The sequence below is a fragment of the Liolophura sinensis genome, chromosome 5, assembly GCF_032854445.1.
Source record: "Liolophura sinensis isolate JHLJ2023 chromosome 5, CUHK_Ljap_v2, whole genome shotgun sequence".
Taxonomy (NCBI): domain Eukaryota; kingdom Metazoa; phylum Mollusca; class Polyplacophora; order Chitonida; family Chitonidae; genus Liolophura; species Liolophura sinensis.
Window position 1 is genome coordinate 14521831 of NC_088299.1, and position 50989 is coordinate 14572819.

Genomic DNA, 50989 nt, shown 5'->3' on the forward strand with positions numbered 1-50989 from the left:
ACGCTCCTCATGCCAGGAATATGCGTGAGATGTAAATAGATTTTTGGATTACAGCTTATTAATTTTGTTATTTATTTGATGATAGGATATCCGTGACCGAGTGGTTAACCTGTTAGTACAGCACAATACGGTCGCTGTCAGTTCAAGTCCTTCTCATGTTGACTTCCCTTTCAGTCTTACGTGGGAAGTTCTGACAGCAAACCTGCGGATGGTCGTGATATTGTCTTGTTTCTTCCCACTATAATGCTGGCTACCGTTGTGTAAGTGAAATATTCTTGAGCACGCCGTAAAATAGCAAATAAGTAAGTAAATAAATAAATAAATTGGTATATTTACTTGATTATTTCTTTTTTTGTGATATAAACATGTACACCCGTGTGGAGCCTCATGGACAAATTGATAAACGCATGTCTAGGACGGTCTGTTGTGGGGAACTTTTAAAAGCACTTAAACTACCCGGTGGCATTCTCTTGTAAAAGGGTGTGAATTTCAGTAGGACCATTCATTCTGTTGTCAGCTAACTTTGACTTAAACAAACCTGCCCGCCCAAAGTCTTTCTGAGCTGAATTGCCCCTTTTTCGCTGCCCTTTATTTGCAGGCTTTTAACGGCGTGAGTGTATAGTTTCTTTATGAGACGAGATTCTTTCACTTGGAGAGAGGTAAATAGCAACACGACTTGCAGTAACAAACTCGGAACTATTTTTCTGACACAAAATAGTGCCCCTTTGATCATTTTAATCTGTCTCGAAGAAACTTGATTCATGCTAACATGTTGTAACATGCCTTTAGACACGTACGTGCTTCACAAATAACGGTGAGAGATGGCGTAGGAGGACATCGATATCTCCAACGGTAAATCGGCCACAGATGAGTCGTATATAAATTGAAAGTTTGGAATTAATCGCCACCCAGTGACTAACATTATCGAACTCGGACGCTCGCAGCTGTCACATCGTAATTCACAATGAGAGAAATCGTGCACATCCAGGCCGGCCAGTGTGGCAACCAGATCGGAGCCAAGGTGAGATTCTCAGAGATTTGTTCCGCATATATCTGTTTCCACAACACTGTGCGGTCATTCTATCAGTCATCAAGCGAAAGTTGATTTAATCAATCATATTTCATCAAGAGTTGTCTTCGAGCGAACAGCCTTGGTACGAACTCTAATGATACTGATATGCTTACTTAGTCTCGTAAATGAATGTTGGCTCCCTTACCACTGACAATTTTACAATAACGGCACGTCAAAAAATTCTGAAAACAGGGAATTAGAAACGATTACAACATGACGGGATTTTTATTCCACCTGAGCTAAGTTATGGTGTACAGTTACCCTTTGGCATTGTGCGGTCAACCCGCTTCTAATGGGTTTTGTCTGCTTCATCAAATAAGACTTTTGTTGTCTAATGTTTGCTACTCATCACACCGTCACATGTATGAACGATGGTCACTAATTTACGCTCATCTATTTGTAGTTCTGGGAAGTGATTTCTGATGAACACGGCATCGACCCGACCGGAACCTATCATGGCGACTCCGATCTGCAGTTGGAGAGAATCAACGTCTACTTCAACGAGGCTACAGGTGTGTTCACTGCTCACCTTTGTATTGGCATTCATTTGCAATTTCAGTCATAGGAAAAATATCAGCCTTGTATATTCGAAGCAATGCTTAGTAGTTGTATTAAGGGTCAAATGTTAATTTTTTTGTGAGACGCTGTAATAGTTGTCACTTATGAATTGTTTTCAGCTAATTTAACTGGAATGAAACTGTAGAAATTGCTTCACTGCGGATTGGAGATCTTGAAGGATCTAGATGTAAGCAGTGGTAAATATTAATTGTATTCTTTTGAAGAAGGACATTCAAATTCGAAAGATTTTATGCCATTATCGACCATTATTGTCACTTTTCTTTCACGCTTCAGGCGGGAAGTATGTCCCTCGCGCCACTTTGGTGGATTTGGAGCCCGGTACCATGGATTCCGTCCGCTCCGGTCCATTCGGCCAGCTGTACCGACCAGACAACTTTGTCTTCGGTCAGAGCGGTGCCGGAAACAACTGGGCCAAAGGTCACTACACAGAGGGCGCCGAGTTGGTCGACTCCGTCCTCGACGTCATCAGAAAGGAGGCAGAGAGCTGTGACTGCTTGCAGGGCTTCCAACTGACGCACTCTCTGGGCGGGGGTACCGGGTCTGGAATGGGCACACTGCTCATCAGCAAAATCAGAGAGGAATACCCAGACAGAATCATGAACACATTCTCAGTGGTCCCATCACCAAAGGTAAGTGTAATAACCTTAACGACACCTCTTCTCCAAGAAAAAAAAAGAAAAAAAAAAAGAAACAAAAAAAGAAAAAAAAACACCAAAAAAAAAAAAAACCAAACAAGAAAACAAATACAAATATCCAGCAAGGTATCCTAACAGGATTTTGGTTAGCATATTTAGTAACTGTCCATCTTGGCTTTAGTTCAAGCACAATGAACACTCTGGGATTAGAGTATGATCAAGGATCATCGCAGATCACAAAATATTCAAAGTATTCCCAATACTCTTAAAGGGAATGAAAACTTATAATAATATGGATGGATTTTATGTTTTCTTTTCCCCAGGTATCTGACACTGTTGTTGAACCATACAACGCCACCTTGTCAGTCCATCAGTTGGTGGAGAACACAGATGAAACTTACTGCATTGACAATGAAGCTTTGTATGACATTTGCTTTCGTACCTTGAAACTGACCACCCCTACCTATGGTGACTTGAACCATCTGGTATCGGCCACCATGTCTGGAGTGACCACATGCCTGAGATTTCCTGGTCAGCTCAATGCAGATCTCCGTAAGCTGGCTGTCAACATGGTGCCCTTCCCCCGTCTCCATTTCTTCATGCCTGGATTTGCTCCTCTCACTTCCCGTGGAAGTCAGCAGTACAGAGCCCTGACTGTACCAGAGCTCACCCAGCAGATGTTTGATGCCAAAAACATGATGGCCGCCTGCGATCCCCGTCACGGCCGTTACCTGACCGTGGCTGCCATGTTCCGTGGTCGCATGTCCATGAAGGAGGTGGATGAGCAGATGTTGAATGTCCAAAACAAGAACAGCAGCTACTTCGTGGAATGGATCCCCAACAACGTCAAGACCGCTGTCTGTGACATTCCACCCCGTGGTCTCAAGATGTCTTCGACTTTCATTGGCAACAGCACCTCCATCCAAGAACTCTTCAAGAGAGTCTCAGAGCAGTTCACAGCCATGTTCCGTCGTAAGGCTTTCCTCCACTGGTACACCGGTGAGGGTATGGATGAGATGGAGTTCACTGAGGCCGAGTCCAACATGAATGACTTGGTGTCTGAGTACCAGCAGTACCAGGATGCCACTGCTGAGGAGGAGGGCGAGTTTGAGGATGAAGAGGAAGAGGGCCAAGAGCAGTATTAGTTCAACAACAACAGTAGGTGCCCATGAGAAAAAACTGTCAACAACGGGTCGTCTTAAGCATTATGGACAAGAGTAAAGCGAAACACCGGAGACAAGATGACTATCAGCGAGAATATTGGCAATGACGATAACTAAGCTCCGATACTGCATTTTCGAGGGCATTTTTCCATGCATTAATTATTATGCATAGTATTCCATCAGTATCACATCCCATCCCGTCATAAGAAATGATGTAAAGATGCAAACTGAAGATAACTGGGGGAGTTGATTTAAAAACATTAAAATCTTTTTATAATGTCCCTGGATTTAAATCCAGCAAGTGCGATTTGCAAGTTACTCTAGCCATTTATCTAAGACTCTGTGTTCATTTCGTCTCTCGGAAAAAAGTAAATAAAAAAAAATAAAAAAAATCGTACATTGTGACTCTTCTTGTCTTTTCTCAATTATCCAGCATCTCACGTGTATATACACATATATAGTTCAAAATCAGTAGTGTTCCTTTTTCAGGTTAGAGTGAAACACAGAAGCCTACTTCTTGCTCTACATTTCACCATGATATGTGTGAAATAGTGCAAATGTGGCGTTAAACCTCAATGATGCATTGATTGTTATGGCTGCATGTACAATCTGAGAACGGTCGTGGGTTGTTTCCTCTCACCATGATGCTGTTCGCCGATGTATATAAAATGAAATATTCTTGAGTATAGTGTCAAAGTTGAATCAAATAAATAAATCAGTATGTTTGTTTGATTGGGTTTACCGGGGCGTCCCTGTTTCCGTCTTAGCACGGAGGTGTCGCCTTTTAACAGGTCTGTCTCATTACTGACATGTAATAGTGCTGCCTCACTGGAAGGTCATGCTGAAGAAACCTGGACCGATTCCACAAAGCCATTTCTGACTAAATAAAATGCTTAGTTTTTGGTTCTGAGTGTTGACATTTGCACACAATTGTCTGAAGATAATATTGATAAGATGGACACAATATTAATTCCTATGGCCGAATATTAATCTTTAAGATCGTATTTCAAATCTTTATTTATGTCAGAAATGGCTTTGTGGAACCGACCCCAGACATAACATCCAGTAATAGGCAATAAAGTCAGGCAGTACTGACGACACCTGATGGTCCAGTTTACATGTCCTAAATACATATTCCTTCCCATTTTCGCCAAGCAACTATAAGGAAGTATACGAAAATTGCAAAGTATATAGACTGATTGATTGATTGCTTGATTGAGTGAGCCGTGTACCCAAGAATTTTTCACTTACACATGACGGTGATCAGGTTTCTGGGAGAAAGAAACTGGAATGCCCGGAATAAACCACGGACCTTCGACTGGTACCTGATAAACCTCCTGACTTGAACCCACAGGCCTAACAACGACAGTTTAAGAAGAACACACTGGACCTCATTGGTCTAGGGCATGATTGCAGTCACACCGAGCCAGTGCCTTATCCATCTGAACCGGCGAGTTCCCACCAGGTAGGCCTACAGAGCTGCTTAGGCATGGCTTGAGTAGTATTTGAACCCTCCCGTCTCGGTTACCACTCGGGTCTATACTGTTGACTATTCTGACGTCACATGTAGAGAGCCCAGCTTAAGTTTTATAGAACAAATGTCTGAATATGATCAATCTAATGCACATGCACGAATTGCCACAAAACTATGGTTTTCTGCAAACACCCCTTTTTTAAACATGTATATAGTATTAAGCGATACTACACGTATTAAGCCAACAGTTTCCACGTATACGCCCACAGCGTGCTTCTACATGAAGCAGGAAAAACTCACAGCATGCACACATACTTGCGTGTTACGGTACTACATACCATGTAACCGTGTGATAATTTCATAGAAGTTTGAAAAAGTAAAAGTCTTGTTTCGGGGCCTACTTTGAAATGTATTTCATTACGCAATGTACTGGTACTGGTATGCCAGTCTTATAACTACGGTACCGGGTATCAATCATTTCACTCAGCATCCGAAATCACAGTAGTCTGCAGTTTTATACGACATGCATGAGTTGTCTGAGACTGTCATATGCCGATGGAGAGTCATTATAGGGGTATTCTTAGCGCCAAATGAGGTGGCAGCAAGTGCCATTTTTACAATAATAGGATGATCCGACCTTTTATCCCAGGTCTCTTGACTCGGATGAGCACGCTCTAGCCATTAGGCCACCAAAGCAGTTTTTAAAGATACAGTCCCAATACATATCAAACAGACTAACATTAAATGTCAATACGCTGTTGCTCGGGGACAGCATGAGCTTACTTGAGGCAGCCTATTTCCAAACAACGCCTGATGTGGACTCGGCCTGCTTGCAACATGTGCGGAACACCGAACGAAGGGGGATAACTCTAGCAGCATCGCGATGGCTGTGACTCGCCTGGCGAGACTTGGAGTTTTGAGAGCGGATTCTGCGCGATGTTTGTGTGGTCAGGCTTCAAGACATTTAATTACAAACAGCACGTCATCCTTTTCATCTTCAGCTAATGGAAATGGGTATGATTGGGGATGGATATGATTAACTGGAAATGTTTCCCTTTTCATTCAAAGTTAACGTCAGCGTAAAAAGTTTTGGAGCTGTTGTTGTTGCTGCTGCTGTCTCCTCTCCGGGACTCAAACTCTTTCTCACCCCTACCTCCATGTGCCCTACAATAATTCAATTAAATTAAGACTTGAGGTCTATTTTCAACAATTTAGGCAGATAAATATCAGTAATTGTTGAAAATAATTGAACTATCCCCACAAGAACGACTTACAACTGTTTCAACTGCATTAAAATTAAGTGTGGCTCTCTTTTATGGTGGGGGAGGGGGGTGGGGGAAGTCAAGGTAGTCAATCAAGTGTCAAAACTACCTCTCCTGCAGACTGCATAATGAGGATTTATTTTGCAGTTACATTGCGAATGACCATGATAGATATTGTGATAGACAATGATAGATATTGTGATGGACAATGATAGATATTGTGATAGACAATGATAGACATTGCGAATGACCATGATAGATATTGTGATAGACAATGATAGATATTGTGAATGACCATGATAGAAGTTTCGGATTTAAAGATTCAATTACAGCTTGATTTGTAATTTCATGTTTTTACTTTTAATGTCTCATTCGCTGTGAGTTTAAGTCTAGAGCATGCTGGCTTCCTTTCCGGCCATATGTCAGGAGGTCAGTCAGCAACCTGTGTATGGTCATGGGTTTCCCCCGAGCTCTGCCTGGTTTCCTCCCACCATGTTGCTGGGCACCGGCGTATAAGTGAAATATTCTTGGGTACAGTGTAAAATACCAATCAGATAAATCCAATAAATCAATGTCTCATTCACATGTTATCATTCAGTCACTAGGTGTTTTCCAGAGACAAAAACACAGGTGTATTTATCTCTTTTAACAATCTTTTTAACAACGATAAATTGTATCTGTCATGAGTTTTTTTTTCCTGAAACATTTTTCCTATGTGTGCGAAAGATTACATTAACAATTTGTGATTGTCATACTTTGTTTGTCTCCGTGTTTTGTAGAATATTATTTAATCTACATAATTTTTTTAGTTCCATTCAGTCTGAGAAGAAAGAAGTGAATGGTGTTCAGCTGCACTATGAGAAGACTGGCAGTGGGGATCATGCTGTCTTTTTGCTTCCAGGAGCTTTAGGTAAAGTGATAGAAACATGGATTTCTATGTTCATTCATTTATTTATTTATTTATTCATTCATCATAAGGTGTAGTTCCTGATACTTACTGTTCAATATTCTAAATAAGAATGAACCAACAAGGGAAAAAAAAGAGTTTTAAGTGAACTTAAGCTAGCCCCATGTTGGAGAGCTATAGGCTAGTCTCCTGGAAAGCCATGCTTGCGTAGGCGTTGCCGTGGAGAAGGGAAGGAATGGGAAAGTTCTGCTTTTATGTATAGAACATAATGAATGCATTGAAGTTAATCATCAATTGTGTCTTTACTAAATCATTAGGACAAAGCACAGTTTCAATTGCATGTTAATATTTCCTTTTGATAGAGCTTGTACATTAATGTATTTTTTTTTACAAAGGTGTCATCTGCATGTGAATTTAAGATTGAAAAATATTTACTCATCATTCAGAATCAACATTTATACAGAATGAAATGTATTTACATACTTTTCCAACTTTTCAAGCAGTCTTGATGGTTCTAATTTAAACTGTTGTTAAACTGTGTTACATTTACATCAACATGTCATTATTATAATTCAAAGGATAAATGTTTATCTTTGATCGTAAAATGTTTTAATTTTCCTCCATACTTGTTCAGTGTTGTTCTGAAATTAATTTAGTGGTGTTTGGATATGAGATAAAACAGAAGATAAACTATCTTGACACAGACAAGTCTGTTTCTCCTCATGCTCTGCATCTTTTTTTTTTACCTTTTCATCGACTTTGATTCAGTGGAATCGAAACATACAGTTTTTATCAAAATTATGCTAAAATGATTCGTTTGTGTCACTGCAAATTTCATAAAACTGCAAATTAGAATGTTTCAAAAATATTAGTTGCAGAGGCAGTTGAAGAATAGGGAAAGATTTTTTTTTTCTTTTTTTTTTTTTTGTAAATGAATCATCTAATTGTTTTGCTGTATAAAGATATCAAAACTAAGTACAGTACCTAGCACAGCCCTGATCTGCGGCATCCTCTGAATATTAGCAACAATATTATTTGTCTGAAGTAAAAGTATTTTGCCATGACTGGTATTATAGGCTGTTCAAGGACAGATTTTGGTCCTCAACTTGAGAAGCTGAACAAGGAGAAGTTCACCGTTTTCTGCTGGGACCCTCGAGGATATGGAAAAAGTCGCCCACCCGACCGAGACTGGCCCCTGGACTTCTACGGTAGAGATGCTGAGGATGCCACAGCCCTAATTAAGGTGTGTAATGGGTCCTGCTGTACGCCCAACATTTCAGTCTCCTGTGCGATTCTTGTCCCCTTTGTTGGGGCCTTGCTGGCTCTGATAGATAAGACTCAGACTTGCTGCAACTGTCATGCCCTTGATAAATCTGCTCACAGCCTAAATCCAGATCCTGGTGTATCGGCCACGGCTCTGTCCAGAGGTTTGTGGTGGGAGGGGAGGTGGGATAGAGGTGCAGGGTGTGTGTGTGTGGAGTAGTGGGTTGGAGGGGAGGTGTGATAGAGGTGCAAGGTGTGCATGTGTGTGGAGTAGTGGGGTGGAGGGGGGCGTGATAGGGCTGTCAGGTGTTTGTGTGGAGTAGCAGGTTGGGAGGGGGAGGTGTGATAGGGTGTCAGATGTTTGTGTGGAGTAGCAGGGTGGGAGGGAAGTTGTGAATGAGCACTGTGTTCAGGGTTAGGTATGAAGGTGATGTCTTGACTTTTAAATATATGATATGTATTGGAATGAGGTGCAGGTCTAGATGAGGTGTGAAATTTTCTTCTTAATATGAAAAAGATTATGAGATGGGGTATTTTGTTTGTTGTGGCCAGGAAGTATTTAACCCTTTGAGATTTTAAATAATATGTCTTGGTCATGTGGTAAAAATGAGATGAGGTGGTTGTGCAATGTGAAAAAATAAGATAAGTGTGGAATGGGATATGGGAATATGAGTCAGCTTAAGAGAAGTGACATTCACCGAGGACGAAGCCCAAGTTGAATATCACTTATGGAGAGGGAGATAACTGCGTGACGTTGAGCGTGACATTGTGAAAGGGATGCTGCATTCCTTGTGCGCATCATTGGTCTATCGCCCAGTGGAAATGGAGAATAACCCTGTGAGGCATAATAAAGTTGTTTGTTAAATACATGTAGGTGTATATTGACAATAAATTCTGTGGTGGTGTTTTGTTTCAGGCTCTCGGTTTGTCTCAAGTGTCCCTCCTGGGATGGAGTGATGGAGGAAACACTGCCTTAATCATGGCTGGCAGATACCCTGAACTCTGCAGGAAACTTGTTGTGTGGGGATCAAACACTTATGTTTGTGATAAAGATATTGAATTCACTGAAGGTAAGTATATTGAATGCACTGAAGGTAAAGGTTTTTAAATGGACTGAAGGTAAGGTTATTGAATGCACTGAATGTAATTGATTGAATGCACTGAAAGTAAGGATAATGGATGCACTGACAGTAAGGACCTTGAATGTACTGAAGGTAAGGAGAGTAAATGCACTGAAGGTAAGGATATTAGATGCACTGAAGGTAAGAATTTTGAATGCCTTGAAGGTCAGGATATTAAATGCACTGAAGGTAGTTAATGCACTGAAGGTAAGATTATTGAATGCTCTTTAAGGTAAGGATAGTGAATGCTCTGAAGGTAGGGATATTTAATTTTGTGTTTTGAATGCACTGAAGGTATTGAATGCAGCAAAGGGAAGAATATTGAGTACACTGAAGGTAAGGATATTGAATACTATGAAGGTAAGGAAATTGAATGCTCTGAAGGTAAGAATTGTGAATGCTCTGAAGGTAATGTATCCTTATTATCAGCTCTGTTTAAGTATCTTTGCAATTATGATGTTCAGATGCTTATGAGGTGCTTTCTAAAGGAAAATTTCTAGCAAGCATAGAACATAGGAAAAAATATACAGATTATGGATTCTAGGTTTTAACTCCGCCAATTACGTCATAACAGTAAACTTGCCAAAGGTTTGTGGTTTACACCAGGTTTCCTGCACCCATAATATTAAATGTCAATGTATAAGTGAACATTTCTTGAGAATGACATTAAGTAAGGATCAAATAAATAAAAAAATACACATTTACTGTATGTGTAAAATTAAAGTAAATTTCACAAATTATTTGGTGGCCATCTGGGATTCCCGAAACCTTGGTCTCAAATGTGGTGATATCACTGTTCTATGTGGGTTGTGCAATGTCTGCGACACATTTACCTTCGCCGCATTATGGGTTGGCAAGTTTGCAAAGCAGTCAAGGAGGTAAGCACTTGCCCTTCTCCAATATAACATCGTGATACAAATCTCTACACCCCATGTGGGGAAATTTCATCAGTTCCTTGCCAAACGTTTTTTTTTACTCCGGGTACTTTTGTTTCTTCAATCCAGCAGACTGCTTTCATATAAGGGAAATGTTTTCATCAGCTTTTCCTGTGGAATACTTTCAATCTTTGGTTTTGTTTTCACAGCGATAAGAGACATTAACAAGTGGAGTGATGGAATGAAAAAACCATTCATAGATGTATATGGAGAGGCGTATTTCTGTGAACAGTGGGGAAGATGGGTGGATGCCTTTCACAGAATAAAACACAAGAATAATGGTAAGTGACAAGTGTTATACAATTTCACAGGCTCTTGTGGAATTTTTCTCAATTGGGCCTAAGTGGGTCACGTCTCTTGACGATAGATGAAACAGGTCATAGCCTTAGAAATTTGTATGATATGTAATTAAAGGATTAGTGTCCAGTTTTTTTTTTGACTGGTCATAATTATAAAGATTATAACCTAAATAAACAGTATGTTACCAGGAGGGCCTTCTGAGAAACGTAATAATGACTTTAAATTCACCAAAAACAATGCTTTTACTGTCCCAGGTAATCTCCAGCCAGCCGATGAGTGATATAAGTACTTGTATCTTTGTATGTATGTATGTATGTATGTATGTATGTATGTATGTATGTATGTATGTTTGTTTGTATGTACAGTTGTGTATCTGCTGATTGAATATGTATGTGTATATTTGCTGCATATCTTACATATGAAACTTATTGAGTTAGTCTGTAAGTGGGAAGGTCTGCCAGCAGCCTGCAGATGGTCATGGGCTCTGCCCGGTTTCCTGTCACCATAATGCTGGTCGCTGTCGTACAAGTGAAAAATTCTGCAGTATGGCGTAAAACGCCAATCAGATAAATGAATAAATAAATACTGAGTCACATCCTTCACAAAAAAAGAGAAGTTACATGTATGTACATTCCTTCTGTCTTTTAAGGTTTAAACTGTTGGTCAACAACTGTATGGACGATTGAATAGATAGTTGTGTTGATTCTCATATCCCGATTCGGGACCGGTAGATCCAGGATCAATCCTTGATCGAGTCACACCTAAGACTTTAAAAGAGGAAGTTGTAACTTCCTCGCTTGGCGTTCAGCATGAAGGGGATAGTGCAACGACTGGATGCCCCGTATCAGTATAATGGCTCGGGCGGGGCGGCTTACTTGCCTTCGGTAAGTCGTCTCAGTGAAGTAGCACTAAATAAAAGAGCAGTGGAAATCCGTCCTGCTACAAGGAGGCACATTACACTTACATGCACCCTAATGATTCCTTCGTCGTCATATGACTGAAAAATTGCTGAGTACGACGTTAAACCCTAAACACTCACTCACTCACTGATATCCTGATAAAGTGTAAATAACTGTTAAGTCAGGGTAAGACTGTAACCTGTACATAGTTTCATGTACTACTGAGCATGGAGGTACAGGTAGTAAATGTGTCATACAACCAAAAATGTTCAAGATTCACGTGAACTATATGTTACTTTTTTTTTGAACAGGTAATGTTTGTAGAGATCAGTTACCTAAGATTGTCTGTCCCACCCTGATTATCCATGGTCAGCTGGACCCAATTGTGGTACAGGAACATCCAGATTACATCCACGCTAACATCAGGCACTCCAGGTAAAAACTTAGTTCCAGTCACCATTGTGGTACAGGAACATCAGGATTACATGCAGGCTTACATTAAACACTCCAGGTGAAAACTTACTGTCAGTCACCATTGTGGTACAGGGACATCCAGATTACATGCAGGCTTACATTAAACACTCCAGGTGAAAACTTACTGTCAGTCACCATTGTGGTACAGGGACATCCAGATTACATGTAGGCTAACATCAAACACTCCAGGTAAAAACTTACTGTCAGTCACCATTGTGGTACAGGAACATCAGGATTACATGCTGGCTAACATCAAACACTCCAGGTAAAAACTTACTGCCAGTCACCATTGTGGCACAGGAACATCCAGATTACATGCAGGCTAACATCAAACACTGCAGGTAAAAACTTACTGTCAGTCACCATTGTGGTACAGGAACATCAGGATTACATGCAAGCGAACATCAAACACTGCAGGTAAAAACTTACTGTTAGTCACCATTGTGGTACAGGAACATCAGGATTACATGTAGGCTAACATCAAACACTCCAGGTAAAAACTTATTGCCTGTTACCATTGTGGTACAGGAACATCCAGATTACATGCAGGCTAACATCAAACACTCCAGGTAAAAACTTACTGTCAGTCACCATTGTGGTACAGGGACATCCAGGTTACATGCAGGCTTACATTAAACACTCCAGGTAAAAAACTTACTGTCAGTCACCATTGTGGTACAGGGACATCCAGATTACATGTAGGCTAACATCAAACACTGTAGGTAAAAACTTACTGTCAGTCACCATTGTGGTACAGGGACATCAGGATTACATGCTGGCTAACATCAAACACTGCAGGTAAAAACTTACTGTCAGTCACCATTGTGGTACAGGGACATCCAGATTGCATGCAGGCTTACATTAAACACTCCAGGTGAAAACTTACTGTTAGTCACCATTGTGGTACAGGGACATCCAGATTACATGTAGGCTAACATCAAACACTAGAGGTAAAAACTTACTGTCAGTCACCATTGTGGTACAGAACATCCAGATTACATGTAGGCTAACATCAAACACTCCAGGTAAAAACTTACTGTCAGTCACCATTGTGGTACAGGAACATCAGGATTACATGCTGGCTAACATCAAACACTCCAGGTAAAAACTTACTGCCAGTCACCATTGTGGCACAGGAACATCCAGATTACATGCAGGCTAACATCAAACACTGCAGGTAAAAACTTACTGTCAGTCACCATTGTGGTACAGGAACATCAGGATTACATGCAAGCGAACATCAAACACTGCAGGTAAAAACTTACTGTTAGTCACCATTGTGGTACAGGAACATCAGGATTACATGTAGGCTAACATCAAACACTCCAGGTAAAAACTTATTGCCTGTTACCATTATGGTACAGGAACATCCAGATTACATGCAGGCTAACATCAAACACTCCAGGTAAAAACTTACTGTCAGTCACCATTGTGGTACAGGGACATCCAGGTTACATGCAGGCTTACATTAAACACTCCAGGTAAAAACTTACTGTCAGTCACCATTGTGGTACAGGGACATCCAGATTACATGTAGGCTAACATCAAACACTGTAGGTAAAAACTTACTGTCAGTCACCATTGTGGTACAGGAACATCAGGATTACATGCTGGCTAACATCAAACACTGCAGGTAAAAACTTACTGTCAGTCACCATTGTGGTACAGGGACATCCAGATTGCATGCAGGCTTACATTAAACACTCCAGGTGAAAACTTACTGTTAGTCACCATTGTGGTACAGGGACATCCAGATTACATGTAGGCTAACATCAAACACTAGAGGTAAAAACTTACTGTCAGTCACCATTGTGGTACAGAACATCCAGATTACATGTAGGCTAACATCAAACACTAGAGGTAAAAACTTACTGTCAGTCACCATTGTGGTACAGGAACATCCAGATTACATGCAGGCTAACATCAAACACTCCAGGTGAAAACTTACTGTTAGTCACCATTGTGGTACAGGAACATCCAGATTACATCCAGGTTAACGTCAAACACTCCAGGTAAAAACTTACTGTCAGTCACCATTATGGTACAGAACATCCAGATTACATGTAGGCTAACATCAAACACTCCAGGTAAAAACTTACTGTCAGTCACCATTGTGGTACAGGAACATCCAGATTACATCCAGGTTAACGTCAAACACTCCAGGTGAAAACTTACTGTTAGTCACCATTGTGGTACAGAACATCCAGATTACATGTAGGCTAACATCAAACACTCCAGGTAAAAACTTACTGTTAGTCACCATTGTGGTACAGGAACACCCAGATTACATCCAGGTTAACGTCAAACACTCCAGGTGAAAACTTACTGTTAGTCACCATTGTGGTACAGAACATCCAGATTACATGTAGGCTAACATCAAACACTAGAGGTAAAAACTTACTGTCAGTCACCATTGTGGTACAGGAACATCCAGATTACATGTAGGCTAACATCAAACACTCCAGGTGAAAACTTACTGTCAGTCACCATTGTGGTACAGGAACATCCAGATTACATGTAGGCTAACATCAAACACTCCAGGTAAAAACTTACTGTCAGTCACCATTGTGGTACAGGAACATCAGGATTACATGTAGGCTAACGCCAAACACTCCAGGTAATAACTTACTGTCAGACACCATTGTGGTACAGGAACATCTAGATTACATGCAGGCTAACATCAAACACTCCAGGTGAAAACTTACTGTTAGTCACCATTGTGGTACAGAACATCCAGATTACATGTAGGCTAACATCAAACACTAGAGGTAAAAACTTACTGTCAGTCACCATTGTGGTACAGAACATCCAGATTACATGTAGGCTAACATCAAACACTAGAGGTAAAAACTTACTGTCAGTCACCATTGTGGTACAGGAACATCCAGATTACATGGAGGCTAACATCAAACACTCCAGGTAAAAACTAACTGTCAGTCACCATTGTGGTACAGGAACATCCAGATTACATCCAGGTTAACGTCAAACACTCCAGGTAAAAACTTACTGTTAGTCACCATTGTGGTACAGAACATCCAGATTACATGTAGGCTAACATCAAACACTCCAGGTAAAAACTTACTGTCAGTCACCATTGTGGTACAGGAACATCCAGATTACATCCAGGTTAACGTCAAACACTCCAGGTGAAAACTTACTGTTAGTCACCATTGTGGTACAGAACATCCAGATTACATGCAGGCTAACATCAAACACTGCAGGTAAAAACTTACTGTCAGTCACCGTTGTGGTACAGGAACATCCAGATTACATGTAGGCTAACATCAAACACTCGAGGTAAAAACTTACTGTCAGTCACCATTGTGGTACAGGAACATCCAGATTACATGCTGGCTAACGTCAAACACTCCAGGTAAAAACTTACTGTCAGTCACCATTGTGTTACAAAGACATCCAGATTACATGTAGGCTAACATCAAACACTGCAGGTAAAAACTTACTGTCAGTCACCATTGTGGTACAGGAACATCAGGATTACATGCAGGCGAACATCAAACACTGCAGGTAAAAACTTACTGTCAGTCACCATTGTGGTACAGGAACATCCAGATTACATGTAGGCTAACATCAAACACTCCAGGTAAAAACTTACTGTCAGTCACCATTGTGGTACAGGAACATCCAGATTACATGCAGGGTAACATCAAACACTCCAGGTAAAAACTTACTGTCAGTCACCATTGTGGTACAGGAAAATCCAGATTACATGCAGGCTAACATCAAACACTCCAGGTAAAAACTTACTGTTAGTCACCATTGTGGTACAGGAACATCCAGATTACATGCAGGCTAACATCAAACACTCCAGGTGAAAACTTACTGTCAGTCACCATTGTGGTACAGGAACATCAGAATTACATGCAGGCTAACATCAAACACTCCAGGTAAAAACTTACTGTCAGTCACCATTGTGGTACAGGAACATCCAGATTACATGTAGGCTAACATCAAACACTGCAGGTAAAAACTTACTGTCAGTCACCATTGTGGTACAGGAACATCCAGATTACATGCAGGCTAACATCAAACACTCCAGGTGAAAACTTACTGTTAGTCACCATTGTGGTACAGGAACATCCAGATTACATGTAGGCTAACATCAAACACTGCAGGTAAAAACTTACTGTCAGTCACCATTGTGGTACAGGAACATCCAGATTACATCCAGGCTAACATCAAACACTCCAGGTGAAAACTTACTGTCAGTCACCATTGTGGTACAGGAACATCCCAATCAGTAGAATAGCTTTTTGAAATGAACACATCTTTTTCCAATGCTTTACAAAAGAACTTCATTATAGAGACTTGACTATAGGTAATGAATCAGTACAAATGTTTTTTTTATTTATTTATTTTTTTTGTTATTCATTTTTCTGTTTTTCTCACAGATTGGTGAACTGGCCTAAAGCTAAGCATAATCTGCACCTGAGGTACGCTGACGACTTTAACAAAACAGTTGAGGATTTTCTGTTGGATCCCTAAGTAGTCCTTCAACATTGCCATTCTATACATTAAACTAATGCGCTGTATTTTCAGTTCTGGTAGATATACTCAGGTGTTCAACACTTACACAACCTACACAATCTATTCTCAGACATGGTGGTCTCTTGGCCTGGTCTCTCTTATTTAAACTTGCGGTATTCTTTACTTCCTCTTCTTTAACATACTGTATCTCACGTAAAGTTTGGTATGTAAGAATGCATAAAAAAATTGAGAGACTCATAAAAACCATAAAATGATACTTTTGATGCCATGACGTAGGTTTTTCTGATAGAAAACTGATCAAATTTCACAAGAATATCATAGGTTGCCTTGTAAAGCAGATGAATTGATTTTTTAGAATCACACAAAATGTGTCACATTAAAAATGCTAAACTTGGATGAAATACGAAGTTTTCAAGAGATCAAATGTAGCATATCTGTGGCACTATATAAGTACATGTAGCGGTTAAATCAGCCCTTTGCCTTGGTTCCTCACATGAAATACTTGCTCACGTGCAGATTGTGGACAAGGATGTGATGCTGAAGCATATATATGCATACGTATCACAGTGTATCAGTTTTCATTTCCTGGTAGTTTGAAAGTATTTCCTGTTACTGTGGTGTAAAGAGAATGATAGTCATCCACCTTAGGAATAAAATAAATTTGAAGCACAACTACATGTGGTAAAATGGATAAGGTAATTAATCATGTACGTCACAGGGAAAAAAAAAAGTTGATAAATTTCATTCTGAGTGTGGATTGTAAGCATGAGTGATGTGAATTTACATGAGAGTGTTACAACTTCTGCGTTAATGTTGTTAATGTTGTTGGGGTTATGTTTCATCATGTTCACTAACATTACCGCTCACATTATCATTTCGTGCCAAGTCACACCTAGCACCATAACCTTCCATTGCATGAACTGTAAAAGAGTTTCAAGATGTTAATTATGAGCCTCTCTTCATTACATTGAGTTGGTTTCTGTGGTATCCAAAGCGCTCACATGGTTTGAGTTGATGAGTAAAATCGCTGAACTGAACAGTGTAGAGAGAGAGAAAAAAAGTTTCTTTTTAAATATAGCTTGAAGAATACACAAGCCTTTTTTTTTTTAGAAGTCTTCAATTATTCATTTATTTGACGGGTGTTTTATGCCACATCCTGGTATATTCATGGATATGTAATAAATGATTTTAATAATTAATTGATTTAATTGATTTGGTGGAGCTGTATATTGTTTGTTTGTTTGTTTTTGTTGTTGTTGTTGATCTTGAATTTATAATAGATGTACCTCTAGGCTCTTGTGCAGTCCCTCAAAATGCACAGGACTTGAGGAAATCTGACTGTAAGTCAGGTCTTGTAGCTGCTCTTATAATACTGACTTGTCACAAACTAGATCTGACAGCATAAAAACCCATTATTCTACCTCTCCAGGACCACTCAAATTCTTGGCTGTAACTTTGGGAGGAGAAATGAGCGCATTCTCTTATTTTTGTTTGAAATTTTGAAACACGATATTTTCAGTGAACTTCTACTTGTAGAAACTTCCAACCATGATACATTTGTAATGAATGGATTACCATATGTGTTATATGTGATCATCATAGCAGGTATTTCTGAAGTATTAACGAAGGTTAATTAAGCGTTTGTAAAACTGGTGTTTTATGAAAAAAAAGACATTTTGTTTATTCGTAAAATCGGTCCTTTTATAAAAAAAAAACATGGTTTATATATTGCTGCATTATAAAATGTTTTAACTGTATTTGTAACCTTATTAGAATAGGTTGTAAATTAGCCATTTATGTTAAACAAGGAATTACTTTGGAGTTCAAGTTTGGTGAAAGATGTGTTACCCTAACCCTCCGCAGCCTTCTGCATGTGAAAGAGCAACTTTCAGGGCAATTTATGCACGTTTCTAACTTGAGTTTGGAGACAATACTCCATTGGTTGTATTAGCCAGTTGCAGGGCTTAACAAAAAAGTATAATTTTATCTGTCTGCTAAGAATAATGCTTTCATAATATGCTTTAATAAACATCTTACGAACATGGGAGAAGGTTGAAGAATCACAGTCATCAACTCCACAAGTGGAATGCTACAATTATTGTCTCAATCTGTATATTTATAAAAAGTGTATGTTTTTGTATGTACAGTGGAATTAAAAATTAATGGTTATATGCTTGTCTTGGTTCATTGCATCCATCAGCTTTGATGGTTCAAACTTTCCGCGACTCCTTTAACTTTACAAGTGGAAAAGAATGTATTCTTGTTACGTTTTTGAGTAAAAAATTAAAGAAACTGTTGTCAGGGGTGATGACAGCATCGTTTTTATAATGTGGTGTTTTTTTATTTATTTATTTTTTTTGGCTCCCTATAAAGTACAGGCCTGGCTAATGTCCTTTATGTAGTGAGCTGAAGTTTTGCATTCATGTGTATGCCACTCATAATTTCAAGCACCCGAGTTGCTCGCTAGGAGAAGGTGATAAATAACGTGAAGCTAAATGAACGAAATGTTGATTTTTGTCGATTCCTAAAGTTGGAGTACTGCAGAACATTGAAACTTTCATATCGGAAGGCTAGATGCATTCTGATTAAATTTCCAGAAAGAATTTAAAAACCTAAAAGCTATATTTTTCATTTTTTTATGCTGATATCGTCTTCAGTGCCTATCTCAGGTGGGTTAAATTGACTTTGTTTTCACCTCCAGTACTCTAGCCATGTGACCAAAGAGTGTGTCGATGATTGGCTTTATAATCGCACAAACACGAGATGGTATTGCATTTCCAGCCTTAAGCACAAACTGTTGAAAAATGCAATCCGTCCATTGTTATTCGGGCGTTCGGTGGCAACAAGCCGTCAGCAGTGCTGTTTAGGTCAGCTGACATGAAGGTCTTCAGAGGTAACTTGTCTATAAGCAATATGACCTGTATACATACAGCTCACGGGTGACAGTCTGCATTCACGTGTGTGAAAGTTTGCCAAGAACGGTGGTTTACTGAGGCAACTTCAATTCAGTGCAAAGTTCATTGAAAACAAAGCTTTTGTGGCGTGTATGTGATATCGTGTTTCGTAAGATGTGTCCATAGTTATTTGCCTTCACATGCTCAACGGCATCAAGCCACAGCCTCACTGTAGACGTCGTTGACCAATCAGATCTGATCCTTGTTCACTTCACATCAAGCTGTTTTCCTGTCTTTTTTTATTATTATTATTATTTTTTTTTTCTTTTGATTTTGGATACAAAACTACATTGTTTGGATTGGGAAACTTCAGGGCTTCACGAAAAGGTAATTTTATTAGTCTACTTACTGCATAATCGGCGTGTCATTTCAACGTTTTGGTCTCACATAAATTTGTAGAGACCATCTCCATTTAATTATGCCCACTTTAATACTATTAAGTTTAATACTGGGTGTAAATGCTTCAATTATACAAGTCGTATGTAACAAGGAAGTTAACAGCTCATATACTGGTAATTAATGTGTTGCCCTTTTTGGAGATATAGGCAGGGTATATATACCACATAAATTACAGAGAAAGCACGCTGAACTCAACTGATTCATTGTAGCTAACTAGTTTCACTGTATCTTGGTGGCTTTTCAAAGTTGTATTCAGTCCTGTTTATGTAAAGGATTGTGAAAAACAAGAACAAGCATGTATTCTATCGCAACATATAGCTCACCGATATCCTGGTTAAGGGAAGAATAATTGAGGCAGTCAAATCATTAATACATAATTGTTAAAGGGATTTTCAACCGATGTTTAGCTAAATTAATACTGACCTTGTCTGGACGGAATCTGATTGATTAGGACGTGAATTTTTCATTGATTAACCATAGAGTTGTGGTTATATTGGACTATACTATAGCTCATGTTCTGTTTGTATTTAGTTTATACCTGGTTTATTCTGGCCATCATGAAAACATTATCTAAGTAGCTACAAAGTGTTAAATTCGCGGGAGTGTAGGCATGTTATCTATTTTGGTCGTGAAAGAATTTTTTGTGTGTCAGAAGGATGATTGCGTTTCTAAATAGGCCCAACTAAAACGGATTCACGTCTATCGCAATTATGCAGCCGAGGGTCTCGAGTGTGGGCCCCGCCTGTCAGGCTAGATTGACCTTACGCTCATCAAAAAGATAAAAACTTCAGTCAAAAAAGAAAGAACAAAACAGAATAGGATTCTCCCGCCTCCCTCCCTAATCAGCGGGCAAAATCTTTACCGAAACTATAATCCTTTATTGTTGCCGTCAACTTGATGCCTTCTTTTAGAGCCTCTTTCAAGGGCGTGACCGCCAAGCGGCGGGGGGTATGACACCAATTCAACTTCATAAAGTGCTACATGTACTTCCTCGTGCACACTTCCCTGCTGATAGTTCGACTGCAGGCGTTGATTGACAGAGTTTAACATGTAAGTTCCTTATTTAGTTTTCTTACCTTTTCTGATATAGTTCTAATGTAATAAGAGTAGTTTAATTTTAACAGGTTTATACGTTGTACATGTTATCAGCTCGAGGTCGATGTTTCACTTTCACTTTACGTGGTGCAATACCGGTGCGTGCAAGCGTTGTGCTCGATAACACTACAGGACTGAGGTACAACCGTAATTTAAATCTTCTTCAAAACAGCAGATCGTTACTGAAACACACAAAGGATCTGTCCGTTTCTCTTAAAGGCAGTTGTAAAGACTTGCCTGAACCTTAATTTTATTAGTCAGTGCGTGCATGAATCCCTTTTTAGACGAATGCTCATACTGAAAAGGAGGGCCCGGTTTCACGAAATTTTCCAGTAAATTGCTTAAGTTTTTTAGCCTAAGTCCAGGATCAAGTGTTTCTCGACAAAACTTCAGTCAAACGCTTCATAAGCATAGTATAACGTTGCTTAAGCAAAGTAACTTAAGAAGTTTCGTGAAACCAGGCCCTGGTTCCTCAGTGAATTGACGTCACTCAACCACGGAGAGCAACCTGAGCTAAAAATCTCCACCTTCATATATTCACTTATTTATTTAATAGATGCTTTACACCGTAATTAAGAACATTTCACAGTACTCGAAGGTGGCCAGCTTTATAGTGGGAGGAATCTGGTAACCCACGATTAAACAGCGGGGTTGCTGGAAGTGAAATGTTTTTAAGTACAGCGTAAAACAGTAATCAAATAACTAAATAAATGAAAAATAAATATATTAATATTAGAGTGATTGAATTATTGAATGGTGTCCTGGGTAGATTTAAAAAAAAATGGCTTGCAGGTTTGTTTGTTTTTTTTTTGTTCAGTATTGGTACTGGTGTATTAGAAGGAATGTAACATATAGCTGTATACTGTTGTATTGTACCGTAGTCATGGCTGGTCTTTTACATAATTAGGAATGACAGAAATACAACCCACATAAGTGAATACAAATCATGACACCTACATACTTTCACTATATTTCCTGTAAGGCAGAAATTACAGGACTGCTTACAGCCACATTTTCCCTAACAGGAAGTAAACTAGTGATAAACATTTTATGTGGCTGTACCAGTGGTACAATTTATAGGAGTTGCTCTTGGCACCGAGCCAAGATGCTCACTGCCTGCATTAATGTGAATTCGTTTTTGTTTCTGGAATTACACTCAGGGGAGCATGGTAATGATGGAGGCTTTAAATTGAAAGTAAACCTTTGCTTTAGTTTTTTGTGTATGTGCTGTATAACAAGAGAAAGAGGAGTACATGTATGTGGAAATAATCATGTAGTCAAAACGGGATTTGCAGCATGTTTATAAAGTTGCTGTGATGACTTGTTAATTGTCACTCTGATGACTCCCTAAATGTTGCTCTGATGACTCTCTAAACATTGCTATGATGACTCCCTAAACATTGCTTTGATGACTTCCTAAATGTTGCTTTGATGACTCACTAATTGTCGCTATGATGACTCCCTAAACATTGCTCTGATGACTCCCTAAACATTGCTATGATGACTCCCTAAACATTGCTTTGATGACTTCCTAAATGTTGCTTTGATGACTCACTAATTGTCACTCTGATGACTTCTAAACATTGCTCTGGTGACTCCCTAAATGTTGCTTTGACGACTCACTAATTGTTGCTCTGATGACTCCTTAAACGTTGGTTTGAGGACTCACTAATTGTCGCTCTGATGACTCCCTAAACATTGCTCTGATGACTCCCTAAACGCTGCTTTGATGATTCACTATTTGTTACTCTGATGACTCCCTATACATTGCTTTGATGACTCACTTTGATAACTTCCTAAATATTGCTTTGATGACTCACTATTTGTCACTGATGACTCCCTAAACATTGCTTTGATGACTCACTATTTGTGACTCTGATGACTCCCTAAACATTGCTTTGTTGACTTACTAATTGTCGCTCTGATGACTCACTAAACATAACTGTGATGACTCACTAATTGTGGCTCTGAGGACTCAGTATATCTCTCTTGCCCCACCAGAAGGGGGCTAAATTGTTGTAAGTCAGGAGATTTATCATGATCATGTATCTGGACAGCGGTTATTCAGCTCACTGGTTTCCTCACCCTAAAATGAACCTGATAGCTGTTGTGTAAAACTTTTTGAACTTTTAAGAAAAATAATGAAAATAATCGTAAGAATATGTACCAAACTTAAATCAGAGAAGTGAAAGAATGAAAGTTGTTGAGTTGGAGGGGAGGGGGGGACAGAGATATTATGTTTCTGCCGTTGCAAGCCAAATTTGGGCATGGACTACTGTAAAAGTGTAACAGTTGTCTCCTGTGGTCTGTGTTGTGTTACTGCAGTCGCTACACCTGTGGTCTGTGTTGTGCACATAGAAAAGCCTCAGATGCCTGGAGCAAATATACCACTGTGACGTCACAAGGTCAGCTGTGGCTCTATCGTAGTGGAGTAGATTTTCTGATGTTTAATCACCAAATTCTACCTTTTCTCTTCTACTTTTGATGTTCTAAATTGTCAGAATGGATTCAGGGGACATCAAACCATCTATGCGCAGTTTGGAAGGCTCAGCGCTGGGGTTCTACTCTAAATTGATCTATTCAGTGTTAAGTTGGTCAAGTAGAAAAAAAAAAATCATGTTATTACTTTCATATTGCAGATTGTCAGAATTTTCCAAACCACGTACAGTTACACAGATATACTGCTAGAAGACAAAGATGATTGGACTCTTGGTGGTGGCTGCATTATTTGCCCTTTCCTCAGGGGAGATAAGCGAGGATTCTTTGAAGAGAGCAATTCGTGATACAGGTTTTATCCTCAAAGAAAATGTGATTGACCCTGGAAGAGGGTCTTTTGAAAATTGTGGTAAGCTGGTGTCATGTAAAAGTGTGGTAAGCTGGTGTCATGTAAAAGTGTGGTAAGCTGGTGTCATGTAAAAGTGTGGTAAGCTGGTGTCATGTAAAAGTGGAATAAGCTGGTGTCCTGTAAAATTGTGGTTATGTGGTGTCATGTAAAATTGTGGTGAGCTGGTGTCATTTAAAATGGTTGCAAGTTGGCATAATGTGACATTGTGGTAAGCTAGTGTAATGCAAAATTATGGTTGCTAGTGTCGTGTGGAATTGCAGTAAGCTGGCGTAATGTTAAATTGTGGTAAGCTAGTGTAATGCAAAATTGTGGTAGGCTGGTGTCATGTGGAATTGTGGTAAACTAGTGTAATGCAAAATTGTGGTGGTTGGTGTCATGTGGAATTGTGGTAAGCTAGTGAAATGCAAAAGTGTGGTGGTTGGTGTCATGTGGAATTGTGGTAAGCTAGTGTAATGCAAAAGTGTGGTTGCTGGTGTCATGTGGAATTGTGGTAAGCTGGCGTAATGTGAAATTGTGGTAAGCTGGTGTCATGTAAATTGTGGTAAGCTGGTGTAATGCAAAATTGTGGTTGCTGATGTCCTGTAATATTATGGTAAGCTGGTGTCGTGAAATTGTGGTAAGCTAGTCTAATGCAAAATTGTGATAAGTTTGTGTTATGTGGAATTGTGGTAAGCTAGTGTAATGTAAAATGGTGGTTGCTGGTGTCATGTGGAATTGTGGTAAGCTGGCATAATGTGAAAATTGTGGTAAACTGGTGTCCTGTAAAATTGTGGTAAGCTGGTGTCCTGTAAAATTGTGGTAAGCTGGCATAATGTGAAATTGTGGTAAGCTAGTGTAATGCAAAACTGTGGTAAGTCTGTGTTATGTGGAATTGTGGTAAGCTAGTGTAATGCAAAATGGTGGTTGCTGGTGTCATGTGGACTTGTGGTAAGCTGGCATAATGTGAAATTGTGGTAAGCGAGAGCAGGCAGTGGTCGAGTGCTTATGTTGCTTTGCTTTCAACTGCTAGGGTAGATGAGGTGCAGGTCATACCCGGCCTTGGATAGGTGATTTGTATATTCCCCGCTCTCACTGTTTGTGGGTCCATGATTAAAAGGGGTCGACAATGCTTGTGTGACCTTTGCACTTGCCTGCCACCAGTGTGACATGAAAGCCTGTATAACACACATATGAAATTCTGTAATAGCTATTAAATTGCCACAAAGGTCTGTGGCTTACCAGTTTGCACATTCTGATTTCCTCCATGCTTCAAGGAAAAGACCTCTAAAAATTGAAGTATACCATTTAAAACTATGCAGAAATATACTTTAATTTATTTTTTTTACATTTTTGTAAAAAGAGTTAAAGGAGTTAAAACATTTAAATTCTCATTTATAGACCATACTATCGGCTTTTAGGAACTCTGACGTCACAGGAAGTTTTTCCAACTCTAATCATGAGAGTGAATGTTGGAGTAAATCTTTTTACCCATAAGTAAAAGATTACTGAAATAATGTTCCTAAAAATCCTTCCTTCCTGAACATCAAAGAATTCAAAAGGTGATGTGACTTCAGAGTCCCTAGATACCGTCAGTATGGCACATAAAGCCTACCACAGTATTCAAATTTTCGTATGATTTTCAACACTCTTAAAAAAAATCTGGAAAAATAAATAAAAGTATTTTTACACCTAGTTTTCAGTTGTCTGTATGGTCAACCTTTCTTCATATTTTAGTTTTTTATTTATATTACTTTAAAACTGACTGCTGTCGTGAAAGTATTTATTTGTTTATTTGATTGGTGTTTTACGCCATACTCAAGATTGTTTGACTTATACGATGGCGGCCAGCATTATGGTGGGAGGAAACCGGGCAGAGCCCGGGGGAAACCCACAACCATCCGCAGATTGCTGACAGACCTTCCCACGTACGGCCGAAGAGGAAGCCAGCATGAGCTGGACTTGAACTCACAGCGACCGTATTGGTGAGAGGCTCCTGGGTCATTATGCTGCGCTAGCGCGCTAACCAACTGAGTCATGGAGGCCCTCGTTGTGAAAGTAAAAAATTCTTCAGTGAAGAGTGAAGATTTCCATCTCCGTCTCTGTGTGGTTTGTAGTTATATTTTGATGTAGGATACTCTTAACATTTATCCTTTGTTGCTTCTCTGAAGGAAAAGCCAAGAACTTCTCCATCACATGGAGCCCAAAACAACCCTCCCCACGAGGATCTCTGGAAGCTGAGATCAACTTTGTCACACGTAAGTGTCTTTGTGATATTAAAATACACTGAATGACTTAAAGAAAGCAATAGTAACAAGTTCATGTTTGTCTGAATATATTTGTACATAAAATGAGAATGTTTATTGTCTTAAGCTAATGAATGTTATAAGGGAGATAACTCCTGTCAAATTCTGTGTCTTGGAAAGTTGTGGGAGCTGCCATTGAATCTGCCTGTGGGTTATGTCTTATGGGGTTGAGTTCTTTAATGCTCCAGGCAAATGGTCTGGTCCAGTACATGCTCAATACAGTCAGGAAACACCCAATTCGATATACAGTCCACAAGATGTAAAATTTAAGCAATATGATTGGCCAAGAATAAGACATCGACTGACATCGTGTGGGCGGAGACATAGCAGTGTTTGTCTGGTATAAATAGGCTTACCCAAATTCTTCAGCCATTTAAGCTGCTTCTTTAACTAATATTTTGAAACATTTTGGGAGAACTATGGGGTGTAGAAAAATAATTAGCACTGTTTTATGAAGCTTCCATCTTTAATGACACAAACAACTCATTTTTAGTATCATTTCCATAATAATTGTTTGCATAAATGCCAGTGAAAATGTGCTTTATTGGTTGAAAGGGTTGAAGACTTAAAGTAATTCAGAACTGTTAAAATATTTTTCACATATTAAGAAACCAAAAATTAATGACTCGTATACAAAATTTTAATATCAAAAATTGGTTACAAAATAACCATTCACTCCAAATGAATACAAGTTTTGTTTTTTTTCAAACATGTAGGTTAAATTTGTCAGGTAATATTCTCTGTAATTTGGACTTCTTTTAGGGTATCCTTTAAATTGAGCAGCCCTAAAGGCTAACAAAATGTCCTTGAACTGCATTTAGCAGTTTGGCCCTGAATGTGTTTTTCTCAAGAGACTTTAACAGAGAATTTCTTGTATAGATCTTGAATAGCAGCGTTTCTAGTGCAAACTCTGGTATAGATGAAGCGACAAAAAGTACAACTGTATCATGTGATGTGTCAAAAATGTTAGGCAACTATTTTGGATCACATTTACTATAACAAGGGCACCTGGACAAAGTTTCATAAAAAGTATTTTAGAAATAGACTAGAAGAGTGGACGAATGATTGCGCTGGAACAAGATGAGAGTGGTGATCGGTAAATTCATGTTGCATAACATTTTTGACCAGTCACAAGATAGAGTAGGCCTGTTTTTATCTTTGATGACAAAAGAGTTTTTTCTATAGTTCACTTGATTCCCCTTTTAATAATGTAGTCTTGCATGTTATAAGGAGTTTAGGATAAGTACTTGAAGACGAGGCAGGTTAGAAAACTGTCCTTCTTTGTGTTTGTCTGTGATGCGCATGTGTTAATGTGATCCTATCAGGACACACAATATTCAATCTTTAGGGTGGACTGTTTTCCAGACTGTCACTCAAGAACATGCATGAGACCAATCATAATCAGTAATGTTTTGCAAATATGACAATTGGATGCCCCATAAATTTGTAATCTTTCATTTGTTCATTCTCTCTGTAACATCATGTTGTTTTCTTAAGTGATGATTTTGCACACACTTTGCTGAGCTGCCTCAGAGAAGTGTGTACAAAATGCTCATCAGTTTTTGAGCATTTTGCACACACTTTGCTGAGCTGCCTCAGAGAAGTGTGTACAAAATGCTCATCAGTTTTTAAGCATTTTGCACACACTTTGCTGAGATGCCTCAGAGAAGTGTGTACAAAATGCTCATCAGTTTTTGAGCATACCTTAACTCTCGTTATTCAGGTCAAATTACTAAAAAAATTTAGTTATTGCATAAAATCTAATTTGTCTCATTTACATGTGACTGAACTATGTGTGACATAAAATAGTAAATGGCCAGATTAGATGGTATTTAGGATTAAAGGTATTACCAAGGATGGTATTTTCAGAACAGACAGTAGTCACTTATTAGATGAAAAATGGAGAAAGGTAAGTTTGAGTTGCTTACACCAAAATTTACTGTCTTCCTCTGAGAAGAACCCTCTGAAATTCCTTGAGTTGTTGTTTCCTTTACTCAAATATCGTGCAACTTGGAACAATTCTGGCCACAGAATAAAAACAGAATGACAAGCTAAGCAGGATGAGTCAAAGATTTGGGCAATTTATCACACACTATTTGCACCTGTTATTTAATTTGATAATTGGGGTAAGGAAAGAACAGAATCATAAAATATCTAATCAGTATTGAGGAGAATGAAAATTTCTCTCCCCAAGGCACGGGTATGATTACATATGACATTGCCATGTGACTTCATGTCTGCATGTTAACTTCCTTGTTTCAAGGAAAATGTGTACCTTCAGGGGGTACTTCATGTGTACATGTTGATTTCCGTCCTTGTATCAAGGAAAATGTGTACCTTGAGGGCGTACTTCATGTGTACATGTTGATTTCCGTCCTTGTATCAAAGAAAATGTGTACCTTAAGGGCGTACTTCATGTATACATGTTGATTTCCATCCTTGTATCAAAGAAAATATGTACCTTGAGGGTGTACTTCATGTGTACGTATTAACCTTCTGTATTTAGCCTAATCATCTGCCTGAAAAAGTGTGTTTTCAAAGGCAAAAAAGTCATAAAATATTACTCTTGGAGCTGAAACTTTTCAACCTACAGTCCAGCTTTGGTTTTCAGATAATAGCCCCACCTAATAATCTGATTTTTCTAAGATATTGCGTTCAATGTTTGGAACTTCCTACATGTACCTTGTCTTCCTTCAGCATATGCCTGGCAGAAAGGTTCAGGTGTACTTGAAGTTTACCTGAAGGAGATGCCCCAGACGCCAGTCATTCAGCTCAGTGAAGATTTCACCTGTGACGATATCAGGAAGTACCTGCCACAGTTTAAGTGCCCTCTCAAGGCAAATGGTAAGTCCATCCATAGGAGTTGAGACATTTTTTATCAAATGAGCTGTCGCTAAATTATATTTTTATTGCCCTAAGCTATGCAAAATTAATGCATCCTGATCTGCATATGTCCGTCTGCTTGTTATTCTGTGGATGTGTGTATACCTTCTCCTTTTCACTTATACCACCTTGTCACCTGCACGACCTTGTCACCTCCACAACTTTGTCACTTATACCGCCTCCTGATCACTTATACCGCCTCCTGATCACTTATACTTCCTCTTGATCACTTACACGTGTTTGTCACCTATACATCCTCTTTGTCACTTACACCTCCACCTGGTCACTTATACCCCATGATCACTTCTACCTCCTCCTCCTGGTCACTTACCTCCTTGTCATTTATACCTCCTCCTTTTTACTTGTAATTCCTTGTCACTTATGCCACCTTGTCGCTTATACTTTCTTCTTTTCACTTATACCACCTTGTCACTTTTACCACCTTGTTGCCTGTACTTTGTCACTTATGCCTCATGGTCATTTATACCACTTCCTTTTCACTTATACCACCTCCTGGTCTCTTATACCACCTCCTGGTCACTTATTCCTCCATCACTTATACCTCCTTTGATCACTTATACTTCCTCTTGATCACTTACATCTCCTTCTGGTCATTTATACCTTATATACCTGGTGACTTATATCTCCACATGGTCACTTATAAATCCACCTTATCACTTGCATCTGCTTGTCACTTATACCTCTTTGTCACTTATACCTCTTTGTCACTTATACCTCCACCTACTCACTTGTACCACCACCTACTCACTTGTACCACCACCTACCCACTTGTACCACCTGGTCACTTATACCTCCTTGTCATTTATACCTCTTTGTCACTTATACCTCCTCCTTTTTACTTGTAACTCCTGGTCACTTTTACCACCTTGTCACTTATACCTCCTTGTCACTTATGTAACAAACTTTGTGACTTATACCTCCTTGTCACTGATACCACTACTTTGTCACTTATACTTTCTCCTTTTCACTTATACCACCTTGTCACTTTTACCACCTTATTGCCTGTACCAATTTGTCACTTATACCTCCTGGTTACTTATGCCACCACTTTGTTACTTATACCTCCTTGGTACTTATACCACCTTGTCACTTTTACCACCACCTTGTAACTTATACCACCACTTTGTCACTTTTAGCTCCTTGGCAATTATACAACCACCTTGTTACTTATACCACCTTGTCAATTATACCTTGTCATTTCTACCATCTCCTTGTCACTTGTACCACCACCTTGTCACCTACGCCACCACTTTGTCATTTCCACCACCACTTCGTCACTTATACCTCCCCCTTTTCACTCATACCTCCTGTCTTCACTTACATCTCCTTGTCATTTATACCTCCCCCTGTGCACTCATACCTCCTGTCTTCACTTACATTTCCTTGTCATTTATACCTCCTTGTCATTTCTACTACCTCCTTGTCACGTATACCTCCCCCTTTGCACTCATACCTCCTGTGTTCACTTACATCTCCTTGTCACTTATACCTCCCCCTTTGCACTCATACCTCATATGTTCACTTACATCTCCTTGTCACGTATACCTCCCCCTTTGCACTCATACCTCTTGTGTTCACTTACATCTCCTTGTCACTTATACCTCCCCCTTTGCACTCATACCTCCTGTTTTCACTTACATCTCCTTGTCACTTATACCTCCCCCTTTGCACTCATACCTCCTGTCTTCACTTACATCTCCTTGTCACTTATACCTCCCCCTGTGCACTCATACCTCCTGTCTTCACTTACATCTCCTTGTCACTTATACCTCCCCCTTTGCACTCATACCTCCTGTTTTCACTTACATCTCCTTGTCACTTATACCTCCCCCTTTGCACTCATACCTCCTGTGTTCACTTACATCTCCTTGTCATTTATACCTCCTTGTTCTTTTGTTCACAGACCTTGTTCATGCTTCATACACAGATGGAAAATTACCAGCTCTTCCTTCGGTAGGTGTTGTTTAGGACTTACAGTTCTTCATGCTCAACTTCTGACGTATCTAAGCCTATTATTTTCTGTGAAGGCATCAATAACTTTGACCTAATTGAATCTGTATAGTTCTTGTTTCATGAACTGGACACCTATGACGTGGAAGGCCTGTATTCCACCTGTAACACACAAGTCCACCCAAAGTAGTGATGATATAATTGGCACCAGTGTGTCGCAGGGCAATACATCATGATATTTTCTTGGAAAGGACAATATTTCTAGACAGGTGGAAGTATTCCTCAGTACAATGAAATATCAAGCTGTCTACTTACACAAAAGCCAGGTATAATGAGTTTATCACAGTGAAGAACGTTAAATACAACTTTTCTTGAATTAAGACCAGTTCTTCAGCCGAAGCACGCTGTGCTTTTGCTTAAGCACATGGCTGTTTTGAAGTTTTTCCACACATTGTCGTCGTTGGCCGCTGAATCATTAGAACTCCTTAGAAAATGATGGCAAAAAAGTTGTTTACTTGTACATCCTTTTGCTGTGCATGCATGACTTCGTAGATATAGAGAAAATGTATCCTATGTGCGAGGCTGAATTCCGTGCCTGTTTGGTGAATCAGGTATTTTATCAAAGGTGGATAAGGTTGACCATTCGGAAGCTTAGAATTGTCTTTGAAGTGTGACAAATTATTTGTCTTCTAGTTTATTGCTGTAAAGTGAAAGGACAAACGAGAGCTGTTGTTGCTCAGTTGGCTTGTTCTAGATATGACCAATCAGGGAATCTCCAGGAATCCTTGAACAATCCAATTCTCTTGCTATATAGGCTGTGGAGTTAAATCAGAGTGATTGTCAGGTACCTGGCAAAGGCGATGTTTTTCTCCATTCAAGAAGTGAAATAACATGGTAAATAAATTCGCCCAAGAAAGTTGTTTATCCGGGATTGGTTTGTAAGAAGGCATGGGCAGTTTTATACAACTGCTATTCAACTTGACATCTTGGCACAAATAGAACATTTTGATTGATGTTACTTCATGTATTCTCAAACTTTTCCTGCTCTGATATTTTCAGGGGGGATATGTGATCAAAGCTCAAATTTTGAATGAGAACAAAGAAGAAATATTGTGTGGGAAAGCAGATATCACTATTAACATGTAGGTGCATGGGATTATGGATGACCCCTGTCTGCATTTATCTCCTGTCCTCGAATCAGCACAAATCCATACTCCTTAACAACACATGCGGCGCTTTCTGTGTTCTCTTGATAGTAAATATGGCTGTTTAGAACTTGAGTAATAAAGCTGTTTAAAATCTGAGTTTAAGATTGAATTCCTTGGAAAATGTTACAATTTTTGCTTATTGTACTTTGAAATTTTGCATTTAATGTGTTTTTTGTTGTTTTTTCTTTTATTTGTTGTGTTTGTCACTAATTCCACTGCAGTCAAAATTTTTGGGTGAATCTCAGTCTTTATAGTTCAGTCTCTTTAAAGAACACACGTAAAAAAATTTTAAAATACTTTAAACATAAGTAGAACAGAGCTGGATGTACGATGGCTCATAAGGGCCACAGGATGCTTCCAGTAATACCAAAAGCTAGCGATGAATTGAAGGGATGGAGTTATGATGCAAAAAGGTGAAGAGGCGATGGGAAGTGGCGAAGTAGCATCCTTCGCATCCTAACTTCGCCCCTTGGCATCATCGTCCTTGATATTACACGAGGCATCCCGTGGCCCTGACCAGCTGTCATATGGATGAATTTACACGTGATCAGTCTGAGTGCCCTTTTTGAATCTTTGAGGTGGAGCTATGGGTACTTTGTAAATGTTTGAGCATGAATATCAACTTTATTTATCTGTACTGTATCATAAAATATATGCAACTCATTTGTGCTTTGTTTTGTCATGCATTTTTGTTAGATTTTTGAATTTTTCTTCTGTAATGGTTTCACTATTGTTTTGAAGAAATGACTGTTTGCTTTAGAAACAAATTTTATACATGGTACATGTAACTCCCTCTTTGGCAAGTACGATGCATTTTATTTACTACTGTCTCTATTATGAAGGGTCCCAAATTATAGAGACGGTACGGTACCTGTAAAGAGTAATGAACATGGCAGACCTCAGGCTATGTGTAAGTTTTCTTGTAGGCAAAACATTCCAGCTGATTCTTTGCAAGGACCAAGTTTTTTTTATGTCAGACCTGAATATTATGAAGATATAAAAGAACGGCTTTATATTTATTACAAAGTTATCTTAATTAAATATTATTGATTTTGATGTTGTAATATACTGGTGTCTATCTGTACCGTAGTTTTCTGTTCATAAATCAAGTTTACTAGGATCATGAAATTCCAGAACAGTGATGTCCCACTGTGATAGTCGTAAACATGTCAAAATTTTGAAAATTTTTGAGAAAGTCATGTAACAGTGAGAGATTTTTTTTTGGTCAGTATTATGATATATACATGTATTGGTTTGATTGGCCTGTTTCAGTGCTTCACAAAAAGTATAATTTAATCGGTCATCATAGAATAATACCTTCAGAATATGTTTGAATAAACACATTCAAACATGCGAAAAGATTGAAGAATTACGGCACAGTAAAGGAGTAAATAAAATGGCATCAGAAATGGTTAAGAGGGAACACATGAAGAGTATATATATGGAGCTTGCTCTATCCCATTAACATACAATTTATATATAATACAGGCATGTGAACTATGGCGATTATAAACATGGTGATTATCTGTTCCTGTGAAAAAAAGTAAATAAATAAATAATATGTACAGGTGCTTATACTAACGACTTTCAAGTATATTATTGTGTGTAAGACTAAACGGAGAAAAAGTGCTGCAGCATATACGATTTCAGTTTAGATTTGAGAAAGGAAATTGACTCAATGTTGCGTAAGTATGAAGGGAGTTTGTTTCATTCCCGAGGGCCAGCTACTTTAAGTGAACGATATAGGAAAGATTACTTTTAAAGGGGGTTCGATACAGATCTAATGGCCGACGTGTTGTGCCATAGTGACATACGTCAGTGTTTTTAATAATGTAATTATTAAAGCTAGGTTGTAATACTTCGGGGTGATAAAAAAATTTATGCAATATCATATTAGTAGAAAAAATGTTCAATTCAGATAAGGGCAGAATTTCAAGAGTACAAAAAAGTGGCTTTGCGTGTTCTAGGGACCTAGACACAGTCACAATTCGAATAGCGCGTTTTTGCAATATTTGCAGAGGTTGCAAGTAAGACTTATACGTGTTTGCCCACAAAATATTCCCGTATGAAAAATTAGAGTAGATCAAAGAATAGTATAAAAAGTGTTTTTTTATTCGCCGAGTCCTTAATGTTGTTTAATAGACCTAGATGCCCCGAGGCCTTTTTACGAATACAATCTGTGTGTGACGTACAATTTAGCTCTTCGTTAAACTTAAAACCATGAAATTTGAAATTCCCTGACTCGTTTAACCTCTGTCCCAGAAACAGTAAGCAAACAGTAATTTGTAATTTGCGTCCAGAATGATCAAAAAGTTATGAATTACTGTTTCGTTTCACGTAATGTTTCGCATTTTGCTTGATTCTAACTGGATTTGCCCTGGCTATAGCGCCACTTCAGATTTTTTTTTTTGTCAATCTCTGTTTTGGTATCAAAACTATTTGGTATAACACTTTCGGCCATCGCATGGCCCCTGGCAATTCAGTTATGCATGCTGTACCAGTCTTTAGGTGAAATATAGTATAATTCATTTTTTAGTTTAAGGTCTCACTGCAGAAAACATTTGCCTACGTGTGTGAATGGTAAAGATATGTGTGGTCTTAAGGGTACCCATAAATTGGCTAAATTGTACTTGTACTCAGATGTTCATTTCATACTTTATGAAAACATTCCGTTTTTGTATACCAGATCGAACATAGAAAAGCATACCAGTGTATCATTTTTTTTTCCTTCAAACTGTTACATTGCATCATCGTGGATTTAGTGTGGGTTTTTTCATTTTTCCTATATGTTTAAATGCATCGATAAAGTATCAGGGTGACAAAACAAACACACATTTACAAGTAAATATTAACAGTGACCAGACGAACAGTTTGCACACATAGCGGTATCAAAAGTAGCCAAAGATTCAGTAATTATGCTATGCAAAGCAATACAAAACGAACACAATCAGTAAAGGACAGATTACAATCAGGATATTAACTGTGTATATATTGAAAATGGGTTTTTTATCATTTTCGTTTTGTTTTTCAAGCATGGTCAAATGAAACTTTTTACAGAAGGCTTTTGGAGATTTTGACTCTTTTAAGTCCCTTTCTAATGAGTTCCACAGTTTGGGACCATTGTATGAAAGGCTTTGTTTGACTCACTTTGAGGAGGGGAATGGCACTTGAAGATTATCATTCGTGGTTGATCGGAGATGTTTTGTAGTTGCAGAGTTGACAGATTTAAATAGTGTATTCAGGTATGTTGGGCACTTTCCGTTTAGTATCTTATACATGTAGGCTCCTGTTTGCGGGGAAATTTTGCCTTGGATACAGAGCCAGTTGAGGTACTTGAAAAGGTTGGAAGTTGGTGTTAAATAAGGAGCATTTAATATTAGTCTAGCTGCTCTTTTTGGAAGTTTTGAGATTCTTTCTATGTGGTACTTGCTGGCATATCCCCAGATTGTGCAACAGTAGTTGATATGTGGCAGAATGAAGGAATTATAATACAGAATATTTGCCTTTTTCTCCCAGTATATGTTTGTTCCTATATAATATACGAAGTTTGGCTGTGATCTTTTCACAGACAGAATCGGTCAGAAACGATATAATGCAGGTCAGTTTTAAAGGTGGAGGAGAGTGGAATGCCCAGGGTAATTTAAAACCTTCTATACCTTTGGTAAGTTGCGTGTACTGGCTAACCTGCCCGTATATGTGAAGATTGGTAGACAATAGGCATGCATGGCATGTACGACATCTGGTCGAAGACAAGTCTTCAACAAGTAAGCGCAAAAAATCATATACAAATCATCTGATAATTGAGAAAAGTTTTGATGAAAAAAAGGCTAATTACCTGGATTATAAATTTATATAGACTGATGGGTTGAAAGATAAGGACAGGGTTGCCTCTGCGGCTGTCTTGGAACAGCTAGTCTCTTCTCTGCGTTTTCCATCCTCATCTTCTATATATCTTTTCGTCGCCTTTGGCAGGATGAATTGGACCTACAATACTTACTTACATTCATCCGTGTGACCGGCCCGAATAGCACAGTTGGTAGAGCATTAATCCTGCGTCGAGTCATACCTAAGACTTTAAAAGAGGAAGCAGCTTCCTCGCTCGACGGTCAGCATTATAAGGGGATAGTGTAACGACTGGTTGACCCGTATCAGTATAGTGGCTCGGGCGGGCCGCTTACTTCGAATAGTCATCTCAGTGAAGCAGCACTAGATAAAAGAACGGTGGAAATCCATTCTGCAACGAGGAGGCACATTACACGTACATGCACCTTAAGGGCTCCATCGTCGTTATATGACTGAAAAATTGTTAAGGACGACGTTAAAACCCCCACGTGCCCACTCACGCATTCAACCCCACTCCATGCAAAAGGTATTATCACCAGGATCAGAAAAAGACATATCCACATGTATATACATATATTTGCGCTGCAAATTTATTCAGTTTGGTTTTCTAAACTAGAATGAAAGATGCAACTGTGGAACGAACAAATTATTAAAATTTTCCAGTTCTAAAAATATCGATGTGGGGTTTCCTCAAACAACCGGTTTTAACCTGAAATTCTTTATATCATACAATAACTGGTATGATAAACATTTTTGCAACAGTGTTATCTTATGTGAAAAGAATGAGATCCTTTGACAACTTTGTTCCAGTTGCGTGTAAACACTTTTATACAATAATGTAATGAAATGTAAACAATATCAAATTTTCTACGTCTGTGTTTTCAAGGGCATAGGCCCACAATGGTGTTCACGTTATTTCATTTGATTAGCCTATACTTGATGCATTCGATAGAGTTTCCACGGTCCCTGTTAAATCGACAACTACCTTTACTTGTTCCTTTCGCTCTGCGTTAACCAGTGCGATAAAGAATCGCGCAGAATCCGTGCAAACACTCCACCGTATTTATGAAATTCCCATTCTTGAGAAAATTAACGGACGTGTAATCGCAAACACAATCGTGTGTCAGCAAACTAGTAACATTTTTTTTAAAACTATGGAATTGAAACATTTGTGTAACAGCACAATATATATATAGACAAATTACGGTTAGTATAACATTCATACACTGAGACAGATGTTTAACCCAATTAAACCTTACTCGTAAAATGAATAATTATTTCGTCTTATGAACAGAATGTATTAATTAGTTAATTTGTTTATTACGATGTGTATATAAATACCTATATATGAATTTGTGTACAGTCCCACATGACAGCACTCTTAAATTGTTCCCTCTTCAAGGTTTTTGACACAATTTTATTTCTTCAAGTTAGTAGAATATTTAATTTTTCACAGATTAAATCAAATGGACTGCCATAAGTAAGTACCGGTAGGTCAGGTTTCGTGCAACTTGCGGATGGTGGTAGGTTTACCCTGGGTTCTGCCCTGTTTCCTTCCACCTTAATGATAGCCGCCGTCGTAGGCTATAGGTGAAATATTCTTGAGTACAGCGTAAAACGCCAATCAAATAAATAAATGAGAGTGTTAGTAATCAAACTGGCATAAAAATGTAATTATATAACCGTTCAAGTGATAAATACATCTGTATCATAACACTAACATTTTCTAAAAAAATTCAAAATTCTGTCATTTTTTAAAGAATTCGTGACAAAGAACATTTACTCAAGCCTACTCAGGTTTTCCTAATTTGGCCAACCCTGAATGAAGAATTATCATATATGTGTATACAATTTAGCTTCAGGTACATGTAGTAGGCCTACATATAGCTTAAAGGAAAAGACCTCTCAAAATCGATGTATCCACCCCTAAATAGACCGCTTAAAACTATGCATAAATATACTTTCATTTATTTATTTATTTATTTTTTTTTTACATTTTTGTGAAAAGAATTAAAGGCGTTCAAACATTTGAATTCTAAGGTGGGCTTTATGGACCATACTATCAACGGCTAGGAACTCACATGAAGTTTTCCCAACTCTAATCACGACTCTAATCACAATCACTGAATGTTGGAATGACTCTTTTTACCCGTTAGTAAAAGATTACTGAAATAATTTTCCAAACAATCCCTTCCTTCTGGTGAACATCAGGAAAAATGGTGATGTGACATCTGAGTTCCTAGATATCGTCAGTATGACTCATGAAGACCACCATAGTATGCAAACATTTGGATGTCTTTCAACACTCTTTAAAAAATCTGAAAAAAAAATAAACGAAAGTATTTTCACGCATAGTTTTCAGGTATCAGGTATCAACCTTTCTTCATACTTCTGACTTACTTTTACGATAACAGCTTTCAGCTTTTCCACAACAGAATGAACTTTTTAGAAACAGTTATTTTTTGGCAGCAGGAAGAAGAATAAAGAAAATTAGAGACATATATAATTTAATTACAGCATTAAACTGGGTGATATTTTCAGAATGACAAATACCATTTCATTCTTTCACATCTTCATAATATTCAGATCTGGTGGAACAGTACTCGTTTCCTTTCATAGAAGCAGCTGGAATGTTTTGCAAATATAAGAACAACAGCAACAACAAACTTTACAATATGTAGCTCATGTAAAAACACACACGCGCCAACGACCACTTCAGGAAAGAGTGCTGCGACGTTAATTATACATCAATGTTCTATTGAGCGAAATAAAATGCATCATATTTAAACTGCCGGATATAAAAAATACCTGCATAGAAATCAGTTACACATGAATATGTACTTTATATATACTACACTCAGACGAATAAAGTTTAAGGTCAAGTATTTACCAACACAACTCAGAGATTTAAAAAGAAAGACAAGGAACATTCAGATTTACCGTTCGTGAATTCATCGACCTATGTGTTCAAAACGATTTCCTTGCTGCCCCTATGCCTGGAAGGTGGGGGGGGGGGGCACTTCTATCACACTAAAAAGGGATTAGTTTTAGTGCAAGAAAAAAATGAAAAAATTATGTTTCACTCTGAATTCAAAGAATCTGTGCCGATGTGAACGTTGGAGATAACTGCAGATACAGACCATTTGAAATCCCATCTACGAGTATACTATAAATCCCTGAAAAGTCAGAATCACCACGAAATGTATTATTTTATAACCTACAATAATCCCACACTTTTCCAGATTCATTTTTAGGGACAATACAGGTGGTTAGTACCGGTATGCACACACAGAGTACACCCTAAAAATACACAGTTTTCCTTAAAGTGAAAGACAACATCTGAATAATGTTTATGCCCACTGAAAGACTATACTATTCAAGGTAGTTTAAACCGGTATTAAATACCCTTTTTTTTAGATTTTTTCAACCAAGTAAAAGTTTAGTGAAACTTCGTCTTGAAACAGCTTCAGCACCTCTTCATTATCGAGAGAAAGATGACGTCACGTTTTCAACGTCGAAGGTATTTTCTCTATAATGGTCAAAGCAGTAGTCTACAGCAGATAAAAGTTGTAGGCTTGGCGATGAAGATCCAAATGATAAATAACTTTCTCGGACACTGAACATACTGGAAGAATATTTCTCCCACTGCTTGCACTGTTGATACAGTAGGCCTACTATATCATTTACAAGGAACTCAAGCAACCCAGTTCAAATAGCCGGCAGATGCATTGCCAGGGTATTCCTGGTTCAGGTCGCAGCACCTCGTCTTGAAGACGGCATTTCAACAATTTTACTGTATTTTATAAAAGAAAACAGCCAAAAAAAAATCCTTTGTCTGTGAGAAAGACGAAGGAGCAAAATTTAAATTCATCAGATGTATTAAATACAGTCAAAAAATATAAAATTCAACATTTAATTTTTCATTAATATTTAGTTAATTTTATGAAAAGATTCAGAGATGCCGGCTTCTCATTTCCATAAATCTTCGGCGTCCCTATAACGAAATTTGTTATTTAGAAACTACTGACTAAAGGCTAAAGAGAACGACAAAAGTGTATTTGTGTAATTTGAAAAGAGTGACTAAGTAGGGCTATACATAGGGTCTATTGGGGAGATTAATGTGGTTTGGGCCGAGACAGTATGCTAGTGTCTGATATAATTTGGCCTTGTTAAATATTACACGGCTTGTAAATCAAGACATTTTACGTCTGTGGTGGTCCGTGAATGATACAGACGACACCATGTGAAAAGGCCCTTCGGCTGCAGGTAACCAAATCGATGTAAATGATCTCAAATGCAGTAGTTCTATGTTATCGTATGTCACTTTATGGAGTGAGTGGGCAAAGACGCCTTCACAGCTTAGGTCGAGCAATCTGGCATGTTTGATAGTAACATGTTTGATTGGATGAAATTCTCAAGATGGCTGCCTCCATTCACACGAGACATTTGTGCAGTATTGTCATTTTGTGCAACATGCTGTTCAGTGAAATCTCCTCAAAGGAATACAGTGTGATACTTTTTAGAAGGTCTCAGTATCGTACTTTAGATTGAAATACGTTTTAGCCAGGTGCTGTCTTGTCTTTTAAACTTGTTAACATAAAGTCACATGACAGTATCTTATCCAATGATACCTGTTGCATTCGGCGGAGAAGTCCAGCGTTCTTCACACTCCTTTAATCGAAAAGATTTTAGAAATGATTAGGCATCTGTCCTTTGATTACCAACAGCTATATAAATAAGGAGAGAAAGAAAGAAAGAAAAAAAAAACAGTTCTAAAAGTATTATCCAAATCTTTAACTTTTACTGCTGAATTTGTCATAGTATTTTATGTTTTCAAATATCTGAACTCAAATTCTCATTCGCGGGTTAAACAACTTTGTATGTGGGAAACGTAATAGTTTAATATTCGCTTTTTTCGAATCTGATTTGATGAAAACAGTCCCAGTTTACAAAAAGCCCATTCGGTTGCCATGAAGATAAGAAAGTTTATGAAGGAGATTTACTATTACCATAAACACGAAATTTTAACTTTATTGTCATGGTAGCAGAAATATGGTCCAGTTTAAATAGGATACCGGTTCACATAAAGATGAACCTGCATATAATATATGAAAACATTATCTGCAGCAGTTTGACATGTATTACGAACAACTCGTTGAAAATCTATTTTTTGTCGGTTACCATGGAAACCGTGCAGAAATTTGATCAAAACAGCGTATTATTTGTTGTTTGTCGAAAATGTGGCCTTCATATGACAAGTAATAAAAGAGACCATTAATTTTGAAATTTTGAAGGTTATACATATATATGTACAAACCAGTGGACCAATTATTCTGCCTCAGTTTTCAGTCCTCCAGCATCGATCGTCCATTTTCTGTATTGTGTACTTGTGATTGGGCCCAAACTATTTCATTTATCTGGAGCACTAGATCACAGCCTCATAGGCGACAAACCACTGGCACAATGACTGCTCCCACAACTCAAGACATGGCATTTTATGTTGCTTGTGATATTTATTTACTTGGGATTGCGAAGATAAAACACGATCAACACTTTTGATTCAGGCATATAGTAGTTATTATTGTTTTTTTCTCTTTTGAGACATGGCTAACCAGCTGGGGATTTGAACCAGTGATCTCTGATGGGTTTCTAGTCCACACTTCTACTTCTAGACTGAAGGGAAATTCTTTGCACTACACGGAGGTAGTAAGCGCTTATATGACACGCTTATTTACATTGAAATATTACAAAAAGACACTTACGTGTAACAAAGTTACCATCTATTTGCAGAGATCCTCGTAAGGACAGTACCTTTGGGCTCCATGTAACGGAGAAGTTCTTGGCTTTCCCTTCAGAGAAGGAACAAGGGATAAATGTCAGAGTATCCTACATCAAAACATAACCGCAAACCACTCAGAGACAGAGGTGGAAATCTTCGCGTCTCCTCTGGTGACACATGCAATTGATTAATTGACTCACTGGTGATGAACACTGCTCAAGAATGCGTGCGATATATTTATTTATTTATTTATTTGATTGCTGTTTAAAGCCATAATCTATCATTTTTCACTTACATGGATGCAACGGCCGTTGGTTTTATGGGTGCAGGAAATCGCTTACCACAAGTTAAATTACACGAGCTTACCATAACATTATATTAGGCCAGCTTACCACAATTTTACATTTCATTAACTTGCCACATTTCACATTACGCCAGATTACCACAGTTTTACATTACCCCAGCTTAGCACAATTTTTGAAATAACCTTTTCCAGGATCAACAACATTGTGCCTGGCGTTGAAACCAGTATCATGGATAGCTCTCGTCAAAGAATCCTCGCTTATCTCCCCTGAGGAATGGGCAATTAATGCAGCCACCACCAGGAGTCCAATCCTCTTAGTCATCTGTGAGAATATCTGTGTCACTGTACGTGGTTTGGAAAATTCTGAGAATCTGCAATTTGACAGTAATCACATGTTTTTGTCTCTCCTTTGCCGAAGTCAGTAACATTGAACCCCCTCCCGCATCCCCATTTTCTCTCTTTCTCTTTTCCGAAGTAAAAACGGCACTAAATTATTATTTAATTTTTTTCTACGTATGTGATTTAGGAAGTTTTCACTAGGTCGGGAAGGTCATGATGTTGATTTTCGCTAAAGGAAACTAACACGCACTGAATAAAAGACTGCCATTTGCTGCACACATTCAGGAAAATAACCTGTTAAGTCTGCATGTTGTCTGAGTGATACTAGAGCGTATTACGTTATTATAACGTGATACTGCGTCCTATTCAACATAATATCCTGTTATAATCTACTAAAATCTTTATGTTGATTTACCAGACTATGTGTGTTATATTGAACGAATAATCTGACTTTCAGTTGAATTTAACACGTTGTGAACATCAGGTCATACCAAACCTCCTGGCTTATATAGCATGTGAGCCCTGCTACAGCCACAGAGAGCTGGATTCAAGCTTAAGTCTACAACCACACTGACCACACTTGAGGTGGGACAAGAGCCGACCAATAGTGAGTCAGTGTAGGTTCAGGACTAGCTTAATGATCCCAGCTAGGACACTTGGTTGAAAGTGCACAAACAGTTAAAAACCGGTATTAAGTCTTACACTGATTATAATTTTCTTGTATAAGCAAATATAATTGAGAAAATAGAGGGTCTCTGTTATCGAGATGGTTGGCGTACCAGTGCAGCGCAATGGCCCAGAAGCCGCTCAACAGACGCTGTATGTGAGTTCAAGTCCAACTTATGCTGATTTCCCTCTCCGGTCGAACGTGGGAAGGTCTGTGAGTCCAACTTATGCTGATTTCCCTCTCCGGTCGAACGTGGGAAGGTCTGTGAGTCCAACTTATGCTGATTTCCTTCTCCGGTCGAACGTGGGAAGGTCTGTGAGTCCAACTTATGCTGATTTCCCTCTCCGGTCGAACGTGGGAAGGTCTGTCAGCAATCTGTGGATGGCCGCGGGTTCCCCCCCCCCCCCCACCAGTTCTGCCCAGTTTCCATGCACCATAATTCCGGCTGCCGTCATATAAGTGAACTCTGCTTCATAAATGTTTATTATTCCGATTGACCCAGTCCTAGGGATAGAACTAAATCGTCACGATGGATATATGAAACTAGATCGTCACGATGGATATATGAACAGTTGCAAGCAAAGTGCAACTGAGGTACATATCTTGATTGTCGACTACTTACATACTAGCATGGTACAAGATTAGAATACTGATTTCATAAATTTTCCTGGAACGTTCCTTTCCAATGTTAATGAAAGCTGAGGACTGCCCCTCTTTGCATGATTCCATTCTAATCTACATATACTTTCTTTTACGTTAAACGTTTTGCTGTCTTCCTCTCCGGCCTTACGTGGGAAGGTCTGACAGCAGTGTGCGGATGGTGGTTCGTTTCCCCCGTGCTCTGCCCAGTTTCTTCCCACCATAATGCTGGCCGCCGTCGCATAACTGAAATATTCTCGAGTACGGCGTAAAGCACCAATCAAATAAATAAATAATCGTCGTTTTGGGAACTGGCCTTCCCATTATTGACCCGGAACTTTTTGTTTGACGGCTGATATACGATCGAATGTCTCTTTCAACGCATGTATTACCTTTATAGAAAAGTCTCATTAGTTTTGCACTGAAGCAAAGCAGTGCCTGTCAACCCTCTTCTGTCAGTACACCGAGCCTGTGAGAATTAAGACTGTACCACAACTAACAAGTGACAACTTACTCGAGCTCCTCATGCACCAACTGATTCTATAAATGATGGCTGCTACTCGTTACTATTAAAAATTATCATTACATAAGAAATACAGTAAGAAATGGCAACAAAACAAAGAGTGGAAGTTACATGCTACAGAGTCACCAAGAGACATACCAAGAAAGTAGATCTACGAACAAGGAAGTACAGGCCTACATTTACAGGGATGAAGTTGAGGTACTTAGTTACCTACCCGCAGAGGATGTCATAGGCTGTAGAAGTGGGGGTTATAGCAGCTGCAATAAAGTTGGCTTCAACAATAATGGATTATAGCCTCAGTTAAATATGCGGGGTAAAAAGCGGTGAAATGCCTTTCTTTATTTGTAAATAAAACGTCCTCCGTGCCTTTGACACTTTGTGCATGTTCTTCGTGAGCTCGAGGTGAACACGAAATGCGACAGGGCGCACACTCGACAGCCTCGGATTAATATAGATGTAATAGAGACGATAGCAGGTTACGGGTTTTCCGGAAACACTATCGTTTTGACACATATTTGTCCAAGCGTGAAGATAACCGGAGACGAGACAGCCGGAAACGAAATAGCTGTTGGCACGCTTAGACAATTTCTGGTGTCTCCATATTTTTACCTTCTCAAACGTTTTACTTTGTTCATCTTTTATCATCAAATTTCATCACTTTAACTTTCTTTATCATAATCATAGGCACATACATTATATTTTTAAATCCTACATTTCTATGGCTATTTATGTACACATTTGCTTTCCTGTATTTGGAACAAAATGGGTTTATACCCATACGGGCGTTACACTTGCGGTCAACCACGGTCGGGAGCTGCATGCAATGAGAACTTGTCAGATATCGGTTTCCTCCATACAGTGAAAACTGCTTGGATGGATTAATCTGTCCAAATTCCTTACTTTATGTACACGTATATTTTCTTATAACTCTTTGGTGGTTTGTGTTGGAACTTTGTTTTCGGCAATTGATCAATTATTGATCCAGAGAGTCGATCACTGTTGATGACATATTGGTAGGACTATACGAATGTCTGTTTGGACACCTCTAGAGATTCGGTATCTTCTGAAATACACTTTAACAGTGTTTCCATTAGCGTCCGAGCTAAGCAACTGAAAAGCATGAGTTACAAAATATGTATATACATACATGACGAATCCCTATCATGTTTAAAACAAAGACAAAAACTGAAAACAAATATGTACATTTTTTTCATGCTTCCTGACATAATTCAGTCGGCAGGAAGTCTCTAACCTGTCAGCCTATACGGGTTTCCGGTTTGTTACTACAGTTTTAGTGATCAATATCGTCTAGAAATGAATCCCCGCTCATCTGGCAGGCTACAGCTGCAGGGGCCTTGGCTGGGACGGTAGTTCCCCTGCTCGTACATGGCTAGTATATATAACATTACATGACGTTTCGTAAAACACGCCGCCATTGGCTAAATATGGCGGTCTTGAATGACGAGAGAGAGATTTGATTCCATTCTTATCACTAACCTGCGTTGCATATGAACACAGTGGTAAGTATAAGGAAGGAACGTAGCCCATGTATACGCAGGGTAACGACTCTGTCCACACGAAACAGTTGTAGATACAAACAAGGACAAAGGACTTTGATGACCCTAACTGGACAAAACTGGTTTCTTACAAGTTGTCGGAAAAAATACATGTTGATGATTACGCTGCTGTTATACGCAAAAAAAAGAAAAGAAACAAAATAACAAAAAACGGTACGTTTGGTTAAAAACTCAAATCTGAACATTGCCTAAATTTCTCAAGACGCCATGTTTTTTTTCCCCACTTTAATTTTCGGACCTTGTGAAGCTGAACTTGTCCGGGTTCATTCATACGGCGGTCAACATCATCACAAAAACTGCTACACTTCACGATGTTCCAGACATAATGAGAGATAAGCGATGTGTTTACTCGCCAGGAAGCGTTACATTGGACAAATATAAACACTTATATTAAAAATACATTATGAATGATTTCCCCCTCCCCCTCCAAAAAAAAGTTGCAGTCTGATACAATAACACAAGGAGATTCCTGTTAAAATTTTCTTTCAGTTCACAAATATTGTAAATCGACCTAACATAAATGTCACAAAAAGAACATCCATAGAAATAAAAAAAATCATCAATTTTATTTTCATAATATACTTAAAAAGTTCTCTTCATGCATGTGACATAAAAAAAAACACACACAAATTTCAAGGGCCTGCACTTACACAACTAAATGTTTTATAGCCTACAACCATTTTCTATACCTTTGACGTCAACATAACTGTGCTAAATTCCAATATTCTATGCAATAAGGTTTACATCATGTTCCGACAATACGATGTGTACGGTCTTTTTGTAAAACAGGTATAAATTGATTGTTCTGGAATGAAGGTAACATACATGCTGCTTGATTAAGCGCCCTCAGAATATCACGCAATACGGCTGACTCTCACCTAAACCGTGAACAAGAAGAAATATAGGGTTACACATGTAGAGCTACATCCATATTCCTAGACGGTATCTTCCTATAGATGGCTGTAAATCAAACATATCACAGGTATGTCGAAGCGAGTCGTAAACTATCTAGTCTGATATACGTATTTCAGAAAATCTCACTATTACAAAGGCAACACAAAACACCTCGTTGTTCTTTTCAGGGAAAAGTTCAAAGGTCTGAATGTCTTGCCGTTCCAGAGCAATTTGTCAGTACATGTAGGCGAGAGGCACGCCTTTATTATCAAATTTCTGCGAGAAGTCAGTTTTGTAAGCACAACCATCCTGACTGAACAAAAGCAGCTTTGGTGGTTATACCGTGAATGAATTCAAGACTTTGACATAAACTGAGGGATATGCATGATTTCCTGGAGTAATTTTTCAATCAATTGATGGCTATGCAAAGGTTTTCCAGCCTGAGGCAGTTTTGGTTTGTACTGAAGATAATGTAAATGTTTTCCTAGAAAATTTTGGTATGAACAGAAGACTAGGTTTTATGGTTACCTAAATGTTTCCATGCATGGAACAACTTTGGTTTGAACTGAAGATTACGTAAATGTTTTCCTAGAGTAATTTGGGTTGGAACTGAAGGCTATGAAAATGTTTCCTTGATTAAGTTTGGAATGAATAAAAGCCTATGTGAATGTTTTCCTTAAGTAATTTTGATATGAACTGAAGGCTACGTGAATGTTTTCCTGGAGTAAAGGCTACATGAATGCTCCGCTAGAGTAATTTTAGTGTGAATTAAAGGCTACGTGAATGCTCTGCTAGAGTAATTTTGGTATTGATTGAAGACTATGTGAATATTTTCCTGGAGTAATTTTGGTATGAATTGAAGGCTACGAAACTATTTTCCTGGAGTAATTTTGGGAGGAATTGAAGGCTACGTGAATGTTTCCCTAGAGTAATTTTGGCACGAACTGAAGGCTACGTGAATGTTTCCCTAGAGTAATTTTGGGAGGAATTGAAGGCTACGTGAATGTTTCCCTGGAGTAATTTTGGTGGGAAATGGAGGCTATGTGAATGTTTCCCGAGATTAAGTTTGGTTGGAATTGAAGGCTACATGAACTTTTCCCTAGAGTAATTTGGGTTGGAAATGAAGGTTATGTGACTGTTTCCCTAGAGTTATTTTGGTATGAACTGAAGGCTACGTGAATGTTTTCCTGGAGTAAAGGCTACATGAATGCTCCGCTAGAGTAATTTTAGTGTGAATTAAAGGCTACGTGAATGCTCTGCTAGAGTAATTTTGGTATTGATTGAAGACTATGTGAATATTTTCCTGGAGTAATTTTGGTATTGATTGAAGACTGTGAATATTTTCCTGGAGTAATTTTGGTATGAATTGAAGGCTACGAAACTATTTTCCTGGAGTAATTTTGGGAGGAATTGAAGGCTACGTGAATGTTTCCCTAAAGTAATTTTGGCACGAACTGAAGGCTACATGAATGTTTCCCTAAAGTAATTTTGGGAGGAATTGAAGGCTACATGAATGTTTCCCTGGAGTAATTTTGGTGGGAAATGGAGGCTATGTGAATGTTTCCCGAGATTAAGTTTGGTTGGAATTGAAGGCTACATGAACTTTTCCCTAGAGTAATTTGGGTTGGAAATGAAGGTTATGTGACTGTTTCCCTAGAGTTATTTTGGTAGGAAATGAAGGCTACGTGAATGTTTCCCTAGAGTAATTTTGGTAGGAAATGAAGGCTACGTGAATGTTTCCCTAAAGTAAATTTGGTATGAACTGAAGGCTACGTGAATGTTTCCCTAAAGTAAATTTGGTATGAACTGAAGGCTACGTGAATGTTTCCCTACAGTAATTTTGGTAGGAAATGAAGGCTACATGAATGTTTCCCTAAAGTAAATTTGGTATGAACTGAAGGCTACGTGAATGTTTCGCTAGAGTAAATTTGGTATGAATTGAAGGCTACGTGAATGTTTCGCTAGAGTAAATTTGGTATGAATTGAAGGGTACGTGAATGTTTCGCTAGAGTAAATTTGGTAGGAATTGAAGGCTACATGAACTTTTCCCTAGAGTAATTTGGGTTGGAAATGAAGGTTATGTGACTGTTTCCCTAGAGTTATTTTGGTAGGAAATGAAGGCTACGTGAATGTTTCCCTAGAGTAATTTTGGTAGGAAATGAAGGCTACGTGAATGTTTCCCTAAAGTAAATTTGGTATGAACTGAAGGCTACGTGAATATTTCCCTAAAGTAAATTTGGTATGAACTGAAGGCTACGTGAATGTTTCGCTAGAGTAATTTTGGTAGGAAATGAAGGCTACATGAATGTTTCCCTAAAGTAAATTTGGTATGAACTGAAGGCTACGTGAATGTTTCGCTAGAGTAAATTTGGTAGGAAATGAAGGCTACGTGAATGTTTCGCTAGAGTAAATTTGGTAGGAAATGAAGGCTACATGAATGTTTCCCTAAAGTAAATTTGGTATGAACTGAAGGCTACGTGAATGTTTCCCTAAAGTAAATTTGGTATGAACTGAAGGCTACGTGAATGTTTCCCTAGAGTAATTTTGGTAGGAAATGAAGGCTACATGAATGTTTCCCTAAAGTAAATTTGGTATGAACTGAAGGCTACGTGAATGTTTCGCTAGAGTAAATTTGGTAGGAAATGAAGGCTACATGAATGTTTCCCTAAAGTAAATTTGGTATGAACTGAAGGCTACGTGAATGTTTCCCTAGAGTAATTTTGGTAGGAAATGAAGGCTACATGAATGTTTCCCTAAAGTAAATTTGGTATGAACTGAAGGCTACGTGAATGTTTCGCTAGAGTAAATTTGGTAGGAAATGAAGGCTACATGAATGTTTCCCTAAAGTAAATCTGGTATGAACTGAAGGCTACGTGAATGTTTCGCTAGAGTAAATTTGGTAGGAAATGAAGGCTACATGAATGTTTCCCTAAAGTAAATTTGGTATGAACTGAAGGCTACGTGAATGTTTCGCTAGAGTAAATTTGGTAGGAAATGAAGGCTACATGAATGTTTCCCTAAAGTAAATTTGGTATGAACTGAAGGCTACGTGAATGTTTCGCTAGAGTAAATTTGGTAGGAAATGAAGGCTACATGAATGTTTCCCTAAAGTAAATTTGGTATGAACTGAAGGCTACGTGAATGTTTCCCTAGAGTAATTTTGGTAGGAAATGAAGGCTACATGAATGTTTCCCTAAAGTAAATTTGGTATGAACTGAAGGCTACGTGAATGTTTCGCTAGAGTAAATTTGGTAGGAAATGAAGGCTACATGAATGTTTCCCTAAAGTAAATTTGGTATGAACTGAAGGCTACGTGAATGTTTCGCTAGAGTAAATTTGGTAGGAAATGAAGGCTACATGAATGTTTCCCTAAAGTAAATTTGGTATGAACTGAAGGCTACGTGAATGTTTCCCTAGAGTAATTTTGGTAGGAAATGAAGGCTACATGAATGTTTCCCCTAAAGTAAATTTGGTATGAACTGAAGGCTACGTGAATGTTTCGCTAGAGTAAATTTGGTAGGAAATGAAGGCTACATGAATGTTTCCCTAAAGTAAATTTGGTATGAACTGAAGGCTACGTGAATGTTTCGCTAGAGTAAATTTGGTAGGAAATGAAGGCTACATGAATGTTTCCCTAAAGTAAATCTGGTATGAACTGAAGGCTACGTGAATGTTTCGCTAGAGTAAATTTGGTAGGAAATGAAGGCTACATGAATGTTTCCCTAAAGTAAATTTGGTATGAACTGAAGGCTACGTGAATGTTTCGCTAGAGTAAATTTGGTAGGAAATGAAGGCTACATGAATGTTTCCCTAAAGTAAATTTGGTATGAACTGAAGGCTACGTGAATGTTTCGCTAGAGTAAATTTGGTAGGAAATGAAGGCTACATGAATGTTTCCCTAAAGTAAATTTGGTATGAACTGAAGGCTACGTGAATGTTTCCCTAGAGTAAATTTGGTAGGAAATGAAGGCTACATGAATGTTTCCCTAAAGTAAATTTGGTATGAACTGAAGGCTACGTGAATGTTTCGCTAGAGTAAATTTGGTAGGAAATGAAGGCTACATGAATGTTTCCCTAAAGTAAATTTGGTATGAACTGAAGGCTACGTGAATGTTTCGCTAGAGTAAATTTGGTAGGAAATGAAGGCTACATGAATGTTTCCCTAGAGTGATTTTGTTACAAATTGACAACAGCTTT

The 50989-nt window shown here is 38.5% G+C and overlaps 3 protein-coding genes across 3 annotated transcripts; all 3 read left to right on the forward strand.

Moving 5' to 3' along the window:
• Positions 1-919: 919 nt before the first annotated feature.
• Positions 920-3839, forward strand: LOC135465713 (tubulin beta-4B chain-like). The gene is made up of 4 exons (XM_064743029.1): positions 920-1021; positions 1476-1584; positions 1925-2280; positions 2610-3839. The coding sequence occupies exons 1-4, from the start codon at positions 965-967 to the stop codon at positions 3429-3431; spliced, it is 1344 nt and encodes a 447-aa protein (XP_064599099.1). The 5' UTR covers positions 920-964; the 3' UTR covers positions 3432-3839.
• Positions 3840-5806: 1967 nt separating this feature from the next.
• On the forward strand, positions 5807-17825 carry LOC135465487 (valacyclovir hydrolase-like). Its single transcript, XM_064742728.1, has 7 exons — positions 5807-5937; positions 6995-7095; positions 8169-8335; positions 9272-9425; positions 10561-10692; positions 11922-12045; positions 16494-17825. Exons 1-7 carry the CDS (start codon positions 5807-5809, stop codon positions 16585-16587), a joined length of 903 nt encoding a protein of 300 aa, XP_064598798.1. The 3' UTR covers positions 16588-17825.
• Positions 17826-20897: 3072 nt separating this feature from the next.
• Positions 20898-32695, forward strand: LOC135465762 (uncharacterized). Its single transcript, XM_064743090.1, has 6 exons — positions 20898-20993; positions 23678-23883; positions 26031-26117; positions 28863-29009; positions 30973-31022; positions 32079-32695. Exons 2-6 carry the CDS (start codon positions 23736-23738, stop codon positions 32163-32165), a joined length of 519 nt encoding a protein of 172 aa, XP_064599160.1. The 5' UTR covers positions 20898-20993; positions 23678-23735; the 3' UTR covers positions 32166-32695.
• The last annotated feature ends 18294 nt before the right edge of the window (positions 32696-50989 follow it).

Bases quoted from the DNA above. Each gene is read 5' to 3' on its own strand.
- LOC135465713 (XM_064743029.1), top strand. From the start codon at position 965: ATGAGAGAAATCGTGCACATCCAGGCCGGCCAGTGTGGCAACCAGATC. The intron at 1,585-1,924 runs GTGTGTTCACTG...TTCACGCTTCAG, and splicing joins CTACTTCAACGAGGCTACAG to GCGGGAAGTATGTCCCTCGC. The intron at 2,281-2,609 runs GTAAGTGTAATA...TCTTTTCCCCAG, and splicing joins CAGTGGTCCCATCACCAAAG to GTATCTGACACTGTTGTTGA.
- LOC135465487 (XM_064742728.1), top strand. From the start codon at position 5,807: ATGGCTGTGACTCGCCTGGCGAGACTTGGAGTTTTGAGAGCGGATTCT. The intron at 9,426-10,560 runs GTAAGTATATTG...TTGTTTTCACAG, and splicing joins AGATATTGAATTCACTGAAG to CGATAAGAGACATTAACAAG. The intron at 10,693-11,921 runs GTAAGTGACAAG...TTTTTTGAACAG, and splicing joins AATAAAACACAAGAATAATG to GTAATGTTTGTAGAGATCAG.
- LOC135465762 (XM_064743090.1), top strand. From the start codon at position 23,736: ATGATTGGACTCTTGGTGGTGGCTGCATTATTTGCCCTTTCCTCAGGG. The intron at 29,010-30,972 runs GTAAGTCCATCC...TTTTGTTCACAG, and splicing joins GTGCCCTCTCAAGGCAAATG to ACCTTGTTCATGCTTCATAC. The intron at 31,023-32,078 runs GTAGGTGTTGTT...TGATATTTTCAG, and splicing joins AATTACCAGCTCTTCCTTCG to GGGGGATATGTGATCAAAGC.